Source organism: Hoplias malabaricus, chromosome 1, assembly GCF_029633855.1.
Source record: "Hoplias malabaricus isolate fHopMal1 chromosome 1, fHopMal1.hap1, whole genome shotgun sequence".
Lineage (NCBI taxonomy): Eukaryota > Metazoa > Chordata > Actinopteri > Characiformes > Erythrinidae > Hoplias > Hoplias malabaricus.
The window spans coordinates 2355326-2426607 of record NC_089800.1 but is presented as its reverse complement, the minus strand read 5'-3'; the positions used below and the strand labels follow the sequence as shown (position 1 = coordinate 2426607).

General features: G+C 42.7%; 3 protein-coding genes and 1 long non-coding RNA gene across 13 annotated transcripts in view; 1 reads left to right on the top strand and 3 right to left on the bottom strand.

Annotated features, from left to right (window-relative positions):
* Nucleotides 1-32604: 32604 nt before the first annotated feature.
* On the bottom strand, nucleotides 32605-46966 carry LOC136709497 (uncharacterized). Of its 5 annotated transcripts, none has more exons than XR_010804499.1 (5): nucleotides 45295-45497; nucleotides 44870-45038; nucleotides 44672-44778; nucleotides 37409-37585; nucleotides 32605-34309 (listed from the first exon to the last, which is right to left on the bottom strand). It is a non-coding gene; the product is annotated as an uncharacterized lncRNA (long non-coding RNA). The 5 variants fall into 5 exon arrangements; XR_010804498.1 differs by lacking the exons at nucleotides 32605-34309; nucleotides 37409-37585 and adding exons at nucleotides 38071-38180; nucleotides 46740-46814 and having other exon boundaries at nucleotides 45295-45382; XR_010804504.1 differs by lacking the exon at nucleotides 37409-37585.
* A 637-nt stretch (nucleotides 46967-47603) lies between these two features.
* On the bottom strand, nucleotides 47604-49408 carry LOC136710497 (carcinoembryonic antigen-related cell adhesion molecule 1-like). Of its 2 annotated transcripts, XM_066686059.1 has the most exons (4): nucleotides 49178-49408; nucleotides 48362-48616; nucleotides 48025-48145; nucleotides 47604-47689 (listed from the first exon to the last, which is right to left on the bottom strand). In XM_066686059.1, the coding sequence occupies exons 2-4, from the start codon at nucleotides 48600-48602 to the stop codon at nucleotides 47617-47619; spliced, it is 435 nt and encodes a 144-aa protein (XP_066542156.1). In that variant the 5' UTR covers nucleotides 48603-48616; nucleotides 49178-49408; the 3' UTR covers nucleotides 47604-47616. The 2 variants fall into 2 exon arrangements, with proteins under 2 accessions (XP_066542156.1, XP_066542148.1); XM_066686051.1 differs by lacking the exon at nucleotides 49178-49408 and having other exon boundaries at nucleotides 48362-48709.
* Nucleotides 49409-58793: 9385 nt separating this feature from the next.
* On the bottom strand, nucleotides 58794-63665 carry LOC136710483 (carcinoembryonic antigen-related cell adhesion molecule 1-like). 3 transcript variants are annotated; one of them, XM_066686020.1, is made up of 7 exons: nucleotides 63569-63665; nucleotides 61404-61763; nucleotides 60828-61082; nucleotides 60592-60706; nucleotides 59847-59901; nucleotides 59275-59405; nucleotides 58794-59086 (listed from the first exon to the last, which is right to left on the bottom strand). In XM_066686020.1, the coding sequence occupies exons 1-7, from the start codon at nucleotides 63612-63614 to the stop codon at nucleotides 59011-59013; spliced, it is 1038 nt and encodes a 345-aa protein (XP_066542117.1). In that variant the 5' UTR covers nucleotides 63615-63665; the 3' UTR covers nucleotides 58794-59010. The 3 variants fall into 3 exon arrangements, with proteins under 3 accessions (XP_066542117.1, XP_066542123.1, XP_066542134.1); XM_066686026.1 differs by having other exon boundaries at nucleotides 60592-60682; XM_066686037.1 differs by having other exon boundaries at nucleotides 60592-60679.
* Nucleotides 63666-68955: 5290 nt separating this feature from the next.
* kifc1 (kinesin family member C1) overlaps nucleotides 68956-71282 on the top strand; it is a 5421-nt gene continuing 3094 nt past the window's right edge. Inside the window, exons 1-8 of one of the 3 annotated variants that reach the window (XM_066681397.1) lie at nucleotides 68956-69028; nucleotides 69333-69395; nucleotides 69883-69960; nucleotides 70053-70149; nucleotides 70262-70315; nucleotides 70462-70657; nucleotides 70749-70914; nucleotides 71103-71270. In XM_066681397.1, the coding sequence (XP_066537494.1) occupies nucleotides 69889-69960; nucleotides 70053-70149; nucleotides 70262-70315; nucleotides 70462-70657; nucleotides 70749-70914; nucleotides 71103-71270 (753 nt within the window). In that variant the 5' untranslated portion in view covers nucleotides 68956-69028; nucleotides 69333-69395; nucleotides 69883-69888. The other 2 variants (XM_066681406.1, XM_066681416.1) reach the window with 2 other exon arrangements.

Here is a 71282-nt window from a genome sequence, read left to right as displayed (position 1 = left end):
TCCTGGACCGGGATGAGCTGGAGTGACCTGCTTCTTGCTCCAGGATACGCCCATATAAGGAATTCAGGATCTAACCATATTATTCATATTCATTTATAAATTGTGTATTCTTTTGCTTCTGTTGTTTTTTTTTGTCTTTTTTTTGTCTTTACGCATGTATATCTGCCTCTGAATTTTGAATTTCTCTTTTACTGAAGCTCATTATGGGCGGCACGGTGATGCAGCAGGTAGTGTTGCAGTTACACAGCTCCAGGGACCTGGAGGTTGTGGGTTCGATTCCCGCTCCGGGTGACTGTCTGTAAGGAGTTGGTGTGTTCTCCCCGTGTCCGCGTGGGTTTCCTCCGGGTGCTCCGGTTTTCTCCCACAGTCCAAAAACACACGTTGGTAGGTGGATTGGCGACTCAAAAGTGTCCATAGGTGTGAGTGAATGTGTGTGTGTCTGTGTTGCCCTGTGAAGGCCTTGCGCCCAATGATTCCAGGTAGGCTCTGGACCCACCACGACCCTGAATTGGATAAGCGGTTACAGATAATGAATGAATGAAGCTCATTATCTTGAACCTACCTGCCTCTACACCTTAGAGGACACAATGGCAGGGTCCGTGTCTGAAACGAATGAAACGAATGCTGTCTACTGAGGCAGTATTCGGAGGGAAGGAGGGAGCAAGGCGAATCTGAATCGAATCGGCTCGGCTCTTTTGCTTTTCCACTGGCCAAAACTAGCACCTGCTGCCTGGAACCAAGTACATTTTTTTAGTCCCTGCTCGCTTAGGGTTCCAACCGTGCCGAGTAGGTACTAAATGGTGGTATGTAAACCCTGCAGAGCGCTGATTGGCCACAGAGACACGTCAATCACCAGGAAATGCGGAGCTCATTCAAATCCAGCACAAACCGCCGCTTGTAAAATCTCTGAAGTTACAGTAGCTTTCATATTTATTTTTATCGGAATCACAGTGGCAGATCGGCTGCTTGGGCCGATGGCTGATGAACATTTCCAGCGAAAGCCGAACATGCGACAAGGAAAACTGACCTTTCAGAACTGGGGCGCGGAGCCGTGTTCAACAACAACAACAACAACAAGCCAATACATGAATAAACAGTGACTGTGCTAGGGAAAGGCGCCACGTTTTAAGCGAGCCGAGCCGTGCAGAGCCAGACTCATGTGATGGAAAAGCACCATAAAGGGCACTGACTAAGGAGACAGCACCGGCAGCAAGGCATCAGGTTCCTGCCTTCTGATTCAGACACAGCTAGTCACATACAGAACATTCATTCATTATCTGTAAGCGCTTATCCAGTTTAGGGTCGCGGTGGTTCCAGAGCCTACCTGGAATCATTGGGCGCAAGGCAGGAATAGACTCAGGAGGGGGCGCCAGTCCTTCACAGGGCAACACAGACACACACACACATTCACTCACACACTCACACCTATGGACACTTTTGAGTCGCCAATCCACCTACCAATGTGTGTTTTTGGGCTGTGGGAGGAAACTGGAGCACCCGGAGGAAACCCACGCAGACACAGGGAGAACATACCAACTCCTCACAGACAGTCACCCGGAGCGGGAATCGAACCCACAACCTCCAGGCCCCTGGAGCTGTGTGACTGCGACACCTACCTGCTGCACCACCGTGCCGCATCCTGCATACAGAACACTAGTATAGGAAACGGACTTAGAACCACACCTCTTTATATGTCTGATCACTGACAAACACATTTCTCTGTCCTCTATCTCTTTTGCTAATATAGTCCCTCCTCCGTTGCTGGGCTAATAGCTCATTTAGCTAATTATCTAATTGTTTTTAAGCATGAAAGGCAAGCCATTCCTAGCGCCGGTGGGGCGGAGTCTGTTGGAGTACAGGAGGGAAGAGGATAACGCTGGCTGAGATTCAGAAAAGCACAAAGGTGTGAAGCAGTTGGCGTGGGATCAGTCACAGAGCACGAGCAAACTGTGCAACGTCTCTCTCTCCTCCATCTGTTCCCTCCATCAGCGCCACGTCTGAAAACTGCTGCTTCACACACACCGCGAGATAAAAAGAGAGAACAGAGAGAAGGAATCTGTGAATGGAGAGAGTACAGCTCCCCTCAGGAACGGCGGAGAGGAAAAGGAATAGACGGCATGCTGAAGCCCTTGTTTAGGAGCTCCTGGAAACAGGCGAGGTGACTCTGTAGCTGCGGGCTCAGCACTGCAGAAACTGCACTATGTAACTGCCCGGAGTAGTAATATCAGAGGCTCTACGCTCCCTGTTACAGCTCAGTGGAGCATCACACTGAGCTGATGCTGTTAGATGCTGTAATTTTAAGGTAAAAATACTACCTAGTGTTGCTTAAAAGAGGGGGTAGAATGAACCCTAATTAATATGAACCAGAACACAATGCACAAAGGATAAACAAGTTCCATTGTCACTGCGGCTTGGATTTAAATGGATGCTCTGAATGAGAGTGCGGAGAGTCTTTGTGAGCACCGTCTTCTCGCTTTGTTCAGATTCTCTCAACGGAAACGGGAGAGCTGTTCTCTGAGAGGAAAACATTTACAAAAGGCACAAATTATATGGACAAATAAAAGCAGCTCCAGCAGTGAAGGAATGAGAGAGAGAGAGAGAGAGAGAGAGAGAGAGAGGATTAACAGTCATTGTGTTGTTGAGTTCAGTGTCCTTTTTTTGTGTTTGGCTGATTACATGTTGCAGGGGTGTAATAGTCTGTGGCTGACAAATCTCATACAGGGTGTTCAGTTAAGCACAGTGTGTGTGTGTGCGTGTACGTGTGTGTGTGTGCGTGTGCGTGTGTGTGAGAGTGTGTGTGTGTGTGTGTGTGGGTGTGTCTGTGTTGGCCTCTGTTCTGTAGATAAAACAGTGCTCCTGTCCAGTACACTAACCACAGCGGACAATAAATCGAAGGCTGTGATGCCCGAGGTCCTGCAGAACACTCCCGAGGCTCAGAGCTGACCAGCAGTGACCAGCGACAGAGAGGGAAATCAATGGTGGGCACAAAGGTTTCACCTGATGGAGCTGACCCCTACAACTCTCCCAGCACAGCACTGTCCCCTGAAACTACAGCCTTAATATTCGCTCATTCATCTCCAGAGGCAAAATTCAGACACGGTCAGGGATTTATTTATTATTATATATTTATAATATTATAAAAAATAAATATTTATTTATTATACTTTACTGGATTATTCAGTGTCAACTGTGTACTTAGCATCAGAGGATGTGAGGATTAAATAAGATGATGATTTGATGATTTAATAAGATGAGAGTGTGAGGATGTGAGGATTTAATATGGTGAGGGTGTGAGGATGTGAGGATTTAATAAGATGAGAGTGTGAGGATGTGAGGATTTAATAAGATGAGGGTGTGAGGATGTGAGGATTTAATAAGATGAGGGTGTGAAGATGTGAGGATTTAATAAAGTGAGGGTGTGAGGATTTAATAAGGTGAGGGTGTGAGGATTTAATAAGGTGAGGATGTGAGGATTTAATAAGGTGAGGGTATGAGGATTTAATAAGGTGAGGATGTGAGGATTTAATAAGGTGAGGATGTGAGGATTTAATAAGGTGAGGATGTGAGGATTTAATAAGATGAGAGTGTAAGGATGTGAGGATTTAATAAGATGAGAGTGTGAGGATGTGAGGATTTAATAAGATGAGGGTGTGAGGATGTGAGGATTTAATAAGATGAGGGTGTGAGGATTTAATAAGGTGAGGGTGTGAGGATTTAATAAGGTGAGGATGTGAGGATTTAATAAGGTGAGGATGTGAGGATTTAATAAGGTGAGGATGTGAGGATTTAATAAGGTGAGGATGTGAGGATTTAATAAGGTGAGGATGTGAGGATTTAATAAGGTGAGGGTGTGAGGATTTAATAAGGTGAGGATGTGAGGATTTAATAAGGTGAGGGTGTGAGGATTTAATAAGATGAGGGTGTGAGGATTTAATAAGGTGAGGATTTAATAAGGTGAGGATGTGAGGATTTAATAAGGTGAGGGTGTGAGGATGTGAGGATTTAATAAGGTGAGGGTGTGAGGATTTAATAAGGTGAGGATGTGAGGATTTAATAAGGTGAGGATGTGAGGATTTAATAAGGTGAGGATGTGAGGATTTAATAAGGTGAGGGTGTGAGGATTTAATAAGGTGAGGATGTGAGGATTTAATAAGGTGAGGATGTGAGGATTTAATAAGGTGAGGGTATGAGGATTTAATTAGATGAGGGTGTGAAAATGTGAGGATTTAATAAGGTGAGGATGTGAGGATTTAATAAGGTGAGGGTATGAGGATTTAATAAGGTGAGGATGTGAGGATTTAATAAGGTGAGGGTATGAGGATTTAATAAGGTGAGGATGTGAGGATTTAATAAGGTGAGGATGTGAGGATTTAATAAGATGAGAGTGTGAGGATGTGAGGATTTAATAAGATGAGAGTGTGAGGATGTGAGGATTTAATAAGATGAGGGTGTGAGGATGTGAGGATTTAATAAGATGAGGGTGTGAGGATTTAATAAGGTGAGGGTGTGAGGATTTAATAAGGTAAGAATGTGAGGATTTAATAAGGTGAGGATGTGAGGATTTAATAAGGTGAGGATGTGAGGATTTAATAAGGTGAGGGTATGAGGATTTAATTAGATGAGGGTGTGAAAATGTGAGGATTTAATAAGGTGAGGATGTGAGGATTTAATAAGGTGAGGGTATGAGGATTTAATAAGGTGAGGATGTGAGGATTTAATAAGGTGAGGGTATGAGGATTTAATAAGGTGAGGATGTGAGGATTTAATAAGGTGAGGATGTGAGGATTTAATAAGATGAGAGTGTGAGGATGTGAGGATTTAATAAGATGAGAGTGTGAGGATGTGAGGATTTAATAAGATGAGGGTGTGAGGATGTGAGGATTTAATAAGATGAGGGTGTGAGGATTTAATAAGGTGAGGGTGTGAGGATTTAATAAGGTGAGGATGTGAGGATTTAATAAGGTGAGGGTATGAGGATTTAATAAGGTGAGGATGTGAGGATTTAATAAGGTGAGGGTGTGAGGATTTAATAAGATGAGGGTGTGAGGATTTAATAAGGTGAGGATGTGAGGATTTAATAAGGTGAGGATGTGAGGATTTAATAAGGTGAGGATGTGAGGATTTAATAAGGTGAGGGTGTGAGGATTTAATAAGGTGAGGGTGTGAGGATTTAATAAGGTGAGGATGTGAGGATTTAATAAGGTGAGGGTGTGAGGATTTAATAAGGTGAGGATGTGAGGATTTAATAAGGTGAGGATGTGAGGATTTAATAAGGTGAGGATGTGAGGATTTAATAAGGTGAGGGTGTGAGGATTTAATAAGGTGAGGATGTGAGGATTTAATAAGGTGAGGATGTGAGGATTTAATAAGGTGAGGATGTGAGGATTTAATAAGGTGAGGGTGTGAGGATGTGAGGATTTAATAAGGTGAGGGTGTGAGGATTTAATAAGGTGAGGATGTGAGGATTTAATAAGGTGAGGGTGTGAAGATGTGAGGATTTAATAAGGTGAGGGTGTGAGGATTTAATAAGATGAGGGTGTGAGGATTTAATAAGGTGAGGATGTGAGGATCTAATAAGGTGAGGGTGTGAGGATTTAATAAGGTGAGGATGTGAGGATTTAATAAGGTGAGGGTGTGAGGATTTAATAAGGTGAGGGTGTGAGGATTTAATAAGGTGAGGATGTGAGGATTTAATAAGGTGAGGATGTGAGGATTTAATAAGGTGAGGGTGTGAGGATTTAATAAGGTGAGGGTGTGAGGATTTAATAAGGTGAGGGTGTGAGGATTTAATAAGGTGAGGATGTGAGGATTTAATAAGGTGAGGATGTGAGGATTCAATAAGGTGAGGATGTGAGGATTTAATAAGGTGAGGGTGTGAAGATGTGAGGATTTAATAAGGTGAGGGTGTGAGGATTTAATAAGGTGAGGATGTGAGGATTTAATAAGGTGAGGGTATGAGGATTTAATTAGATGAGGGTGTGAAAATGTGAGGATTTAATAAGGTGAGGATGTGAGGATTTAATAAGGTGAGGGTATGAGGATTTAATAAGGTGAGGATGTGAGGATTTAATAAGGTGAGGGTATGAGGATTTAATAAGGTGAGGATGTGAGGATTTAATAAGGTGAGGATGTGAGGATTTAATAAGGTGAGGATGTGAGGATTTAATAAGATGAGAGTGTGAGGATGTGAGGATTTAATAAGATGAGAGTGTGAGGATGTGAGGATTTAATAAGATGAGGGTGTGAGGATGTGAGGATTTAATAAGATGAGGGTGTGAGGATTTAATAAGGTGAGGGTGTGAGGATTTAATAAGGTGAGGATGTGAGGATTTAATAAGGTGAGGGTATGAGGATTTAATAAGGTGAGGATGTGAGGATTTAATAAGGTGAGGGTGTGAGGATTTAATAAGATGAGGGTGTGAGGATTTAATAAGGTGAGGATGTGAGGATTTAATAAGGTGAGGATGTGAGGATTTAATAAGGTGAGGATGTGAGGATTTAATAAGGTGAGGGTGTGAGGATGTGAGGATTTAATAAGGTGAGGGTGTGAGGATTTAATAAGGTGAGGATGTGAGGATTTAATAAGGTGAGGGTGTGAGGATTTAATAAGGTGAGGATGTGAGGATTTAATAAGGTGAGGATGTGAGGATTTAATAAGGTGAGGATGTGAGGATTTAATAAGGTGAGGGTGTGAGGATTTAATAAGGTGAGGATGTGAGGATTTAATAAGGTGAGGATGTGAGGATTTAATAAGGTGAGGGTGTGAGGATTTAATAAGGTGAGGATGTGAGGATTTAATAAGGTGAGGATGTGAGGATTTAATAAGGTGAGGATGTGAGGATTTAATAAGGTGAGGGTGTGAGGATTTAATAAGGTGAGGATGTGTGGATTTAATAAGGTGAGGGTATGAGGATTTAATAAGGTGAGGATGTGAGGATTTAATAAGGTGAGGATGTGAGGATTTAATAAGGTGAGGATGTGAGGATTTAATAAGGTGAGGATGTGAGGATTTAATAAGGTGAGGATGTGAGGATTTAATAAGGTGAGGATGTGAGGATTTAATAAGGTGAGGATGTGAGGATTTAATAAGGTGAGGGTGTGAGGATTTAATAAGATGAGGGTGTGAGGATTTAATAAGGTGAGGATGTGAGGATTTAATAAGGTGAGGATGTGAGGATTTAATAAGGTGAGGATGTGAGGATTTAATAAGGTGAGGATGTGAGGATTTAATAAGGTGAGGGTGTGAGGATTTAATAAGGTGAGAATGTGAGGATTTAATAAGGTGAGGGTGTGAGGATGTGAGGATTTAATAAGGTGAGGGTGTGAGGATTTAATAAGGTGAGGATGTGAGGATTTAATAAGGTGAGGGTGTGAGGATTTAATAAGATGAGGGTGTGAGGATTTAATAAGGTGAGGATGTGAGGATTTAATAAGGTGAGGATGTGAGGATTTAATAAGGTGAGGGTGTGAGGATGTGAGGATTTAATAAGGTGAGGGTGTGAGGATTTAATAAGGTGAGGATGTGAGGATTTAATAAGGTGAGGGTGTGAGGATTTAATAAGGTGAGGATGTGAGGATTTAATAAGGTGAGGATGTGAGGATTTAATAAGGTGAGGATGTGAGGATTTAATAAGGTGAGGGTGTGAGGATGTGAGGATTTAATAAGGTGAGGGTGTGAGGATTTAATAAGGTGAGGATGTGAGGATTTAATAAGGTGAGGGTGTGAAGATGTGAGGATTTAATAAGGTGAGGGTGTGAGGATTTAATAAGATGAGGGTGTGAGGATTTAATAAGGTGAGGATGTGAGGATTTAATAAGGTGAGGGTGTGAGGATTTAATAAGGTGAGGATGTGAGGATTTAATAAGGTGAGGATGTGAGGATTTAATAAGGTGAGGATGTGAGGATTTAATAAGGTGAGGGTGTGAGGATTTAATAAGGTGAGGGTGTGAAGATGTGAGGATTTAATAAGGTGAGGGTGTGAGGATTTAATAAGGTGAGGATGTGAGGATTTAATAAGGTGAGGGTATGAGGATTTAATTAGATGAGGGTGTGAAAATGTGAGGATTTAATAAGGTGAGGATGTGAGGATTTAATAAGGTGAGGGTATGAGGATTTAATAAGGTGAGGATGTGAGGATTTAATAAGGTGAGGGTATGAGGATTTAATAAGGTGAGGATGTGAGGATTTAATAAGGTGAGGATGTGAGGATTTAATAAGGTGAGGATGTGAGGATTTAATAAGATGAGAGTGTGAGGATGTGAGGATTTAATAAGATGAGAGTGTGAGGATGTGAGGATTTAATAAGATGAGGGTGTGAGGATGTGAGGATTTAATAAGATGAGGGTGTGAGGATTTAATAAGGTGAGGGTGTGAGGATTTAATAAGGTGAGGATGTGAGGATTTAATAAGGTGAGGGTATGAGGATTTAATAAGGTGAGGATGTGAGGATTTAATAAGGTGAGGGTGTGAGGATTTAATAAGATGAGGGTGTGAGGATTTAATAAGGTGAGGATGTGAGGATTTAATAAGGTGAGGATGTGAGGATTTAATAAGGTGAGGATGTGAGGATTTAATAAGGTGAGGGTGTGAGGATGTGAGGATTTAATAAGGTGAGGGTGTGAGGATTTAATAAGGTGAGGATGTGAGGATTTAATAAGGTGAGGGTGTGAGGATTTAATAAGGTGAGGATGTGAGGATTTAATAAGGTGAGGATGTGAGGATTTAATAAGGTGAGGATGTGAGGATTTAATAAGGTGAGGGTGTGAGGATTTAATAAGGTGAGGATGTGAGGATTTAATAAGGTGAGGATGTGAGGATTTAATAAGGTGAGGATGTGAGGATTTAATAAGGTGAGGGTGTGAGGATGTGAGGATTTAATAAGGTGAGGGTGTGAGGATTTAATAAGGTGAGGATGTGAGGATTTAATAAGGTGAGGGTGTGAAGATGTGAGGATTTAATAAGGTGAGGGTGTGAGGATTTAATAAGATGAGGGTGTGAGGATTTAATAAGGTGAGGATGTGAGGATCTAATAAGGTGAGGGTGTGAGGATTTAATAAGGTGAGGATGTGAGGATTTAATAAGGTGAGGGTGTGAGGATTTAATAAGGTGAGGGTGTGAGGATTTAATAAGGTGAGGATGTGAGGATTTAATAAGGTGAGGATGTGAGGATTTAATAAGGTGAGGGTGTGAGGATTTAATAAGGTGAGGGTGTGAGGATTTAATAAGGTGAGGGTGTGAGGATTTAATAAGGTGAGGATGTGAGGATTTAATAAGGTGAGGATGTGAGGATTCAATAAGGTGAGGATGTGAGGATTTAATAAGGTGAGGGTGTGAAGATGTGAGGATTTAATAAGGTGAGGGTGTGAGGATTTAATAAGGTGAGGATGTGAGGATTTAATAAGGTGAGGGTATGAGGATTTAATTAGATGAGGGTGTGAAAATGTGAGGATTTAATAAGATGGGGGTGTGAAGATGTGAGGATTTAATAAGATGGGGGTGTGAGGATTTAATAAGGTGAGGATGTGAGGATTTAATACGATGGGGGTGTGAGGATTTAATAAGGTGAGGGTGTGAGGATGTGAGGATTTAATAAGATGGGGGTGTGAGGATTTAATAAGGTGAGGATGTGAGGATTTAATAAGGTGAGGGTATGAGGATTTAATTAGATGAGGGTGTGAAAATGTGAGGATTTAATAAGATGGGGGTGTGAAGATGTGAGGATTTAATAAGATGGGGGTGTGAGGATTTAATAAGGTGAGGATGTGAGGATTTAATACGATGGGGGTGTGAGGATTTAATAAGGTGAGGGTGTGAAGATGTGAGGATTTAATAAGATGGGGGTGTGAGGATTTAATAAGGTGAGGATGTGAGGATTTAATAAGGTGAGGGTATGAGGATTTAATAAGGTGAGGATGTGAGGATTTAATACGATGGGGGTGTGAGGATTTAATAAGGTGAGGGTGTGAAAATGTGAGGATTTAATAAGATGGGGGTGTGAGGATTTAATATGGTGAGGGTGTGAAGATGTGAGGATTTAATACGATGAGGGTGTGAAGATGTGAGGATTTAATAAGGTGAGGGTATGAGGATTTAATAAGGTGAGGGTATGAGGATTTAATTAGATGAGGGTGTGAAAATGTGAGGATTTAATAAGATAGGGGTGTGAGGATTTAATAAGGTGAGGATGTGAGGATGTGAGGATTTAATAAGATGGGGGTGTGAGGATTTAATAAGGTGAGGATGTGAGGATTTAATAAGGTGAGGGTATGAGGATTTAATAAGGTGAGGATGTGAGGATTTAATACGATGGGGGTGTGAGGATTTAATAAGGTGAGGGTGTGAAAATGTGAGGATTTAATAAGATGGGGGTGTGAGGATTTAATATGGTGAGGGTGTGAAGATGTGAGGATTTAATACGATGAGGGTGTGAAGATGTGAGGATTTAATAAGGTGAGGGTATGAGGATTTAATAAGGTGAGGGTATGAGGATTTAATTAGATGAGGGTGTGAAAATGTGAGGATTTAATAAGATAGGGGTGTGAGGATTTAATAAGGTGAGGATGTGAGGATGTGAGGATTTAATAAGATGGGGGTGTGAGGATTTAATTAGATGAGGGTGTGAGGATGTGAGGATTTAATAAGGTGAGGGTGTGAGGATTTAATAAGGTGAGGATGTGAGGATTTAATAAGGTGAGGATGTGAGGATTCAATAAGGTGAGGATGTGAGGATTTAATAAGGTGAGGGTGTGAAGATGTGAGGATTTAATAAGGTGAGGGTGTGAGGATTTAATAAGGTGAGGATGTGAGGATTTAATAAGGTGAGGGTATGAGGATTTAATTAGATGAGGGTGTGAAAATGTGAGGATTTAATAAGATGGGGGTGTGAAGATGTGAGGATTTAATAAGATGGGGGTGTGAGGATTTAATAAGGTGAGGATGTGAGGATTTAATACGATGGGGGTGTGAGGATTTAATAAGGTGAGGGTGTGAGGATGTGAGGATTTAATAAGATGGGGGTGTGAGGATTTAATAAGGTGAGGATGTGAGGATTTAATAAGGTGAGGGTATGAGGATTTAATTAGATGAGGGTGTGAAAATGTGAGGATTTAATAAGATGGGGGTGTGAAGATGTGAGGATTTAATAAGATGGGGGTGTGAGGATTTAATAAGGTGAGGATGTGAGGATTTAATACGATGGGGGTGTGAGGATTTAATAAGGTGAGGGTGTGAAGATGTGAGGATTTAATAAGATGGGGGTGTGAGGATTTAATAAGGTGAGGATGTGAGGATTTAATACGATGGGGGTGTGAGGATTTAATAAGGTGAGGGTGTGAAAATGTGAGGATTTAATAAGATGGGGGTGTGAGGATTTAATATGGTGAGGGTGTGAAGATGTGAGGATTTAATACGATGAGGGTGTGAAGATGTGAGGATTTAATAAGGTGAGGGTATGAGGATTTAATAAGGTGAGGGTATGAGGATTTAATTAGATGAGGGTGTGAAAATGTGAGGATTTAATAAGATAGGGGTGTGAGGATTTAATAAGGTGAGGATGTGAGGATGTGAGGATTTAATAAGATGGGGGTGTGAGGATTTAATAAGGTGAGGATGTGAGGATTTAATAAGGTGAGGGTATGAGGATTTAATAAGGTGAGGATGTGAGGATTTAATACGATGGGGGTGTGAGGATTTAATAAGGTGAGGGTGTGAAAATGTGAGGATTTAATAAGATGGGGGTGTGAGGATTTAATATGGTGAGGGTGTGAAGATGTGAGGATTTAATACGATGAGGGTGTGAAGATGTGAGGATTTAATAAGGTGAGGGTATGAGGATTTAATAAGGTGAGGGTATGAGGATTTAATTAGATGAGGGTGTGAAAATGTGAGGATTTAATAAGATAGGGGTGTGAGGATTTAATAAGGTGAGGATGTGAGGATGTGAGGATTTAATAAGATGGGGGTGTGAGGATTTAATTAGATGAGGGTGTGAGGATGTGAGGATTTAATAAGATGGGGGTGTGAGGATTTAATAAGGTGAGGGTGTGAGGATGTGAGGATTTAATAAGATGGGGGTGTGAGGATTTAATTAGATGAGGGTGTGAGGATGTGAGGATTTAATAAGATGAGGGTGTGAGGATTTAATAAGGTGAGGGTGTGAGGGTGTGAGGAGTTAATGGTGATGTAGGAGCTGATGACAGCGCGTCCTGTACCTTTTGAAAAAACAGCATTTCAGAGACTCCTCTGCAGAGATCCTGAATGAGGGATTCTTCTCCAGCATGCTGATGGAGAGAGACAGAGAGAGAGAGAGAGAGAGCTCAGCAGAATATTACCCTATGAAACATAATGAAGCCATCACTCAGCGCTAACGCTCAGTAATAACATTCCTTCTGTTTCTCTAACGGCTCCTGAGAGCGAGTCTAACACACACTCTGTCAAAACATTTCCTGAGTGAATTAGACATAAAAATCAGGTGCATTTCCCTCCCTTTCTACAGTAACAGCTTCAGTCCTTCTGTGAAAACGGTGCTGGTTTGACTGGATCAGACACAGCAGTGCTGTTGGAGTTTTTAAACCCTGTGTGCACTCACTGTCCACTGAGACACTCCTCCCTCAAGACACAGTCCACAGGGAGCCATCCACAGGACTGTACTGGCTCGATGTTTTTGGATTGTCAGTGCAGCAGTGACACTGAGGGGTTTAAAAACTCCAGCAGCACTGCTGTGTCTGATCCACTCTACACCAGCACAACACACACTAACACACCACCACCACGTCAGTGTCACTGCAGCGCTGAGAATGATCCACCACCACATCACACCTGCTCTGTGGGGGTCCTGACTGAACACAGTAATGGAGTGAATCTGTGGAGACGTATGTATCACAGAACATCTGGGATTAGTGTCAGCGATCAGCAGGACGTCGGGCAGAAACACAGACAGAATCAGACAGAGTGTTTCCTCATTAAATCACAACGATCCGGAAAGAAACCTTCAGTCCCTGAGGGAACCGGTTCATGCTCCACAGAGAGGGTCCCCCACATAGGGGCATTTTTAAAGATTAAGTACAGAGAGAGCTGAGGTTGTTCTGAACAGCGAGGAAACAGATGGAGATCAGGGGCAGTGAGAGTTAAAAAAGATCTGCAGTATCCAGAACAGCCCTCAGAACCCAGAGGGGTAAAGCTGGCAGACCCTGTGATGGGGGGTGGGGTGGGGTGGTGGGAGGGGAATAAAGGAGCTCTGGATGCTGGTGAATAATAAACCATTCGTATTTAAAATGAAAGCTCTATTCCGACGCCTAAGAGCACAGAGGAAACGATCTCTGTCAGTCATTTCCCCCTCCGTTCTCCCACTCTTCTGTCTGTACAGTATCTTTGGGACCCTCTTTATTCCAGATGCACTGCAGGTGATGGATACGTTTCATTATGACTGCAGTCATCCCTCTGTATTAAAGGTGCAGTCTGTTTCCTGGAGGGTGTGGAAATGCAGGGAGAGTAACTAAAGTTTTCCAAAGACAGGACCCTGAAAGACATGATAATGAAGAGTGTCTCAGTAAAAGCTCGGTGGGTGGGGGTGCACTGTTCCACTTGCGCTACCACTGACCCGATTTGACACTGCTCTTTCTGGTTGAACGACATTAGTGGGGACTGTCCAATAGGGGGCGCTGGGGCCCCGCCCCCTTAAAATTATTTAGAGATGTTAAAATTTGTAAAATATATACCTGAATTGTATTTAATTGCTTACATTGTGCACACTTCCCGTGAGCAGGGCGCCGGTCGAGTCAGAGTGTGTGTTGGTGCATAAACTATTGGCAAGCAGGTGGTCTGAGGCTGCTGTTTAATTGGCTGGTGAAAACTTTCCACGGGGCGCAGTATACACCCACTCTTATTAGAAGTGTGTCAGCATTGGCTTCATTTTTTAAAGCATGGTGTGATTGGACAGTCCCTGAGTCGACTCATTAACTGAGTGGGTTCGCTGGATACGGTAACCTTGAAAAGAATCTGAGAAACTCCATGACCCGGGACAAGCTGAATGCATTGGCCATGTTATCAATGGAGAAGAGCCTAGTGACTACTGACTTTAACCAGAGAAGGTCAGAAAGAAAGGAGGCCAAAATTCATGTTCAAACAGTGGTAATTCTTTTTTATTTTTCGTGCTCAGCCTCAAATATTGTAGCACCAGCCGCCACTGAACGTCACTGTGTTCACTTAGGACTGGGTAAAGACTTAACCACACAAGCTTAACAATGAATTTAAACAAAACCAGTGCAACACAGTCCTCCCTCTTTATTTCTCTCTGTACTTAATCTCCTCTTTTGCTCTCTCCACTCCGCTCCCGTCCTCTCACATTCTCACTCACTGTCTCTATCTTTCCATCTTTATTTTGCTTCTTTCTTTCCTTCCTCTCCTCTCTCTGGAATTCATTTTCTTCATCTCATTCCTTCTCTCTCTCTCCATCTGTCATTCTGTCCATTCTCTCTCTCTCAGTGTGATGGTCACACTGTGGTTTTCACATGTCACTAGTGTGTCACCTCATTACAGCTCTTCCACGTTGTGTGTGTGTGTGTACACATCGGTGACACGTGAGAGTGTACAATGTTGTTAAATTAGCAGTGGATGCCTGAGGCTATTTGGATATCTCCCACTCTCTCTCTTACACGCTAACACACACACACACACGTATATTCACCATCTTTCACTGTTTCAGTTATTGTACTTTCTCCCAGTCGCATTTTTCATTCACTTTCAGTGCATTACCTCATCATCAATTTTCTCTTCCACCCCCCCCTCTCTCTTTCTCCATCTCCCCGTCTCTGTCTCTCCCTGTCTCCCTCTCTCTCTCTCCCTTCCTCCCTCTCTGTCTCTCCCTGTCTCTCTCTCCTTGTATGTCTCTCTCTCTCTCTCCCTCCCTCTCTGTCTCTCCCTGTCTCCCTCTCTCTCTGTCTCTCCCTGTCTCTCTCTCCTTGTCTGTCTCTCTCTTTCTCTCTCTCTCCCCCCCAAACGCTGGGGAATTCTGGGTGGTAACAGTCAGGAATCATCCCTTCAGGCTCCATAGCTCCAGAGAACACAGTTCCACTGTTTCACACACCAATTCTCTGTCTTTTGTGTGTCATTTGGTCTTTGGCTCATGTGCAGCTGCTCCAGAGCACTGTGTCTTCAGTGGGTTACACATTAACGCATGTATTGTGTGTTGTTGTGACATCACAACAATAAATGAGCCGTGGGTTTTTATTAAAATGAAAAAAAAAGAAGCCAGTTTTCCCTGGAGTGGACCCTTTAATGCACCCCGAGGTCCAGACCCACGCTCGAGTCCCGCCCGACGATGGCAGGTGTGCTCTGCACCTTTGTGGCATGTTTCTGGGCTGAAGATCTGTCTGCCTTCGCTTTCACCTCATCACCATTTCTCTCTGTAAACACCGCAAACCATCCCCGGGGCTTTGAAGTTGGAGGAAAGTTTGGAGGAATTGCCACAGATCACACGCAGACCTTCAAAGATGCTCCGGCAGACGGCTCTCATCTCCGTCAGCCTTAATGACCACCTTTCTTTTGAGTTAAACACACCTGAGGCAATGAAAACAGGGGCTTCAGACGCTGCTCCGCTGATCAAATACTCGACAGGACACAGACACCAGACTCTTATTTTACACAGGAACCAACAGAAACCAACAACACACACTCGCCACATTCGGCAGAGACGACATAAACTTCTGAAGTGTTTTGTTCTGTTTCTGAGTGAATAAAGGGAACGCACTTAAAGCAACACTAAGTAATATATTGTATATTTGCTCTTGGGCTCCCCCTACACTCCCTTTACAGCACTGTCCTGAAATTAGAGGCGGGTGAAGAGCGATGGAGTGGTTTCCTACCCTCCCCCAGAAGTTACACAGTGCAGTTTCTGTACCAATGACAGCTCAGTGGAGCATCACAGTGATTTTGAAGCTGGATTTTTAAGGTACAGATACTACCTAGCGTTGCTTTAAAGGAGCACTAAGCAAGATTCAAGATACACACAGCGTCCAGTTTCATCTTCTTCAGATGAACGCACTCCCTGCTTCTTCTTAAAGCACTTCCAGGATTGGCTCTTGTTTTATCACGTGTCTCGTGGCCTGGTTTTTACTCACGGTGAAGTAGCTTTATGAACTTGTAGGAATCTGCAAGGGGTGGGGTTTTCACAGTTTGGGGGCGGGGTCAGGGCTTTTCTCTTGAATTCTACTGGCTGATGTTTCCAAGATTTGTGACCGCCCACCTACTACAGGAAGCCTTCTCCAAAACAAATCCATGCATGGGTATATCAGCCTTTTATATTTCTTTCTGAAACGGAAAAACGCCAAAAAGGAGGCGAGCTGTTGTTCGATTTTAGGTTTGAAAACAGACAAGATAATCACAAGGAAATAAAAACAAGAAAAATGCTCCCTGTGAGTGTTCTGGGGCTGAAACACAGGTCTCAGTGCGAATGACACACCTCAGGTAGGTGATGTTTCACTCTGCTGCATCAGAATCCTCCAGCTTCCTCAACGCCTTCTGATTTTACGACAAGCGCGGTGATAATAACAGACCCTCCCTTCACCTCAGCTCTATCTCCGGCTCTGAACAGACTTTATACCGACGCAGCGCTCCTTCGTCGCTGAGAAACAGCTGCTGAGACAAAAGCGAGACGTTCTGCGCTGAACTGAAAGTTTTAGACGATGTTTGCCGTTAAAGAGACGCTTCTGCTCCAGAGACGAGCATCAAACAGGCTCAGGATCCACAGGAGAGAGTTTACCCATCCTCACATCACTGCTCTTCACACACACACACATTCAGCGTCTTCAGATCACAGTGAACCATCCGCCTGCAACACAATCAATACACACCGAAGCATTATGGGTAACAGCCCACGTTCTTCTTTAAAGGTAAACTCTGCAGTAAATTCTGTCACAGCATAAAAACTATTGTTGTGAGTTTTTAACCGTCTCCGCCGCTGCAGACACATGAGGATATGAGAAGAGTTTGTTTTTCTTCAGTAACTCCAGCTTTGCACAAGTGTTATCTCCAGAACTGCCCTCTTAGGAGTCCTTTCTGAAACCTGAGACAGTCGATACCCAGATAGAACAGCGCCGTGAGTCCACACCATCATTCAAGGACATTAATGGCCATCTGGTGTTGATTTAAAACACGATAACGAACTAGTTTCAAAGTGTGACTCCTCCATTCCATCGTTTTCATTCAGCTGCCTCAGCTGCTACTAAGAAATAACAGCAGTTAGAACTGAGTAAATGCTCGCCCCAGTCGATGTACGAGTCCTGCCCCTCACCTCTGCTCACGGCTCCTTCAGCTCCGGCTCCTGCTCCACATCTCCATCCTGAGGGAAACGAGCACCATTCCACTGCTTCATTTGTTCAGTGTCAAATTCATCCCTCCGTCATCTACTTTCCATGTTTTAACTTTGTATTTTTTGTCTCTGGATGCTCTTGGTTTTTTCTTCTCAGTTGTGATTTGAACATAGGGGTGCACGGTGGTGCAGCAGGTAGTGTCGCAGTCACACAGCTCCAGGGACCTGGAGGTTGTGGGTTCGATTCCTGCTCCGGGTGACTGTCTGTGAGGAGTGTGGTGTGTTCTCTCTGTGTCTGCGTGGGTTTCCCCCGGGTGACTGTTTGTGAGGAGTGTGGTGTGTTCTCTCTGTGTCTGCGTGGGTTTCCTCCGGGTGACTGTCTGTGAGGAGTGTGGTGTGTTCTCTCTGTGTCTGCGTGGGTTTCCCCCGGGTGACTGTTTGTGAGGAGTGTGGTGTGTTCTCTCTGTGTCTGCGTGGGTTTCCTCCGGGTGACTGTCTGTGAGGAGTGTGGTGTGTTCTCTCTGTGTCTGCGTGGGTTTCCCCCGGGTGACAGTCAGTAAGGAGTGTGGGGTGTTCTCTCTGTGTCTGTGTGGGTTTCCTCCGGGTGACTGTCTGTGAGGAGTTGGTGTGTTCTCCCTGTGTCCGCGTGGGTTTCCTCCGGGTGACTGTCTGTGAGGAGTGTGGTGTGTTCTCCCCGTGTCTGCGTGGGTTTCCTCCGGGTGACTGTCTGTGAGGAGTGTGGTGTGTTCTCTCTGTGTCTGCGTGGGTTTCCTCCGGGTGACTGTCTGTGAGGAGTTGATGTGTTCTCCCTGTGTCCGCGTGGGTTTCCTCCTGGTGCTCCGGTTTCCTCCCACAGTCCAAAAACACACGCTGGTAGGTGGATTGGTGACTCCAAAGTGTCCGTAGGTGTGAGTGAATGTGTGAGTGTGTGTTGCCCTGTGAAGGACTGGCGCCCCCTCCAGGGTGTATTCCTACCTTGCGCCCAATGATTCCAGGTAGACTCTGGACCCACCGCGACCCTGAATTGGATAAGGGTTACAGATAATGAATGAATGAATGTGATTTGAAAAACTTGACTTGGTTTTATTTATTTAAAAAAGTAGTTTGGTGTAAAATGTAAACGCTGTAAAAGTTCTTTACCAGTTCACAGAAGGTGACCAGGCTTAAGATTTAGAACGTAATCACAGCCCTGATCAGGACAAAGCGATTACTGAAAACAGAACGAATGAAAGAATTAATTAACGAATTTGAAAACATCTGCCATCCTTTACACTGCATTAACCAATAGAAACAATGTAAAATAACTTTTCTTTCTGTCGTAAACATAAATATTTTGGAGACGAGTGTTCATTAGTGAAATGCTGGTTTGGGCAGAACACTCAGTGATGGATAATGGACTTGGCGGCTTATTTTGAGTGGATCTGAATGAGATTTGCTGAGTGCACACACACACACAGCACTGCTTTCAGTCTCGAGTCATAACTCCACTCTGTAAGGACGCATTAGCGCCTCCTAATGTGTTTACCTCCTAAAATCATCTCATTGTGATTCAGAACGATTTTATAATCGAAGAGTTCAAAGGTTCAGAGCTTCATTTTACAGACGATGCTTAAATAAACATCTCCAAACTGATCTTTCATCACCACAGGCTCCTTTAAGGCTAATTTCATCACGACGCTAACGAATCTCATTTAGCTGCCGCTGTGTGACCCCAGACACGCTTCCAGTTAGCTGTAATTTATGCGCGTAATCTCCTGTGTTACAGAGTCCAGATGTTTATTTAAATCAGTCTTCCAAGACTTAGTTACACGTTTATCCCACGTCTCTGAAGAAATGTCCCAGTGCGGGAAGACGGGATAAAACAGTTTAAACTGTTAAACGTTGTGCTGTTCCTGTCTGTCAGGAAGCACACGGATCACCGCATTTTTCCCAAGCATCCACACATTCCAAAGCAGTCTGGAGTGGTTTGTGAACCAGCCAATCATCATAGAGATCATTTGCATATCCTTAAAGGTGCAGTCACAGAAACGAGTCGTTTATTTCTGGGGTATTGAGAGAGAGGTCGGGAAAAGGTCAGCGTCCTTAATAACAGCACAGCGTACGTCAGTCGCTGGGGACGCATCGACTGTTACAGTCTGACAGAAGGAGAGAGAGAAGAAAGGGAATGAAAGAGGACAGAAATAGAAAGAGAATGTGTGAGAGAAAGAGGAGGGAGAATGAAAGTGGACAGATAGAGTTGGGGAGAGAGAGAGAGAGAGAGAGAGAGAAGGTAGAAACATGTTTGAATTCAATTCCTGTCATTTCTGTTCTCGCTCTTTTCATCTTTCTCTCGCTCTCCCTCTGTTGTCTTTATTTCTCTCACTTTCTACTATCTCTTTTCCTGTCACTTTTTGCTTGCTCTTTCTTCCTCCTCTCTGTGATCTCTCTCTCTCTCTATAAAGGGGGATTCCCAGCAGCAGCAGCACAAAGCACACACAATGCATGATATAATAAACACTTACTGTAACACACACACACACACACACTAATCCACAGCAGGCAGGGGATATTTAACAGGGCTTGTGTGTGGTTATATCATCCCTCTATTCCTTCTTCTTCTCCGGAGACAGACAGAGGCTCACACTGTCCTGAACTCCACAGCGAAGCAGAAGCCCCCCCACCAATCTAAACAGCCCTGTTCTAAAACTGTTCCCATTTACAGCAGGGGTGCTCTCACTTTTGTGGCTTGAGATCTACTTTTTCCAGAAGAACAGGTCGTCATGATCTATCCTGGGGGGTGTGTGGAGTGACTGGGTGGTAGATCTATTTCAAAACACTGTCCTGGAGGTGGGCAGAGTTAAAAAGCGACAGGGCTGGGCAATTAATCAAAAATGAATTGAAATCGAAATTCAGAACTCCTTCTAATCGATGTAATCTTGTCTGTATCCATTATTTTAATTCTGTTATGTCCCCACTGTGTGTTCATGTACTGTCCCTTTAAAACCACACTACCAAGCTGTAGTCACGTGACTCGGCCTCTATCTGCCACACGGAGGAGAACCTAAACGCAGAGGCCAATCGAGCGACTCGAGCAGTTCGCACCAAAGAAAAACACTGCGTCTGTGGTTTGGACGTGCCGTGTTTTGACTTTAATTAAGACGACGCTGAACAATAAGAAGTCAAAATGTAAACACTAAAGCACAATCACACACCAAATATAAACAGTGCTCAGAAAACAAGAGAGGAACAAGCTCCCAGTGACAATAGAGAAATATCCCAGCTTTAACACTGGAGCATATTTACAGCACACACCTCGTCACTGAACTGAGAGGGTCATAAACACAAACACAAAATGACCGTTCATTAATTGTAATCGTGGTAAAACGTACAATTAATCGTGATATTGATTTGCGCTCACATCGCCCAGCACTAGAACTCCGGTCACACTGGGTTTTTGTGTTTTGAATTGCCTGTGGAACAGGGGGTGTCGTCCATTTTGGTTCAGCACTTTCACATCTGAAGAGCTGGAGCTGCAGCAGCAGGGGGAAAATGAGGAGATCCCAGAGAGGAGTTTTGTTAGCTCTGTTTTTACTGTGACTCTCTCGTGTTGTGGTTTGTATCTCCAGCTTTGAACCTCCTCTGCGTGGCTCAGAGCGGGCAGTGACAGTACGGAGAGCGACAGAAGTCACAGTCAGAGCATCGTTGTTATTAAGGCAATTTCACACACAAAAATGAGTAAACAAAAACCCAGCGTGACCGCAGCCTTTTCCGTTCCATTCGTCTCGTATTTACTAGATCAGTCAAGCGGCTTCTAAGTGATCATCAGTGAGCATGGACCTATATTTGGACTTAATTGTTTTCATGCGGGAAAAGGCTGATTCTTGTTATTTAAATGAGTTGTGATCGACTGGTTGATTGCGATTGACACATTGTGCTCCGCTGATTTACAGCGAGCCTGATTTAACCCTGTGGATCTGCGCTGCTCATCGGCTGCCTGCTCTCAGCACTGCTGTCTGTGCTGTTCTGCACTTTCTATATTGTACACAGTTCTACAAGGATTCTTTGTTAAACAAAATGGTATTTGCACAATTAAAGGGTTCTTTGTATCATGAAAGTGTTCTTTAGATTGATGGAGAATGTGTTATATTCGTTCATTCATTGTCTGTAACCCTTATCAAGTTCAGAGTGGTGGTTGGTCTGGAGCCTACCTGGAATCACTGGGCGGAAGGCGGGAATACACCCTGGAGGGGGCGCCAGTCCATCACAGGGTGACGCACACTCTCACATTCACTCACACACTCACACTTACGGACACTTTTGAGTCTCCAATCCACCTACCAACGTGTTGGAGCACCCGGAGGAAGCCCACACAGACACAGGGAGAACACACCACACTCCTCACAGACAGTCACCCGGAGGAAGCCCACACAGACACAGGGAGAACACACCACACTCCTCACAGACAGCCACCCGGAGGAAGCCCACACAGACACAGGGAGAACACACCACACTCCTCACAGACAGCCACCCGGAGGAAACCCACGCAGACACAGAGAGAACACACCACACACCTCACAGACAGTCACCCGGAGAAAACCCACGCAGACACAGGGAGAACACACCACACTCCTCACATACAGTCACCCAGAGGAAACCCACACAGACACAGGGAGAACACGCCACACTCCTCACAGACAGTCACCCGGAGGAAACCCACGCAGACACAGAGAGAACACACCACACTCCTCACATACAGTCACCCAGAGGAAACCCACACAGGCACAGGGAGAACACACCACACTCCTCACAGACAGTCACCCGGAGGAAGCCCACGCAGACACAGGGAGAACACACCACACTCCTCACAGACAGTCACCCGGAGGAAACCCACGCAGACACAGAGAGAACACACCACACTCCTCACAGACAGTCACCCGGAGAAAACCCACGCAGACACAGGGAGAACACACCACACTCCTCACATACAGTCACCCAGAGGAAACCCACGCAGACACAGGGAGAACACACCACACTCCTCACAGACAGTCACCCGGAGGAAACCCACGCAGACACAGAGAGAACACACCACACTCCTCACAGACAGTCACCCAGAGGAAACCCACGCAGACACAGGGAGAACACACCACACTCCTCACAGACAGTCACCCGGAGGAAACCCACGCACACACAGGGAGAACACACCACACTCCTCACAGACAGTCACCCGGAGGAAACCCACGCAGACACAGGGAGAACACACCACACTCCTCACAGACAGTCACCCAGAGGAAACCCACGCAGACACAGGGAGAACACACCACACTCCTCACAGACAGTCACCCGGAGGAAACCCACCCAGACACAGGGAGAACACACCACACTCCTCACAGGAGCGGGACAACCAGGTCAAGGACCTACAAAAGTTTCTTTGAGCGATGCCATAGAAGAACCACATTTGGTTCCATAAAGAACCATTTCTGCTGATACGTTTAAATGGGTAAAGAACCTTAAGATCGAGTGATGGATTTTTAAACCTTAATACATTTCTCCACACTCACTCACACCCTAAACAAACACGCTTCTTTATGGAACCAAAAGTGGTTCTGCTATTGCGATGGCATTTAAGAACCCTTTTTAACCCTTTCTTTATTTTTAAGAATGTATGTAACCATTTGGAACCCCCTCCAGGGTGTGTTCCTGCCTGGTGCCCAGTGATTCTGAGTAGACTCCGGACCCACCGCGACCCTGAACTGGATAAGGGTTACAGACAATGAGTGAATGAATGAATGAATGAATGTAATCATTTCCTTTAATAAAGAACCCTTGTAAAACAATCTTTATCAAGTGTGTTCTTCATTTTGGATATTTATAAAATTCTTAAATATGCTAGTTCTTGTTTGTTATCCTTTAATGATTCATTGTGACTTTACTTAATTGTTGAGTAATGCATTAATACGATGTTAAGTACCGTTAACTAATGTATCCTTATTGTAAAGTGTTACCAGGTGTTTAAATTACTACTGTTTTTAAAAGTTGGTTGAGCGCAAAAAATGCAGTTTATTAAATATATTAAGAAATTAGGGCAGAATAACTCATATAAAAGTATTTCTGAGTGTAGTTATCTTCCCTGTTGTGTCATTAATGTCGGTATCTGGAGGGGCGACTGAGGCCTCTGCTCATAAAACTGCTAGTAGCACTGTATAAATAGGATCTCCATTTTAATGCTGTACTCTCAGTGCGCTCCATGACTGCGGCTAATGTCTCTTAACACAATCTCTCATAAAACTTAATATAACAATTTTCCACTGTGTGCATTTGCCCTGTTATTACTCACACACAGGTCTTCTCCCTGACCCCGGGTCCAGCTCCACTAATTCCTACATCTCCTCTCCGCAGTTCACAGAGCTTTGGGAAATCACAGGTTGACAATAAGGTCCATGTAGCAATCACTGTGTATATATTTATCCATTCATCTCACTAGTTTTTAATTTCCTGTTATCAGTAACAGGGGAATGAGAAACAAAGTGCATCTCCAAATTTGTGCACTTTGGCTGGCCGTGATAATGCAATGGTTCCCCTCTTGTTGCCATGGAGACCTCTCTTTAGATGAAAAATCATTGACCCTTTGATGTTATGGGTCAGAAAGGACACGGGACTTCAATGAAACACCGACTGCGGTTAGAAACCGGGCCAAAAGCACAAAAAGGGATCAAACACAGTGAGCTGGAAAACTCAAAACCCGCTCCACACACAGCTTTCCAGAAAAACGAGAGTGGTGTGACCCGGATTAGACAAGTCCGAGTCCGAGAAGAGATCAGACTGACACTGAGATACATAAGTGATGAGACGAAGGTCATCCTCCATCATAATTCCATCTTGTGGATGGGGACGAGAGTGAGGAGGAAAATACATCCCAAAAATATCAGACAGGACCAGACCCTCCAAGAACAATATCAGAACGTAATCAGATCCGTGCAGTCCAGGGGAGTTTAGGTCGGACTGACACAGCAAGGCAGAGTAAATCAGTCCAGTCTAAACCAGACCTTACTAATGCAGATCAGATCAGATCAGACAGGAAATGCAATCCACTCTAGCATACATGATAGCACTTTAAGTGAAGTAGCTGTCAATCAGACGATCCAAAACAGGTCAGTGTAGTCCGATTCAAACTAGACAGGGGACAGATCTAATCTACATCAAAACAAGAACTGAAACCAGGTCATATCAGTGCGGTCCAGACTAGTTCAGACCAGAACAATCATTTAGAACAAGACCACTCCAATCCACGTTAAAGTAACACTAAATAAGGTCTACCCTTCTCCAAAAGCTACATAGTGCAGTTTCTGCAGTGCTGAGCCCAGAGTAGCAACAACAGAGGCCCTATTCTCTCTATTACAGCTCAGTGGCCCATCCCAATGCTTTTAAAGCTGCAATATTAAGGTAAATATTTACCTAGTGTTCCTTTAATAACATGTAACCAAGATAAAATGTCAAACACAAACTTTTAAAACGGTATTAAAGCAGTTTCTCTGATGTTGGTCGTGTGGGTGTTTCTCAGTGGCTTTATCTCAGTACCAAGAACACAATGGAATGGAGGTGTTCTCCAGCAGAACGTTCTTGAGAAGTCTCCTCTCATGAGCCGATTCACGACGCTGCAGTGAATGATGGGATTTTCAGGAGTCACGGAGGGATGGGGGCTCGTTATTTTGTGCAGCGCGAGGACAACATCGGGGTACTTTAACCGTCCTTGGTGTTTGTGTTCTTGGGTATTGGAACGTGACTTCAGCAGTGGAAGGTGGCATCAAGCGAGAACACGAGAACGTAAAAACACAAAGGAACCCCTGAGGCACAATCCACCCACAGCAAAGACGTACAAGAGGGCGACAAGATGCAAATTAGATCTCTAAAAAAGAGATCTGATGTCTTGTAGAAGTTCTGCTCCAACAGATCTGAGACCAGGTGTGGAACCATGTTCCTCAGCGACTGACGAATCTCACTTCACAAACACACACCAGCAAAAACATCACCTGTAAGTTACAAACCCCTTTAATCATTCGTGCAGAAAAAACAGTGACCAGTTCGGTTCATTTTCTTGCTCTGTTTATAGAAGGTTATTTTTAAAACACAACACATCTGGAATTAACTCATCTGTGAAGGAGGGAGACGAGACGTCAGACAAAGCGTTTAACACAGAAACCAATTATGCGCGAGACTCTTTGCACTCTGAGCACTTTAACGCGTCCTGAAACTCTCAGCGCTGCTCCACTCCTAATTCTCCAACATCTTCCTCCGACTAATGAGCCTTAAACACAGCTCCATTTCAGAGGAGCTTTAAAATTAAAACCTGAATGTCAGGCCGTAAAGGTCAGACTGAGAGCTTCAACAGTGTGTGTTTATTTGAGATATATGCGCGAATATGTGTGTTTGTGTGTGTATGTTTCCGTGAGACATTAACGTGTATGTGTAAGAGCGAGGGTATATGTAACTATCTACACGTATGTGTGTGTGTGTGTGACTGCACCTACATGAGCTTCTATAAGTGTATATAAGTGTGTGTGTGTGTGTGTGTATAAGATGTGCATATAATTGTGTGACTGTCTGTGAGGAGTGTGGTGTGTTCTCCCTGTGTCTGCGTGGATTTCCTCCGGGTGACTGTCTGTGAGGAGTGTGGTGTGTTCTCCCTGTGTCTGCGTGGGTTTCCTCCGGGTGACTGTCTGTGAGGAGTGTGGTGTGTTCTCTCTGTGTCTGTGTGGGTTTCCTCCGGGTGACTGTCTGTGAGCAGTGTGGTGTGTTCTCCCTGTGTCTGTGTGGGTTTCCTCCGGGTGACTGTCTGTGAGGAGTGTGGCGTGTTCTCCCCGTGTCTGCGTGGGTTTCCTCCAGGTGCTCCGGTTTCCTCCCACAGTCCAAAAACACATGTTGGTCGGTGGATTGGCAAATCAAAAAAAAGTGTCCGTAGGTGTGAGTGTGTGAATGAATGTGTGTGTGTGTGTGTCTGTGTTGCCCTGTGAAGGACTGGTGCCCCCTCCAGGGTGTATTCCTGCCTTGCGCCCAATGAATAAGCGGTTACAGATAATGAATGAATGAATGAATGAAAATATAATTGTGTATGAGTGTGTATTTGGGATGCGAGTGTGTATGTGTTACTGTATCTATGGGAATGTGGATGTGTGTGCATGTGGAGAAAGGTCAGCGTGGGGTCAGAGTGTGTGACAGGGAACAGGGAGTGTTTGTGTTTGGTGAGTGTGACCTCTGACCCCGCGTGTCTCTGTACAGGGTTTAAATGTTGAGCTTCTGAATAATTTAAACTCAATTATTAAACACTACAGAGGCCTGGAAACCCTCAGGAGACAATACATCATGGCCATTTAGTGAGACATTACGACAAATAAATGTCCCTTTCTTACTCAGTATATCACTCTATACCTTCAGTGTATATATAAATCTCATAACTGTGACTTGTTTTCTCATAATTACAGCACATTATCTCATAATCACGACTGTGCCCTATAGAATGAGGCACTACGTCATAAGATCTGAGAAAAATGACCAGCGACAATGTGGGAAATCAAATAAACCTCCTAACAACCACCTGGGATACAAAAGAAATGTCTAAGCAATGGTTAATCTTAAAGATCACTGGAAACAATACAGCACCCTACCACTGTGCCCTACCCCTCCGTTTCCCCTAGGGGTGGGGGTCTCAGTTCTTGTTCCGTTAGAGGGCAGGGGTATGACACATTGTGAATAATCGGCTTGACGCTGCCCAGTAAATATTTAGCCGTTATTCAACGTTGAAATAACGTAATGACTGCCGTCTAATCAACGTTCTCTCAAGGTTGAAAATGAAAGTTGAAAAGACGTCCAAACACAGACATTGAAAAGACGACTATTAGACATGTTTTTGACGTCCATTGACGTTATTAAATGGTCCCGAAATAAATTACTCGTATAAAACGCATTTTGGACGTCCACTGATGTTATCGATTGGTCACCACTTAACTAACTTATTAAGATGGATTTTGAACGTCCATTGACGTTTAAAATATGTCCTTGACGGACAGACTACTTTTAGACCTATTTTGAACGTCCAGGGACGTTCCTTGTTTACTGGGTGTGCAGTGATCAAAAAAACCCACAGATGTCAGTATTTTGCCCCTTTAAACACTGTGATCATCAGTGTGTTGTCTCAGTTTAATGTAGTTTCAGTGGATTATGGCCCTTTACCTCAGAACAAGCAGAAAACAGAACGAGTCGCAGCGTATGTCTCGGAAGTTAGCTATAATTTTCCAGTTCTACCTTAAATGGTGAAGCAATAACTTTCTGCTACTGCAACATTTAAGGTGGAACTGTAAAGTTCTAATAATATTGTGCAGAATAAGAATTTGCATTGAGCTCCATGTCACAGAAGAGTGAGGAGAGGGGGGTAATCTCTGATTGTGGAACTCTTCTGAAGGAGAATGAGGCCCTAAATGTAACAGCAGTTCCTCTGATATCACTGCAGACTGGTGCAGAGCTGCGCTAGTCGCCTGGGAATGAAGTGCAGCTCTTTTTTATTTGTGTTCTGATGAAGTATCAGGGTCTTGAATAGCATCCAAGAGGACACTCCAAAATAAGGGGGACTGGAGGCTGATGGAGCAATGGTTTGAGCTCTGTATTTTTTCAGGAACTGCACATTTCTACTCTTTTATATATTCAGAGCCAGCTGACTGTAATAACTCTGGTTTAATCTGTTACAGCCCCGTCTCTCCCCTCTACTCCAGGACAGATCGGCTCTATCACCCTGAGCTGTAGTTTCCGAGGCCTTCGTTAGCGCGCTAACTCAGAGGAGTCGTTGAAGAGTCATTAGGCTGTAATTAGGCGAGCGCATTAAGTCTGTTTGAGTTTAAAGCAGTAAAAAAAAAGCGCATTCATCAGCAGAGGATTGGCTTTATGCATGTGATGCTCAGGATTCAGGAAGGAACAGCAAAATCACACACTATTTTTCTCTGGTTCCTCCAGGGCGCTATTTCCAGCAGAACTGGACGTCAGCATTTAAAATTAGAGCACGAATGAAGGATTAAATTATCATACAATTATTAAACGATGAATATCATTACATGAGCTCAATGAAGGAACAGATTGCACCTCAAAATGGAGCTGTCTTTATGGAGTATATTATTTTTATTATTCTTCCTAAATTATTCTCATTCCTTGCAGAACAGATTCATCCACAGATCACACTTTAATCTAAAATCCTTAAAGAGAATCCTGACTTTTAAAAAGTGTAAATCTTATAAACAGAGTCCAGTCTGATTTGAACATATTTTGTTTAAAATAAACACGTTATATTTATAACTCTTGGAACTCCTCAAACCCGGAAACTGCAACCGAAAGGAACAGGGAGGCCTTGCCCTTAAGCGAGGGAATGCCTTGAAGACAAATGCATAGCACCGAGCGGCTCATTATCATTTAAAGGAACAGGCACTGAAAGCGGGGCTGTTTGGATGCCGGAGAACGCTGCTGTGGGGCTCGTGGGGTTTTGAGGGGGGATACATCACCATTAAGTATGAGATGCTCATTTGGAATTGTTCGCTGGTCCCATAGCAGTGGTGAAAACACAGCGTTATCCCAGATGCAGCTATAAATCTTTATCTTATTTTGTATTCTGCATTCGTTTCAGTAATGTTCTGCAGAAAAATGTGGCAGGCAGCTAATGTGAGCTCGTTTAATAACACTTCAGACGCTAAAGAGGCAAAACAGTTTGAAACGGGTTTTCATATGTTTTCGTGTGTTATTACAGGAGATGAGCAGAGGTGCACCCCCCACCCCAGAGTCCCTGAGCTCATTATAATAAATCAACAGCAGTTTCGCCAATTACCCATTGATTCACCACAGAAACGAGCATCCACCCTCCACCCACAGCTCCATCTTCCACCACCCACCGCCAAAAACGATCTGTGTGAGGATAGCTGCTTTTAAAAGGAACCCTGGCTTTCTGCGGACAGGAGGAGCTTGTGTTAAGGCACTTAGATGGTGGGGGACAGTGAACAGTGGAGGTGAATGGAACCAGATGTCCTCCTCTAAATGCCTCTCACAGAAAGTGAGGACAGTAGACGGTGGGGGACAGTGGACAGTGGAGGTGAACGGAAGCAGACATCCTCCTCTAAAAGCCCCTCACAGAAAGTGAGGACAGTAGACAGTGGGGGACAGTGGGCAGTGGAGGTGAATGGAAGCAGACGTCCTTCTCTAAAAGCCCCTCACAGAAAGTGAGGACAGTAGACGGTGGGGGACAGTGGACAGTGGAGGTGAATGGAACCAGACGTCCTCCTCTAAAAGCCCCTCACAGAAAGTGAGGACAGTAGACGGTGGGGGACAGTGGAGGTGAATGGAAGCAGACGTCCTTCTCTAAAAGCTCATCACAGAAAGTGAGGACAGTAGACGGTGGGAGACAGTGGACAGTGGAGGTGAACGGAAGCAGACGTCCTCCTCTAAAAGCCCCTCACAGAAAGTGAGGACAGTAGACGGTGGGGAACAGTGGAGGTGAACGGAAGCAGACGTCCTCCTCTAAAAGCCCCTCACAGAAAGTGAGGACAGTAGACGGTGGGAGACAGTGGAGGTGAATGGAACCAGACGTCCTCCTCTAAAAGCTCCTCACAGAAAGTGAGGACAATAGACGGTGGGGGACAGTGGAGGTGAATGGAACCAGACGTCCTCCTCTAAAAGCCCCTCACAGAAAGTGAGGACAGTAGACGGTGGGGGACAGTGGAGGTGAATGGAACCAGACGTCCTCCTCTAAAAGCTCCTCACAGAAAGTGAGGACAATAGACGGTGGGAGACAGCGGACAGTGGAGGTGAACGGAACCAGATGTCCTCCTCTAAAAGCCCCTCATAGAAAGTAAGGACAGTAGACGGTGGAGGACAGTGGAGGTGAATGAAAACAGACGTCATCCTCTAAAAGCCCCTCACAGAAAGTGAGGACAGTAGACGGTGGAGGACACATGGCTGGTGTCTGACCGTAGTTTGGAGAAGGTGTTGCAGTTTAAACCCAGTCCTGGTGGAGAGGGACATGTAGGACACTGTGAGGAACACACACCGAGTTGAGATGTCCACTGTTCTCCAGCATCATCATCATCATCACTCCATATAAAGCTCTTTCGAGAGTGGAGGCACTTTTGGAGGTGGTGAAGAGGAGATAAAATGCTGGATGTCTGTTGGGGACTTGGAGACCCCTGATTCCATTCACCATCACTGGAAAGACATCTGAGTCTCTACAATCAATCATTCCACACCACACAGAACAGGGCACAGGGAAACAGAAACACAGATCAGAGGAACGCCGAGCCCCGAGGTGGGAGTCTGGGATGGTGCCACACTGAAGTCTTTGACAGATCTGTCATGTTTTATGAAGTGGCGTTTAGTGGCGCCCCCTGGGGGCCCTAAAGCAATAAGAGATTTATTATAAACTCACTATTATCTTCACACTCACACCACCCACAGGAGGAGGACATTATTTAATGTTATATTGCAATAATATTACATTTTCTTAGTATATCATCCATATTCAAAGCCCCTCCAGTCACCAATTAACCCCTTACACATCCCTCTCCGTTCAGAGTAAAAGATGTAGAAGGGATTTCCAAAATACAAGTCCCCTAACGCCTAATGTGACTGAGCTGTAACTGTACACCTTCACACATCTTCATTCAATATGCACAGACCTTTGAATATAAAATCATTCTCCGCCTCTATCTCCGCCCACCCCCCCAACACTCACATGCAGTTGTAGAGCTCCGCCCTGAGTGTAACACAACATACTGATTCAACGATGATAACATATACTAAGTTATTCATAGTAAATACTAAATAGTAAATTAGAAATAGACAATGAGCTAAATGGCTAATAATGATTTGTGAGCAAATTATAATCAACGCTAAATAATGGTATCAAAATATATATCAAATAATTAATAATATACATTGAATCATGCATAATTTATAGAACATCAAGTATTAGAATTAGATATGGATTAATAACAAATATATTGAGTTATTAATAGTAGACACTAAATAATTAATAAGATTCCAAATAATTTATGGAAAATACATATTAATTAATCTGTCAGGAATCACGGGGCGGACTGACGGAGGCGGACGCACTCGCTAAAACACAGTGACTTTAATATAACAAAACAAAGAAACAAACACGACATGAATAGGAAACCAAAACGAAACGACTAGGAAACAAAACGACTTGACACGGAGAAGGAAGGAAACAACACGACATGACAAGAAAAAAGGAAGAAACAACACGACATGACAAGGAAAAAGGAAGAAACAACACGACTGGGAAACTAAACGAAATGACTTGACTAGGAAGGTAACAACACAAAACGAAACGACATGACTTGACTTGGAAAGAGCAAAACAAAAGTAAAATGTCCGACCAACAGGAGAGACACAAGGGAACTTAAATACAAGACACAGACAAGATACATCTGGAACAGATAATGAGAGGGCAGGGTAACAAATGAGACACAGACGAGGAGGCGGAACAAAGGCGGGACTAGGGCAACAACAAACAGAGCCATGTGCTGAGAGAGCACATGGCCGGGAAAACAGACATGACAAGACGAGGGCGTGACATAATCACAAATACTAAATAATTAATACACACTTAATAATTTATAGGCAATACTGAATAATTAATGATGGATACTAAATAGTTTATTTTACATCACAACTAATAAATAGCTCTGAATAATTTACAATATATACTCATAATTATAATACGTGTGAATTAACTAATAACAGATTCTGAAAAAAGTATAGCACATACAGAATTTAATTACTAATTCTAAATAATTTATTAAACATACTGAATATATAATCAAATTCTGAATAATGTATAGCAGATTTGAATAATCTCAGATTCTGAATAATTTAGGTTAGATAATGGATAATAACTCAATCTGAATAATTTACCTTAGATTTGAAATGATAATATATACAGAAAAAAATGATAACAGATTCTAAATAATTAATAAAAGATACTGAATATTTAATCACAGATTCTGAATAATTTATAAAAGATACTCAATATTTAATCACAGATTCTAAATAATTATAAAAGATACTGAATATTTAATCACAGATTCTAAATAATTAAAAGATACTGAATATTTAATCAGATTCTAAATAATTAATAAAAGATACTGAATATTTAATCACAGATTCTGAATAATTTATAAAAGATACTGAATATTTAATCACAGATTCTAAATAATTATAAAAAACGAATATTTAATCACAGATTCTAAATAATTAATAAAAGATACTGAATATTTAATCACAGATTCTGAATAATTTATAAAAGATACTGAATATTTAATCAACAGATTCTAAATAATTAATAAAGGATACTGAATATTTAATCACAGATTCTAAATAATTGTTGGTAGATACTGAATAATCAGTCTTAAGCTTATTAAGTGAACACCGAGCCTGTCGTTTACAGAGTTAATGTGTCTGGAACCGCTGATCTGTTTTCTCCGGCTCTTGCCTATTTATGCTTTAATATGAGCTTTCCTTTCCCAGAATGCCAAGCAGCCCAGAACCCATCTTCAATCCCCAACCAATTTAATCGAGCCCATCTTCTCAAATTTGTGTCAAGGACAGAAACGTGGGGTGGAAACTCTCAGGAGAATGAGAGGCGAGGTGGAGCGGGCTGCCCTCTGTCCTGGCTTCACCTCCACTCTCCTGGGGTGAGAACATATTAAAGCATTAATTCTGCAACATTTGCAGGGTCTGAGGTTTGTGGTTTTACTTTAAAACTGGAGCTAAAGAGTCTGATGTTGTGAGAAAATCACAGAAGAGCATCATCCTCAGTCAGCACATAAACATAGAATCAGTGAAAAACAGATCATTTCAGCCTGTACTGGACTCCACTTGGCTCTACTTGCTTGGTCTCTTGTTTTTTTCATTATAACCCCCCTACAGTCCCCACAAAAAGTATCCAGTATCATCTCAAAACCCTGTCTCTAACGGAAACATTGGGCTTTGGAAACCACAACAACGGCGGTGGTAACGTTAAGCGGTGTTTACTCATGGTGTATTGCCGTGTTGTTGTTGTTTGGGACTGAACACAGCTCCGTCATCAGTTCAGACACATCAGTAGAGTTTGTTCCTTCCTTGTTGCAGCGTCCAGCTCTTGCTGGATTCTTTCGTCGGCCACCGATCCAAGGAGCGTTTGAACCTCTTCAAAAGACCACGGCGTCATTTTACGAGCTGCCATCGTGAGTCGGATAAAAACAAACGTGATCTCTGCTGCAGCTGGAGATTTTACAGATGGAGAGTTGGTGCTGGTCGTCTGCGTTGCGTGGCGTAGAGTGACGACTCTCTCTGGACGATCAGCGCTCTGCAAGGTTTACACGCCACGGTTTAGTCCCTACTCGACTCGCTCTGAACCACGAGAGAACAGAGCTAAACAAGAACCCGCTTCCAGAACCAGGACCATATTCACCTGATGTAAAATAAAAGCAGAGTACAGTCGACTAGGGACCCTGCAGTGGAAAAGCACCATTCGTTCAATTGCTGCAAACACAGAAATCACAAGGCCAGTCTTCAGGTGCTCTTCCTGACTGGACTTTTAAAGGAAAGAGAAGGAGAAAAAAACTCCCCTCTGAAGCTCAGAGTCGCGCTGGTGTCTTCTTTCTAAAAGATAAAAGCCAAGCTGAAAACCCGCGGCATCAGACGTCAAACTGCAACAGGAGCTTCCCTGAGTCAGACCTGTTCTCCAGATCAGACCGGACCCTGAGGCAGTACAAAGCAGCACCAGCTCATCAGGAAGTTCATGTAAAGACACACTTCAGACAAAAACTCTGTCTGAGTGACTGGGTGAGTGCGTGAAACAGTGAAGTAGCGATGGTGTTACAGTGTGTATGAGGTAAGGAGGCTGACTGGAGGAATCTCTGCTCTGGGTTTTGCTTGTTTGCTCTTCTCTGAGCTATTTTGGGACGGAGACCAAATTGCCCTCAGCCTCCTGAGACCTGCCGAGAAATAGGACATGAACACATGTTCAATTATTCACCAGAGGGAATCTCAGCCATCTGAGCTGATTTTTATTGTATATATATTCACACACACACACACACACACACACACTCCCGGTTTGGGTACAGCTGGACACAGATCTAGTTCACTGTCTTGTCAACGTCCTCCATCCATAGTTTATAAATTCATGTTTTCATTAATAGTAAATACAGTGAATGAATGTTTCACAGCAGCAGTGACAGCTTGTACAGAGTGTAAGAGAGCAGGATGCAGCAGGGAGTGTGTGTGTGTGTGTGTGTCGTGGGAAGTGTGGGCGTGTTATGGCACATGTCATATGTGTGTTGTGTTGCATAACTTGTCATGAAGCAACACTCTGGGGACGAACATGAGCCTCATTTCATGTTTGATGCCTGTGACTGTTGTGTTGAAAAATCTCATTTATCCAGTGTACAGCCCCCACCTCAAACTCAGCTGATTAACCGTGACACACTGTTCTGTCCCATTTAAAGAAATCCCCTCTTCTAAAGCCCCCCCCCCCCTCCCCCCGGCTCACAGAGGTGTGTTTTTCAGTGTCTTACTGTGATCAGACCGATGTTTGTGTGAAACATTACCCTGCTTTTTTCTGGACGTTAGAAAAAAAAGGATGACTGGGATGACTTCATTAATATTCCTAAAGCTGAATGCAATCAAATCCTCACAGAAATTTCCCAACATCTATTGTAGAATCTTCTCAGAAGAGCAGAGACTCTCAGGGGAACGGTTCCAGTTCGGGAACTAAATTTGAAACCGTTTGGTGCATTTCCACCGACATAAACTGGTTCACGAACCAGAATAGTTAGTTCCCGCCTGGAACCAAAGAAGAGTAGATTCTTCAGCGTGAATCAAGACGTGGTCCGTGGGTGTGTCGCAGTTCAGTAACTCAAGACACAACGTTATCTCCCAGTGGAGCTGGACGGGGTCATTTACAATGTTTCATATAAATTAATAAAAGGAAATAAAACAGGAACATGCTCTGTTTGTGTGTGTTTCTGGGGCTGTGTTTGGCTCTGCGTTAGTTACGTTACTCATGTAGCTCATCAGGACGGCTCTGAACTCGATAACATTTACACAGTGTTATATCTCACTCTGGTCTGACTTCACGGTAAACAAAGTATAAACAATGACCCTGTCATGGCTCTGACAGTTTGTATGTGGCTCTGGCGCTGTATTCAGCTACAGCAAGTGTGTAAACATCTAGGGAGATTGTGAGAACAGGTGCTCGTTATCCAACATAACAGAAGTGGGTATTAGTGTTCTCCTCCAAGTGTGTTGAGCTCGGTTGTGTCCAAACTACCCTCGGAGGTAGATATTACTGGGGTTCTTTTTAACGAATTAAAGAAATGTTTCAAGTAAAAATATAAACAACTGGTGTCTGGAATTTGTTTTGTTTGTTTTAGCATTGGAACCACGAGGCTACTGTACAAGCTACGAGGCTAACACTGCACAAAATGTGCTCTTTATCTTCACTTTGCTTTAACCATTAAATCACTTGGATCTTTTTTATTCAGAGTGGACTTTTCATAAGACAACCGATGTGTGTTTCCATTCCATCTTCACCCAGTTTGTCGATCTCCTCCTCTTTTGTGATATCTCTGCTTAGCTGCATTAGCCTCGTATCTCCAGTGCAGAACTAAAGAAGCTCCAGACACCCCACATGTCTGTGCTGATGGACTACATTTGGGATAAAGGGGGAAACTGTGTACATTTTTAGCTGAACTAATTCCGAGCCTCAGCTCGGTCTGACCCAGCATGTCCTGAGTTTTATTTCCAGCCGGAATAACCCAGAAAGATACAGTAGGAGGAAGGAACCTTTTTGTAAGTCACTGCCTCAAGTAACAACGTGGAAAAGGAAGAAGGGAGTCCTCCTGATGAAGGAAGCAGGGCGCAGAGAGAATAAACCAGTTTACAGACTCACTGCTTCAGGAACCAGCCATTAGCACCCAGCCCTAGATCTGTCAGAGAGAGAGAGAGAAGCGAGGGAGAGAGAGAGAGAGAGAGAGAGAGAGAGAGAGAGAGAGAGAGAGAGAGAGAGAGAAGCGAGGGAGAGAGAGAGAGAAGCAAGGGGGAGAGAGAGAGAGAAGCAAGGGGGAGAGAGAGAGAGAGAGAGAGAGAGAAAGAAGCGAGGGAGAGAGAGAGAGAAGCAAGGGGGAGAGAGAGAGAGAAGCAAGGGGGAGAGAGAGAGAGAGAGAGAGAGAGAAAGAAGCGAGGGAGAGAGAGAGAGAGAGAGAAAGAAGCGAGGGAGAGAGAGAGAGAGAAACAAGGGGGAGAGAGAGAGAGAGAAGCGAGGGAGAGAGAGAGAGAGAGAGAAGCAAGGGGGAGAGAGAGAGAGAGGGAAAAAGAAGCGAGGGGGAGAGAGAGAGAAGCGAGGGAGAGAGAGAGAGAAGCGAGGGAGAGAGAAAGAGAAGCGAGGGTGAGAGAGAGAAGCGAGGGTGAGAGAGAGAAGTGAGGGTGAGAGAGAGAAGTGAGGGAGAGAGAGAAAGAGAAGCGAGGGAGAGAGAAAGAGAAGCGAGAGGGTGAAGGATATTAAGAGGAAAATAAGAAGAGAGAGATAGAGAGGGATGAAAAGTGAAAAAGAGATGTGGAATGAGCAGGAGAGAAAGAAGAGAAACAAAGGAAAGATTTGGAGAGAGGAACAGCAGAGAAGAAGAGAAAGAATGGGAGAAATGAGTAGCAAGGTGGAGAGGGAGCATGAAACTGAGAGTGTGGAAATGAACCTGAAATAGGCCTGAGCAGGCGACACTGAAAAGCGTATCCATCCGCCTCGTTACCGTCCTCCTATCCCTCCCCGAGGCAGAGGAAAGGGGGACGTGTTGTCTCCTCGTGAAGAGCGTGGACACACTGCGTGCTTTATGTAGTTGTACACATTAAAGCAGAATTATTTCCATTTTGTTCCACGTTTCAGCGTAATTCAGCGGCGCGGCGGTAAACAGACGCCGAGGGGCTGGGGGTGAAGCTGCTGATGTTAACGAGGAGAAATCTGAACAGAAGGAGTTGTCTTTGGGGATTACTCCGCTGTAGGACACGTGTCCCCCCCGCAGCCATTTCTCACCCCTCACCGTTCGGGTCGTTGGTCTCTCGTCGTCTGAGCGTGATCCTGAACTCCAGTTGTTTCCTCCTCGCTTCCCATTGGTGATCGCCACATCGCTTCACTCCTAATTTGTGCTGGAACTTTGCAGATGTTTGCAGCGTCACTGACTCCACACACTTCTCCTCACCAGAATTCGCTCTGCCCCCTGGTGGATGGAAATCGGCAGCTCACGTGAAAATTAATAAAGAAGGACACAGTGTCAATGACACCAAGCAAAACAGCACCCCCTAGTGAAGCTGTCCCTAAATGTGAGAGTGTGTGAGAAATAGCACTACTACGTGTGTGAGTGAGAGAATGAGACTGAGTGATTGACTAAGGACGTGAGTGTGTGATTATGTAAGGGACAATGTAAGGAGTTTTTAGAGGAGGACGTCTGGTTCCATTCACCTCCATTGTCCACTGTCCCCCACCGTCTACTGTCCTCACTTTCTGTGGGGGGCTTTTAGAGGAGGACGTCTGGTTCCATTCACCTCCATTGTCCACTGTCCCCCACCGTCTACTGTCCTCACTTTCTGTGAGGGGCTTTTTGAGAAGGACGTCTGGTTCCATTCACCTCCACTGTCCCCCACCGTCTACTGTCCTCACTTTCTGTGAGGGGCTTTTAGAGGAGGACGTCTGGTTCCATTCACCTCCACTGTCCCCCACCGTCTACTGTCCTCACTTTCTGTGAGGGGCTTTTTGAGAAGGACGTCTGGTTCCATTCACTTCCACTGTCCACTGCTCTGATTCTGGAAAATTCTCTAAAACCAGAACACACTCCATCACTGTGTTTACACACGACTCTCAGGAATACGCAGGAGAAACAGGGTTTTGAATTAAATAATGACCATGCAAAGACATTAGCGGAAGTAGAGGAACGCAGACTGTGTGTGAGTGTGTGTATGAGTGCGCGTGCGTGTGTGTGTAAGCTCCGTCTCTGCATGAGATAAATCCAGACCTCTGTGAGAACATAAAGGCCCCGTGTCTGATCTGGTCTAAATCTGGTTAAGGCCATTTCACAGTGTGTGAAAGAGGGTCTCTAGCCTTTGGCTCACGGTGCTGCTACAGTCTGCTACAGTCCACCTTAAACTTCAAAAGGCTCTTTGATAAAACTAAAGCACTGTTTTTACATTCCTGTCCAGCTCACCAGAGACTTCTCCGCTCCGAAACGCATTGTGTTTGTGACTATTTTTACTCTGATGCGTGCTCCAGCACAGCTGGGACTCCAGACAAATCTCAGCAGAATGGCGTTCCACTCTTTCTTTAATACACAGCAGCTTTCAGAGTTCTCTCACGGTTTATAAAGCTCTACAGTTACAGGACCCTTCTACTGACACTCACTGTCCACTTTATCAGAAACACCCCCCCCCCTACTGACACTCACTGGCCACTTTATCAGAAACACCCCCTTTCTACTGACACTCACTGGCCACTTTATCAGAAACACCCCCTTTCTACTGACACTCACTGGCCACTTTATCAGAAACACCCCCCTTCTACTGACACTCACTGGCCACTTTATCAGAAACACCCCCTTTCTACTGACACTCACTGGCCACTTTATCAGAAACACCCCCCCCCTACTGACACTCACTGGCCACTTTATCAGAAACACCCCCCTTCTACTGACACTCACTGGCCACTTTATCAGAAACACCCCCTTTCTACTGACACTCACTGGCCACTTTATCAGAACCCCCCCCCTACTGACACTCACTGGCCACTTTATCAGAAACACCCCCCTTCTACTGACACTCACTGGCCACTTTATCAGAAACACGTCTGCACAATGATAACTAAAAACACAAGCAGCTTCACACCTTTCGCAAACTGTAGCTGGGTTTCCATCAAACATTTTGCACAATAAAGAAATGCTGACTGAAAAAACAAGTTGTGTTTCCACCCACTTCACTTCTGCAAATAATCTCCAGATGGCGTCAGCTCCGTGATCAGGGGCCAGAGATCACGAGTCAGAGAGGGAGAGATCTGAGTGCGTTATACTTTGATCAGAATAGTTTTTACAGCTGTTTAAACCAAACACGTTCATTTAATATTTATGTGAAGAGGGTTCTGTGTGGTTTCTGTCGTATAGAGCGTGTTCCTAAAGTTTTAAGAGGAAAGTAAAATGCCGTGTGGTCTCTGACTTTACACAGTGCTGTATAATTGTACACATGCTCTAATAGAAGCTCAGGTGGTGGGGGGATGAAAACAGAATGGTCCTGAAGCGTGGAGGGGGGGAGGTCAGTAAAAGCCTCCAGGTCAGGCTCAGTCTAGGGGTCCGGCGCTGTGCCGCATGTAGGTACAAACCTCATTGTTCATTCAGGAAAACCTGTCCATCGCTCTTTTTGTCTGAGGTTAACAATAACTGTGATATTCAGGTGCTTTTGCACATTTTGGGCCTTTTTTATTCAATACGCAAAAACTCTGTGGCTGGAAAACCCACTACTCGCTGTTTGTTGATGTTTTTCAGGCAGCAGCTTTATTTCCACTCTTTCTAACGCCGTCGTTAAATGCCACAAACAATCAGCCGAGGATTTTCTGCAGAAAGACGTTTCACCGAAAGAAAGTAGGACGAGCAATTTATCTTAATGTGCCATAAATAGGTGTCACTGAGGAATCTCTCTCTCTCTCAGCAAAGGTTTCCTCTGTGTGTGTGTTTCCTCATTCTCCTCCTATAATTTTGTAAACGAAGAGCATTCAGGGCCTCATTTTCTCTCCTGGCAGCTGTCTTTGTCCTAATCGCTGAGGTACAGGTGTGTGTCCCGGATGACGGGGTATTGTCAGCTCCTCAAACAATCCTCCGGAGGACAGCAGGGTTTCCTCCTTCGCTCATTTGTATACATCAGGTTATAATACAGTGTTGAGTGTGTCACAGAGAGCCATGGCTTTGTCTGTGAGCCCTGGACCCAGAGGAACTCAAACTCCTGACAAACCTGGCAGGGAAACTCAAACCTGGAGGAACAGGGCTGTCTTGTCCTTACATCGCAAAGAACCCAAACCAACCAGGAGGAACAGTGTGGCTTTGTCTTTAAGCAAGGGACAACCTCACACTGAGGAATGTGAAAAACAACCAAGAAGAATAGAGCAGCCTTGCCTTAAAATGAGGGAAAATATTGCACTCTGAGGAACCCGAGAACAACCTGAAGGAACAGGACGTCCTTTCCCTATAAAGGTTCCCTACGGTTCCCTCTGTCCCGGACAGGCTTTTCATTAGACGCTCATTATGCCGACGAGGTCCGACTGGATGCTTTCATCCTAAGCCCACTGTCGGCTCAGACAGCGAACTCCTGCCCCGGCGCCTGCAGGAGAAGCTCATCATGTCGCCGCTAAAGCAGGAGAAGTTCATGAAAAGACTAATAATAACTGAGCCGAAGATTAAATGACACCAATCTCCGGCGCTGTGTCCGTGCTCATGATGGAGTGGTCCATTAGGTAAAGGTCACCCTCCCCAAAAATGGCAGACCATCTGGGGAGATGTCCTCCGTGCCTCAGCCTGAGTGTGACCAGGCCTCATATCAGCTCTGGGACACACACACACACACACAAAAGCCAACGGGGGGGGGGGCACACACTGATGCATGTGTGTGTGCTCGTTTCTGTGAGGAGGCCCCTGTCACCTGGCCTTTACAATGCGTGAATGATTCATGACGAACAGAAATGATCCAAAGTACTCAACGTTAACTTCTGCAACAAAAGGAAATGAGCGCTTGTTCCTGTTATTCATCCTATCATTTATTCATTCATCTTTTTAAGTGGACCGCAGTGTGTGGAGCTTACCCAGATGAGAGAGAGAGAGAGAGAGAGAGAGAGAGAGAAGGTAGAGAAAAGACAGTGAGAAAAGTCAAAGAGAAAAGAGGGGAGAGGGGAAAAAGGAGAGAAAGAATCGAGGAGACAGTGACAGAGATGGAAGGAGATGGAGAGAAAGGTGGAGAGAAATTGACACAGAAACAGGCAGAGAGAAAAAGGAGCAAGAAAGTGACAGGAATAAAAAGGTTAAAATGAAGGAAAAGAACAGAGGGAGGGAGAGAGAGAGAGAAAGTAAGTGACAAGAGAAGAGTGGGATGAAGGGAACAAAATGAGGGAGAGAAAGAAGCAGCAGGAAGTAAAAAATGCAATTTAGCAGGAGGTGAGTGACGGAGATAAAGTGTGTGAGTGTCACAGAGAGAGAGAGAGAGAGAAAGAGAGAGAGAGAGAGAGAGAGAGAGAGAGGAGGTTGACAGAAATCCACAGGTGCTGGTGTCCATCCTTCCACTGAGAAAAGGAAACGAAAAACAAAAGAAGAGCAGCTGCAGAAGCGTAATAGACTCGAGTGTGTTGTTTCTGATACGACACGCTGTGATGGGACTGAGGTCCGCCCCTGGGTCAGTGTGTTACAGCTGGTCAGCGGCAGCATACGGTCACAGTCTGGTGACCAGCAGAAAGAGAGAGGGAATAAAAGAGAGAGAACGTACACCTCCCCTTCAGGCACTTCGCTATCCGACAGAGAGAGAGAGAGAAGGATGGAATAATGACCTCGCTCTTCTCCCCACAAACCAGTACAGTGGGGTGCTCTTCGTAATTGGCTCTTCTTCTCTTATCTTCTGTCCTCCTTTCTTCAGAGCTGTTACCAACCACAGTAACAAGAGAGAGGGCAGGAGGCTTCAGGATAAAAGCACAGTATAGAGTCAAACTGCTTTAAGATGGACCCAGCTTGTTTAATCTCTATAGAAAGTGAGAGTGGGATTCTCTGGAGCTCTTAGAGCTGCCCTGACTCTACGCTGGAGCATTGTGTGGAATCAGCAGTGAATTGGTGTCCTCTGGTTCCAGAACCAGAACCTGACCTTACTGGTGTTTGTGGTGGAATGCCATCAAATCCACACAGCTATGTTCCACTACTTCTAATGTAAAGCCTTCCCATAGCAGTGGAGGCCTTGGTCTTATCGTTAGGAGGTCGCTGGTTCGGTCACTGGATATGCCTTGAATACCTCACCCTCTGTCAGTGAGTGGGATAGCTTCCTGCAGCTCCTCAAGGCATGGTGCTGGGGGGGCTTTTGGCTGATGTGATGGACCTGGGCAGTCTCCTCTCTCCTCCAGTGTGTTGAGCTGCCCTCATCCTCCCTTATCCCTTTATTCACAAAAACCAGTTACCTTCTGGATTCTTGGAACCTTGGTGTTCTCCAGGGAACCGCCCGCCCCCCCGTGTTTCCACTAGTTTACATGGGAACCAAGGATATGTCATTTGTGGGGGGCACATGGGGGGGCTGGTCGTTTCTAGCATCGCTGTGGGTGAATTCAGAGTTCTGAGTCGTCCTGAGGAGCTTGTAAACAGTGAAGAAATGCAGCAGACTCTGCTCCAGAAACACACAGATGCAACATTTCCATGTTTTTATTTCCCTAGATTTCCCGATTTTCTTTCCAAATCAGAAATCAGGTAATGGGTCATTTCCAATTTTCAGAAGAAAGAACTCCACAGACCCGTCTGGTTCTCTGGTCTTTACCCAGAACACCACCGAGGACGGCACTCTGTAAATGACCCAGACAGCTCCACGGCACCATAACTTTATTTGAGGCTCTGAGCTCTTTCTGGAGCTTCTTTATCCTGACTCGCCCATGGAAGCCATCATGTTTCCTGCTGAAGAGCCCACTGTTGTTTGATTCCAAGAACCCATTTGTGTCATTGGAAACGGGCCAAACGGTTCCAGATTAGGTTTTTGAATGGGAAGCGAATCGGCTCCATGTTAGTGGAAAAAGACTACTAGTGTTGTGTATGATGAGGGGGTTCAGTTAACTGCTAACAGCTAACAGCTAACTAGGGGAGCTGCACATGACTAAGAATTGATTGGAAATTTGTGAGACAACTATATACCCATGATATTTATGAATCAATTAATCTACAACCACAGTAAATGACTTAATCAGAGAAAGGCGTGTGAAGTTTCCAACTCGACCTGTTTAACTTCACTGCATGATTTATATTTATCACTTTGCCCCTCCAACATACTGTAGGTGTGTGTTTGTTCACTCGTGCTCGCTCAGACGATGAACAAAGATGTTTTTGATCTTCTGAAGTGGAAGCATTATGCATTTCTGCACACGGTGTACTCACACACTTAATCCCACCAGAGTAACACACACCCCACTGTTCAGAGGTGCCGAGAGTACACACTCGTCTATTAATATTCCTCCTCAGCCCTGACTCTAAATGATAAAGCTGTTCAGTCTGAGACTAAAATTAATGAGTCTCTCCACTACTCGGTTCTAGTCTAGATCTCAGATTGTGACTATATTCACTTAACGAGCACTGACGAAGGCTTAAAAACTTACGTACACATATTTCGTAGTTTCTCAGAATAAATATATAAAGATTCCTGTGGAAGAGTGCAGTTCATTCACAATACAAAACATTCTCAAACATTTACAGTTCCAGAAAACAACAGAAAATTCCTCCACATTTCAGCCGCTAAATAAAAAATAAATAAATAAACAATTTGATCTGATCCTCCAAAGAGCAACACTGCCCCCCAGTGGCCAGGAGTGAAAGCGCTCATTCTTTGCTCTCTACTTACTGGCAGTCAGGAAATACTGGAGTTATATTATTACCTATTATGTTATAATACTTTAAAATGTAATATTCTCATTTACTCAGGACTTTACAAGAGAGAGAAAATATTTTAATGCAAATTTAAATACACAGTTCTCTTCTTATTCAATGAAATGTAAGGCCATGGCCAAAAATACCAACCCAAAAACAACCCAAAATCCTTATGATGAGAAATCTAACTTGTAAATAATATCTGTTTTATCTGGAATTAAAAATAATATTTGTATATGATATATACAGAGAGAGAGGGGTATGATATGCTATGATGTAAATATTCCAGTGCTATGCGGCTTTTGCATTATGTAAATGCTCTTTAAACCTTTACCTTTCCCAGACATGATTCTCTAAGGATCTATAGTGGACCGTTCCTTGCAGAGCTTAAAGAACCATGTGCAGTACATTTTTCTAAAGAGTCTGGCCCTTTGCACTGTTGTATATGTTGCACCTTAGCCCCGAAGACCCACCAGGTCCATTTACTGTGCCCTGCGTACGTCTGAAAGAACGAGTAAAGCGGTCCAAGTCTCCTGCTGACTGATTGTGTACATGTTCTGCTTAGTGGAGTGATGTGAAATCAGGACTGACTCACATTTCTTCTCCCAGTGACACTTTGGTGTCTTTAATGAGCAAAAGGGTCCTGAAACTGCCCGCCCCAGACTCCACTCAATCACATACCTGCACACAATTAGGATTCCTCTTCCAGAAAGCCAAGGACTGGGAGAATGACCAGAAGACTGGGCTTCACACTTCCGGAATGTAGCATGTCCACTCTTTAGGAGAACCTGAAATATGCGAAGGTCAGCTTTAGACAGAGTTTGGATGTTCTGACCCAGTTTGAGCTGTTCTTTCTGAATATTTAAATACACAACAAACCTCACAGGCATTTGTAGGACTGTAGTGCAAGTCCGAAAGAGGCTTTGTAGTCACTAGGTTCTTCTGCTGTGGTAACAGTCTCTACAGCCACTGGGCATAGTGTTCTGTGGACCTTATACGAGCTCTGCTCTGTGTCAGCAGCACGCTGTAGAAAAGCGCTCCAGATTCTCTGGGACATAGACAGTGTTTTGCGAAGTCAAATGATAAATCTAAAAGGATTTAAGAGGACAAAAACATTTTAAGCCTCTGGTAAATTAGAAAGTGAATGCATTTGTGTTCCGTTATTGAGTCTGTTATTAGTGCATTTATCAGCCTTTTCCATCTCTAAAGCTGTAGGCCACCTGCGTCCAGGCTGGTGTTCCCCTGTTCTAATTATGGAAATGTAATTACAGCCTCTAATACACAGCTATATGACTCTAACACACCTGATTCAGCTCCAGGAGGATCCCTTCATTAGCTAATAATGAGACTCAGGTGCAGGAGGAAGTGGAACACTTCAGCTCTTTATTCCAGCTTGAAAACATATCAGGAATAATGATCTCCTTAATGGGAACACATTATGAAGAAATCCCTTGTTCAGTGAATTGTCACATTACACTGGAGCTCACCTGTGAAACACACTGTGAAACAAAACACCCCCCACCCACCAGTCAGTTTTCAGTTCGCTGCCTCAGTCAGAAAACATGGGATAAAAAGAGCCGTTCTGATTCTGCTCCGCTTCTGACGTCAAGTGCAGAGACTTGGGAATGGCCCCGCCCTTTCGACTGAGGCTGTCCAATCACAGCACTGGACCATTGTTTATGTGAGAGCGCAAAGACGAGGTTAAAGGCAGCAAAACAGACACAACGAGAAAGAAGAGAACCGAGTAAAAACGGAAAAAACGAGAACGGAGAAGAAAGAGAACCAAGCGAAAACGGCTATTTTGGTTTCCAAAAAGAGGACACTTGGGGCAGACAAACCTTTATGGACTGATAATATTCCTTTCCATTTAACTTAAACAATAATAATAAATAATAACAAACTATAAAACTAGTTTATCTTGTCAGTTGCTGACAGTGAGTCTGTGATCAGGGAAAGCCTGTTATTTTCTGTTCAAACAAAGCTACAAAACTGAAGCACCGTGTTGAGACGACGTTAAAGTAAGTCGTTTGCCAGAAACCAACAAGATGACCAGATCTGAGATGGTGAAAAAGAGGACACGTCTCGGGGGAGGCTACACAAAACATGGGAATATTTTTTTAATTCATCCGAGAACTTACATTTACGTTTCGGCATAGCTGCTAGGTACATGAGCTTTGCCTGAGGTAAACAAGGACTACTGACGTGCAGACTGACCAATTAAATGTTTACAGAGAAGGTTATCCACCAATAACGGTAGCGCTAGTCAGACCGTCCAATCAGAAGATTTTAGGCTACTTCACCACGTCCCCTTCTCACTCAAGCGAACCAATTGGAGTAGGGGAGGGCGGGACTAGTTTGTGAACGAAACTTCTAGAAGTTCTATGTAAGCTCTAGAAAAACAAAATGCCGGACGTTTGTGAAATTCCGCCCGGACATTTTTTTACGTTTAAAAAACAGGGTCCGGGTAGAAGAGGACGCCTGGTCACCCTAGTTTAACAGTAAAGTAATCTACACTTGATAAAGAAGCAGAGCGTCGTTGGGGGACTAGTTATTTATTACTCACTTACATTTCTATAAGGGTCTGACTGAAAATAACGTCAGAAAGTCAGTAACGGTGAGGTGTGTCCGTGTCGTTATAGAGACACACAACATGGCTTTCTGTTTGTTAAATATATAGATAGTAGAAAGCAAAAGGCTGTGTCACAGAAACATTCTCCAAACACAAAGAAGAGACAATGATAAATATTACCTCAACGACGTTCACCACATTTCTGTTGGAGATTCCAGTAAAACACTGAGCTGCTCCCCGCGGTGGACGGTGGACACACAGTCGCGAGTGTGTCCCCAATTCAGGTCTCAACTGTCTGACCCCTTAAACACTTCAACCCTCGCGCTCCCTGCTCCACTTTCTACAACGTCACCAAAGTGAACACTTCAATAAAGGATTTAGGGATTATGGCAAGAAATGGGACGGGGGAAAGCCTGCAGACAGAAAAATCGGACGTAATTTTGTTCTCTGGGGAAAAGAGGACGTCTGGTCACCCTTGTATATCTGCATAAATACCTCACTAAATACATATATCTTAAAACATGTCTCCATCAACCCAAACCAACATTTACATTTAACCATAAAACAATATCATCAGGACTTTGACAGTGAATGCAATGCTAGCAAAGTTGAAGTATTTATGAAGCTATGTGTGTCTTTGTTTCATTGCTATGTACGAAGCTATGCTAGTTTTGCTAGCTCTGTCTGAGGGCGAATGAAATACAGTTAAGAATGGAAGGTCTTTTAGTTTGGTGTGTGACACAGCAGAAAAGAACTGGATTTCTATATATATATATAAAAAACAGTAATGTGTGTTGGATGTTTATTTATGATACATTTAGCCACATTCTTATAGTTATTTAAAAGATATAACACCTTCAGAAACTGTTCATGGGGAGGGAGATACTTTAATGTTTACAAAATACATACATACCTTTACTACATAAAAATAAAGCTGCACAGGTTTGAGAAAGCACAATGTAACATAAAGAACACATAGGCCTTGTTTCTAAACTGAAATTACAGGCAGGAATTTAGCACATGATAGATTCTGAACATAATGGAGTTTATTCAGTTTCTATTTGATGTGTGGGGTGTCCACGGCACTGTACATCACTGTTACCATTGCTTGATCGTCACTGTGGGAAAGGCTGCAACACAGAAGTATAATGGTTAGTAAAAATGATGTGCACGTTATATATGTGTGTGTGTTGTTGTTAATATATACAAAGGAATACACCTTGAGAATTAACAAAGAAAATATAGTACCACAAATTCAAAGTAAGTGTCGATCCAGTTTTAATAATATTATATGAAATAAGTTCCATCTAGTGCTAACACAAATATCCATTAAAATATTTACTTATGAATTAAACCATCTGTTCAGCCAAACACAGAGGTTTCTGAAGTGATGAGTGTTTCAGGACAAGGCTCTTTATAGTGAATCTGTACATATTGTAATTTATGCAAATATATTTATCCCCACCTCCAGCAGCTCACAGCTAAGATGATCAGGGTCAGTAAGAACAGCATCAGTCCAACGATGACCAGAGCAGTGAACATCAACAACGAAGAGGAACCTGATGGAGAAGAAACACCAGATCGACCTGAAATAAAAAAATCATCCAGTTAGAACAGGAGCTGGAGTAAATTTGTGGCTAAAGAAGAGTTGGAGCTTCCCGTGTCTCAGAGGAAACCTGTTTCTGAGGCTGTTTGATGAAGGGAGTGACACAGATCTACTGCTTGGTCGAGGTGTTCTAGTGATAAATCAGTGGGAAAGTCTGAGAACCCTGATTTACTTTATTCTGAGCTGTTTGACCCACCTCCGATGTTCAGCTGGACTGGTTCTGATCGTACGGACTCGTCTGTCTTCAGAGCACAGGAATATCTCCCAGAATCCCCCACAGTCAGAGTAAGGAGGTGAAGAATGGAGCCTGACTCAGGTAAACGCTCTCCGTTCTTAAACCAGACGAACTGTGGAGAGCTGGGAGTGCAGTTCACAGCACAGGTCAGATTCACAGAGTCTCCCTCCTTTAGAGTCCGGTCTCCAGAAGAACTGGACATCCACAGCTCCAGAGCTTTCAGAGAGTGGACAGGAGTCACATGAGGAAACGAAGGGTAAGAGTTCATTACCACATTACAGTATTCTGTCTTTCACACACACACTGCCTGGCCACTTTATCAGAAACCCCTCTCTTGTATTTACAGATACGTTTATAGTACAGCAATAACACAGAAAAAGTCAGAAAGTGACCAGTGGTGAATGGATGTCTGTTAAACAGGTGGTCATCAGTCAAAGTTTGTGTTTTTGATAAAATGGGCACTGAGTGGAAGCACAAGGCAGGGATAAAAAAAAATGATGAATTTGGAGCTTTATTTTGATTTTAATAATTACCTGATACTTCAAGAGTCGCTCCAGGGGCACCTGTCGATTTACCTTTACTGTCATCAGTTATAAATTTGAAACTATACTCTCCAGAGTGAGAGAACTGTACATTTCTGATTAATAAAGTACAGTTGTATGTTTTGTCTCCAACAAACTCAAAGCCTCCTGAAGCAGTGGAAGAGTCACTGTCATAAACGTACGGTGGGTATTTACAGTTGTTTTGATGATATAAGCACCAGAGAGTTCTCTGTACCTCACGTACTGAACCAGGATAGGAATAAGTACAGGAGATACTGACACTGGAGCCTCTCACAGCACAGATCGGCTCAGAGTAATTCACCCTCCATTCACTGGAGTCTGAGAAAACACCTGGAGAAGAATCAGAGAGGAGAGGAGGGTGAAGATTAACAGAAGTTTAAATGTAATCAGGGATTTAGTTCTTGTGCTGATAGATGGTGAGGAAAGCCATACTGCTGTTGTTCTACTAAGAAAATAAACTATTTAAAAATCTAGAACAAAAGAAAGCAGAGGTAACTACAATTTTTAAAAATTTAAATAGTAACAAAATGAAATATATTTTTCAATTATTTACACCTTTTTAATCCCACTCCAGGGAATGAATGCGGTGTAAACACCTTCATCAAATATGAATATTTGGCATGGGAAACAATAAAAGCTTAGTATTACATCGAGTTTGATGTGTTTAAGGCCTCAATTTTGAACATCATCTGAATCACAATTTACAAGGCATTATTTTAAAAAGAAATCTGACTTTAGTTTATAGTTTTAGATCTAGTTCAAATCACATTTTATTCAGATTAAATTTTAGATCATAAACTGTTGACTAGAAACAAGTTTCTTTCTGGATGCTCTGCAGATGGCAGTTATGCAATAAATGGATCAGAACCTGCTCACCTCTGATAAGAGAACTCCAAACCCTGCTTTCGGAACAATCAGTGCTGCTTTACTGAATGTTGCCAAGATGAAGAATAAAAGACAGGTGAAGCTGCTTTGTTTCCACACACCACAACATGTGGAACTATTTACCAACCCGCATTTGTCAGGCACCTGCTGTTATTATCGCTTTAAAAGCAGTTAAAATGATTTTCATTTAATTAAAAAAAACGTATATTACTACTGACTAATTTAATTCATCTCGTTTTTTTTCAGAGAGGTACAAAGACACAGCAGGTAGTGTCTCTGTCACATAACTCAATGAACCTCAGGTTGTGGGTTCGAGTCCCGCTCCGGGTGACTGTCTGTGAGGAATGTGGTGTATTCTCCCTGTGTCTGCGTGGGTTTCCTCCGGGTGACTGTCTGTGAGGAGTGTGGTGTTTTCTCCCTGTGTCTGCGTGGGTTTCCTCCGGGTGACTGTCTGTGAGGAGTGTGGTGTTTTCTCCCTGTGTCTGCGTGGGTTTCCTCCGGGTGACTGTCTGTGAGGAGTGTGGTGTGTTCTCCCTGTGTTTGCGTGGGTTTCCTCCGGGTGCTCCGGGTTCCTCCCACGGTCCAAACACATGTTGGTAGGTGGATTGGAGACTCAAAAGTGTCCATAGGTGTGAGTGTGTGTCGCCCTGTAAAGGACTGGCGCCTCCTCCAGGGTGTGTTCCCGCCTTGCGCCCAGTGATTCCGGGTAGGCTCCGGACCCACCGCAAATGTTTATCTCTTTATAGCAGAGTGAAATGAAACTAACAGCGTGAGGCTCATTACTCAACACTTACACCAAAAGCAGTGAAATCTACCGCATTATTTTTAGGCTACACTCATGTGAAACAGAGGCCTGGCGCTGTTTAAATGGTTAAAAGATTTCTTTACACAAGAGTCTCTAAATAAACATATTTTTCTTGCAGCCACAGTGTTTTTGTTTTAACAGACACTTCTTCACTTTTACTCGAAGTGTTTTTCTGAAAGGAGACTTTTACACAAGTCTTTATTGATGTTTATATTAAATATTTAAAAATATTAAATTAGAAATGTTTTAAAATGAATAATTATATAGATTTTGTGTATTATCTTTGAATCACAGCAGCAATAATTCACACCGCTCAGTGTGGACTTTACACTTTTACTCCAGTGGTCTTTTGGTGAAGTGTATGGAAGCAAATCTGTCTCATCAGACTCAGATGAGAGTTAAATTTCTTCATCTTCAGGACATCAATAGTCTGTTATATTGTGTCTTCAATGAACCTTTCAGATTTTTGAGACACAGGTCGTAATATTTCAAAGTCTGATGAGAAACTGCGTTATCAACTGATAAACTGTATCAAAGCCGTCATTATTTGATTCTTCTCCTAAATGCATTGATTTTAATTGATGATATTTAGGACACTACCCGTTCCTGAAAGGTATAAACTAATAGAGCAGTAATAATTCATACCGGTCAGTGTGAGCAGGGTCAGTGCTGAAAGGTGCAGAGTTTTCATCTCTCTCTCCTCTGAAGAACCACACTAATGCAGCGTCTCTCTCTTTCTCTCTCTCTCTCTGTGTGTGTGTGTGTGTGTGTGTGTGTGTGTGTGTGTGTGTGTATGGGTGGTACATCAGTTCTTTCTGTAAGTACACTGAAGCTAAAAGAGCTGTTCGTGATAAAAGCCTGAAACTGGTGATAAAAGAAGAAGTTAGTGACCACAAATAGCAGAACTAACCTTCCCCATCTGACCACCACAGAAATGCTCTCATGAGATCTTTAGCTCACAGCAGAGGGATTATTATTTTATTATTTATATATAATATTTTATATTATTTTATAACATTTTATATTATTTATTTATAATATTATATATATATTCCCTCTATAATCAAACTACAATGGAACTATTTCAACCCCTATCCTTTTATATATCCACTGTTAGAGGAGCTAAACATCTCCCTGTTGATTTTACAAAATAAAATGTATTTAAAGGAACATTATGTAGTATTTTCACCTTAAAGCTACAGCTTCAAAATCATTGTGATGCTCCACTGAGCTGTAATAGGAGAACAGAGCCCCTGTCATTGCTACTCTGTGTTCACCACTGCAGAAAATGCACTATGTAACTTTTGGAATATGGTAGAAAAACAGCCCCACCCCTCCTTCCACATCCCTATTGATTTAATTCATTCCATCCATCCATCCATTATCTGTAAGCGCTTATCCAATTTAGGGTCGCGGGGGGTCCAGAGCCTACCTGGAATCACTGGGCGCAAGGCAGGAATACACCTGGAGGGGGCGCCAGTCCTTAACAGGGCAACACCTATTGATTTCAGAACAGTGCTATAAAAATGCATAACATAGGGGAATGACTACTAAATGGGTCATAAACTGAGTAAATGTTTTTGTCCATCGTCTGTATCTAGCTTTTACACTCTACACATTGCAATTTATACAAATACGTTTAGTCCCACCTTTTATAAATGACAACAACGATGGCCATGTTTAGGAAGACCAACATCACTCCAACAACAACCAGAGCAGTGAACCAGCTCCATGAACCTGCTGAAGAAGAAACACCAGAGCGACCTGCAGGTCATTTGTTTACAACAGGAGCTCATGAATTAAAGTAAACCTGCATTAGCCGTATTCCAGTGATACATAATTAGAAATTAACGTGATTTACTTTATTCTGAGCTGTTTGACCCACCTCCGATGTTCAGCTGGACTGGTTCTGATCGTACGGACTCGTCTGTCTTCAGAGCACAGGAATATCTCCCAGAATCCCCCACAGTCAGGTTACGGAGGTGAAGAATGGAGCCTGACTCAGGTAAACGCTCTCCGTTCTTAAACCAGACGAACTGTGGAGAGCTGGGAGTGCAGTTCACAGCACAGGTCAGATTCACAGAGTCTCCCTCCTTTAGAGTCCGGTCTCCAGAAGAACTGGACATCCACAGCTCCAGAGCTTTCAGAGAGTGGACAGGAGTCACATGAGGAAACAAAGGGTAAGAGTTCATTACCACATTACTGTAACATTTGGGTGTAATATCACAGAATAATTACTTAGTTGGCTTGGATACTGCCTAAATATTATATGGACACTGTGATTGGATGCTAGCAAATAATAGATTGTGATTGGTTTGGAACATAATTAATAAGGACCCCAGGGGGTAGAAAAAAAGATTAGCCATGTAGCACATTATATGCGGGGATTCGGGATCTGTAAAGAAATTGAGATTTAATAAAGAAGTTCGTAAGCCACACAAATGTATCCAGAAGTAGTTATTTACAACAACCAATGAAGAATGAAACATGGTGTTAGAAGTAAACGGAATACTGTCGCGCTGAACAGCAAAACAGACACAATGGATATCGCTGGAGTTCCCTCGCCGCGCATGGACTGGGAATGTAGCAATATGCTGGAAGCTTGGCGCAAGTTCAAGCAGCACGTGGAACTTATGTTCACGGGCCCACTCAAGGTGAAGAGTGAAGATGAAAGGTGCAGGTATCTCCTCTTGTGGATAGGCAAAAAGAAGGGATATCTACAACACATGGACGCTCGCTGACGAGGAAGCAAAGGTACTCGAAACCTATTACGTCCGTTTTGAAGCTCATGTCTCACCCAAAACGAACGCAATTTTTGCTCGCTACAAGTTTCACCAGAAGGCACAGGAAGCTAACGAGCCATTTGAGCAATTCCTGACCAAGTTGCGTTTAATTGTGAAACACTGTAACTATACAGACAGTGAAGAGATGGTGAGAGACTGAATATTGTTTGGAATACATTCGCCGAAAGTGAGAGAAAAGTTACTTAGTGTTGGCTCTGAACTTACTTTGGATAAAGCAATAGACATTGCAAGGTCTCACAAAATAGCACAGGCTCAGCTTAAAACTATAGCTGGAAGCTCAGGCACTTTCAGAGAGCAGCCCATGCACGCAGTCAGCCGGCAGGTATCAAGGCACACACCTCAATGTGGGCGCAGCTTAAAGGAAAAGCGACCGTCGGGTGCATATGGCATAAATAAAGAGCAAAAAAACCCTGCCAATGTGGTTTTTGTGGAAACAAATCACATAGAAGACAAGAACAGTGCCCCGCAAAAGGGAAACAGTGCTCAAAGTGTGGGAAATACAATCATTTTGCAAGGGTCTGCTGCACCCGCCACAAAAAGGCAGTGCATTTAGTGGGAGAACAAAAACAAGATGAGACAGTAATTGAAGAGCTGTTTATTGGCGTAGTCTCTCAGAAAAGTCACACTTCTCAAGGGGAGCAGGCGTTTGTATATGTGGGCATTGGCACACAAAGAAAGGAGGTAAAGTTCAAGCTTGATACCGGTGCTCAAGTCAATGTAATTCCCCTACAAGAATACTACAGCTTGGAACAAAAAACAAGTTTGATGCCAACATCTCTCAGATTGTCTGGCTATGGTGGAGAAACACTGGATGTTAAAGGTGTGTGTTGTCTACCGTGTAAGTATAAAGACAAAGAAATGTTTTTGGACTTTTATGTAGTAGAGACACATGCCCCTCCAGTTTTAGGCTTGAAAGCATGCTTAGACATGGACCTTATCAAGCTAGTCCTATCTGTGTCCAAACAAGTCAGTAAACAATCCTTCATGGACGAATATAAAGACGTTTTCACAGGAATAGGTCTTTTTCCTGGTGAATGCACAATTCATTTAAAGCCAGATGCGACTCTGGTAATATACCCACCAAGACGTATACCATTCTCCTTACGAAGCCGTTTGAGAGAAGAGCTACATTCAATGGAGAAACAAGGTATCATTGCCAGGGTAACAGAACCATCAGATTGGGTAAATGCTCTGGTGGTAGTTGAAAAACCCCGTACAGGGAAGCTTCGCATATGCCTTGACCCAAGAGATCTAAGTAAAGCCATCAAGCGACCTCATTATCCCTTACCTACACTTGATGATATCACATCTAGGCTATCTGGTGCTCATTTCTTCAGCGTTTTGGATGCTCGATCAGGGTACTGGGCAATCAAGCTGACTGAAGAATCGTCCAAATTGACCACGTTCAATACAGTATTTGGGCGCTACAGGTTTCCTCGCTTGCCTTCCGGCATAATTTCAGCACAGGGTGAGTTTCAGCGGAAGATCGATGAAACATTTGAAGGACTTGATGGGGTCACCGCAATTGTAGATGACATTTTAGTTTATGGCAAGACAAAGGATGAGCATGACGAGAACCTCAAGGCAGTACTACAACGTTCTCGTGAGCGAGGAATCAGGCTGAATCCAGAAAAATGCATAATTGGAACCAATGAAGTGAGTTACTTCGGACATCTCCTAACTGGTGTTGGTATAAAACCGGATCCTGCAAAAGTTGCTGCGGTCAAAGACATGAAGCCCCCGAACGACAAGACAGAGCTTCAGGCAGTTCTGGAGAAGGTAAACTACCTGGCAAAATTTGCTCCCAATTTATCATCCATTAATGCCCCTCTGCGACAGCTGTTGAAGGAGTCCAATGAGTTTACCTGGGAAACGCAGCATGATGAGGCATTCCAGCAGATGAAAGATCTTGTAACGACGGAACCAGGTCCGGTTTTGGCCTATTTTGATCCACAAAAAGAACTTAGGCTCCAGGTGGATGCGTCACAAAGTGGCCTTGGTGCTGTTCTACTGCAAGAGGGCAGGCCTATAGCATATGCATCCAAATCTTTCACAGTGAGTGAAAGCAACTACGCACAGATTGAAAAAGAGCTGTACGCCATCTTATTCGGCTGCAAACGTTACCATGCATATGTATATGGTCAGCATACTGTAGCAGAAAGTGATCATAAGCCCCTCGAGTCAATCATGAAAAAACCCCTTGCTGCAGCACCCCGAAGGTTACAAAGGATGATTCTCCAGCTTAAGAGATACAGCCTCACAATCATACACAGACCGGGTAAGGAAATACCTGTTGCAGGCACACTGTCCAGAAAGGCAATACCGTGTCATGATAAGAGTCTTTGTGAAGGCATGGATGTACAAGTGCACATGTTGTATGACAACTTACCTGTCTGTAGCACACAGCTTGGCAGAATCAAGGCAGAAACAGAGAATGATGCACAGCTCTCTGTTTTGAAAACAACCATAAAGGATGGGTGGCCAGCAGAGAGAAAGAGATGCCCGCAGAATGTGACTGCGTTCTGGAACCACCAGGATAAAATGTCTGAGGTAAAAGCAATCATTTTCAAAGGTGAGAAGATCGTCATTCCTCATTCTCTCAGAACTGAGATGTTATTCAGAATTCATGCAGGACACATGGGAATAGGAAAATGCAAACAAAGAGCTTGTGATATCATGTTCTGACCTCGAATGTGCAGGGAGATAGAAAACCTGGTTGGGAAATGCCCAATCTGTCTTGAACATCGTCCCTCAAATGCTAAGGAGCCCATGATTAGCCACAAGGTACCTGATAGACCTTGGCAAGTAGTGGCCACAGATTTGTTCATGTGGAACAATGAAGACTACCTAATCGCTGTTGACTATTACAGCAGGTATTTTGAGCTAGAAAAGCTCAGCTCCACTACATCTCCAGCAATTGTCCTTGAGCTCAAACTATATTTGCAAGGCATGGCATTCCGGATACAGTCATATCCGACAATGGACCCCAGTACAGTTCCAAAGAGTTACTAGGTTTTGCTAGGGCTTGGGAGTTCACTCACATAACAACTAGCCCACACTACCCACAAAGCAATGGCCTAGCAGAGAAGTTTGTGCAAATTGCAAAATCACTGTTGGAGAAAGCAAAAGTGGATCAAAGAGACCCATATCTAAGTCTTTTAGAATACCGCAATGCTCCTGTGGACAATTTCAAATCCCCAGCGCAGTTGCTGATGAGTCGACGTCTGCACTCTATTCTTCCAAATACGGACAAGTAGCTTCAGCCAAAAGTTGTTACCCGCTGCAATGTACTGGAAAAGGGAGCAGAGAGATGTTACCACCAAAAGAGATACTACAACAGATCAGCAAAGCCATTGTAACCATTACAGTCAGGTGAAATCATAAGAATCCAAGAGCATGGCAGATGGAAACCAGCTGTTTCTAAGCCCAGCAGATACTTTTCGTTCCTACCACGTCCATACAGCTGAAGGTTCAGTATATCGTCGGAATCGTCGTCACCTACTCAGCACAAAAGAATCACACTTGAATGAAAGCCCCACTTGTGATGTTGCTGAATCAGCTAATGATACCCAGGGTACTGACCTTACACTAAGTCACCCAGAGCAAGTATGTGAAACGGACACACCACTCTTATCGTACTAGATCAGGACGTCAAGTCAAGCCCAGGGTTATTCTGGATCTATAATTTGTAGAAGGGTGTAGGCGGATCGCTGCCCTTAGGTTTGAAAACCACTGTAATGTTCTTGTTCTACGTTATCAGTGAATAATTGTCCAGTGCACATATGTATTAAGTCCCAAGGGTTTTTTTTTTTTTAAAACGGAAGTTGTAACATTTGGGTGTATTATCACAGAATAATTACTTAGTTGGCTTGGATACTGCCTAAATATTATATGGACACTGTGATTGGATGCTAGCAAATAATAGATTGTGATTGGTTTAGAACATAATTAATAAGAACCCCAGGGGGTAGAAAAAAAGATTAGCCATGTAGCACATTATATGCGGGGATTCGGGATCTGTAAAGAAATTGAGATTTAATAAAGAAGTTCGTAAGCCACACAAAGGTATCCACAAGTTGTTATTTACAACAACCAATGAAGAACGAAACAATTACAATATTCTGTCTTTCACACACACAAGCTCCAGCAGCACTGCTGTCTGATCCACTCCAAACACCAGAACACACACTAACACACCACCTGATGGCAGTGCTGCACTGAGAATGATCCACCACCCAACTCTTACCTGCTCTGTGGGGGTCACAGATGAACTACAGTCTGTAACTGCATAGCTAGAGTGACCGGTGTGGTCAGTGTAACATGGACCAGTTTACAGCTGTTTACATTTCTCTGGCTCTGGAGCTCCAGCTTATTATTTCAGATCAGAATGATCCACAGTAAAGAACAGGGTTCAGTTTCTGCTCTGAGAAGTTTCACTGCAGTTCGCTCCAATATAAAATATAGATAATATGTGGTTGAAAGATATGAATGTTCCTAATGGTTCTTGTTGAATGCTGCACTGACATTAATAAAAAGCCTTTACATTATGTGGAGACCCTTTAAAATGGTATTAATGCTTTAGTAGACTTACACATTTGGTTCTTGCGGTTTTACATTGAATTTCGAGCATTTTGTTGCTTTAGGCTTGGTTTGTATCTCCTTAAAAATGATCCCACTGAAATAACATCATTTTAACGGGACTGTAGTGTTATTAGAGAAGATAAATTCGCAGTTTTATACTATTTTACTCCTCTGTGCTTGAGTTTTTGTGAATACAGCAGCTGCGTTGTCGTCTGGCTGTTGCCATGTTAACCTCTGCTTGGCTAGAGTAAAAAAAAAATACGTTTAACTTCATTTAAGCTGATTTTTGGACGTTACGTAAAACATGTTGCTTTTACATTAGCACAGAAAACTTCTCCACTTATATAACACATTTGGAAATGTTTTTGGAGTTTACATAAGGGTCAAAGGTCAAAGTCTACACGTATCTTGTGGTACCCTGACAGAAAAAAACCCCCAAAATATAATAATTTATCATATTTAAAAATTCCTATTTTTTTAAATTACTAACCTTCTTTGTAGATTGTAAGTAAAGTACAGAAATTACACAATGAATGTAGCTAATGTTAGCAAAGTTTATGTCGGTGTTTTAGTTACGCTAGGCTAATCTTGCTAATCCTTATCAGGTCAACTGATAACATTGTTCTGCATTTTTATTTTCCATTTTGTTGCTATGGCATAGCAGAAAAAAGAGATTTCTGTAAAAACAAACAAACAAATCAAAACTGTTTAGCCATGTGTAGACTGTTTATTGATATAATGTAGCTACATGTTCATCAAAAATGCACAAACATCTGACATAAATAGTTTAATTGTGAAAAAAAAAATCATATACCTCATAGCAAAGGAAGATATATGTTCCTACAAAAATGTAATGTTGAGGTTTAGATTTAGTTGGTATCCTTAAGCATAATGGTTGTAATATATTATATATTATATTAATATCTCATTGCCCTTGTTTCTACAGAAGTTCTAAAGTGAGACATTCCGTTTCTATTGAATGGGTTTGGTGGCAATGTCACTATAGATAACTGAATCTTCCACTCCTTGCTGGACTGTGTGGGACGTACTGTAATCACAAAAAAGTTATAGTAAGCAAAAACCGCATGAACATGTTATTTGTGTGCATTGTTTTATATAGAAATTGACCTAGATTATGTACAGAGAAAATGTAAACAGAGAGAATGTAAACAACATTTGATCAATCAAATTTGTTCTGTGTTCAGAATGTTTTGTCTATATTATATATGTGCTTACCGTTTTTTACGTTTTTGTGTAATGTTAACAGTGGCATAAGTCACGTCTGTCTCCTGCGGCAGGGTTTCAGTCGCTGGAGAAGCTTGGTTAGGCAGGTGTTGAGTTTGTTCACCACGTGTACTTTCTTCAGTCTGCAAAATCATCAAACAAGTCTGATCACAAGTGTGAATTCATCACAGATAGACCATAGATATAATGCCTATGGTCATTTTAATTCAGTTATTTGCAAATGAAACAATGGGGGCAGGGGTGGATTATGGCACATTTTATTTCTTATTTCAAACAGAAATACCCAGAGCACTGGTTTTAATGCTCACTCAATCACTCACATAAGTGATTTACCAAAAGTGCCATACAATAATTTTGTGCCCATAACACAGCATGATTGTTTCCCAAAAAATATTAAACTCAGCAAATAACTAAATATCATCCATTAAAATGTATATGAACTGAGTTGTTTCTCTAAAGTTTCTCAACAGGCTGAATGTGTTTTAATTTCACTTCACCTCAGCAGCTACAAAAGAACACAAGAACACAGAGTCTGAATTTAAAACTGCTTATTTAAGTCAAACCTGGTTTATCTTGCTACTTCCTCTATTGAGTTCTTCTTGAGCATTTGACGTCTTTCTGTTAGAGGCAAAATAGTTTATGATCAAATAGTCAGCAATAAAAAAGCAGTTCCTAAAAATCTATTTTTATCACAGGAATCTCTGTTTAAAAAAGCAAAGCTCTGTCATTCACTGAAATAAGAGCAATTTCAACCCCTACCCTTTTATATATCCACTGTTAGAGGAGCTAAACATCTCCCTGTTGATTTTACAAAATAAAATATATTTAAAGGAACATTATGTAGTATTTTCACCTTAAAGCTACAGCTTCAAAATCATTGTGATGCTCCACTGAGCTGTAATAAGAGAACAGAGTCCCTGTCTTTGTTACTCCGTGTTCAACACTGCAGAAAATACACTATGTAAATTTTGGAATATGGTAGAAAACCAGCCCCACCCTCCCTTCCACATCCCTATTGATTTCATTCATTCATTCATTCATTATCTGTAAGCGCTTATCCAATTCAGGGTCAGGGTGGGTCCGGAGTCTACACGGAATCATTGGGCGCAAGGCAGGAATACACCTGGAGGGGGCGCCAGTCCTTCACAGGGCGACACCTATTGATTTCAGTACAGTGCTATAAAAATGCATTACATAGGGGAATGACTACTAAATGGGTCATAAACTGAGTAAATGTTTTTGTCCACCGTCCGTATCTAGCTTTTACACTCTACACATTGCAATTTATACGAATACGTTTAGTCCCACCTTTTATAAATGACAACAACGATGGCCATGTTTAGAAAGACCAACATCACTCCAACAACGACCAGAACAGTGAACCAGCTCCATGAACCTGCTGAAGAAGAAACACCAGAGCGACCTGCAGGTCATTTGGTTAAAACAGAAGCTCATGAATTAAAGTAAACCTGCATTAGCCGTATTCCAGTGATACATAATTAGAAATTAACATGATTTACTTTATTCTGAGCTGTTTGACCCACCTCCGATGTTCAGCTGGACTGGTTCTGATCGTACGGACTCGTCTGGCTTCAGAGCACAAGAATAATTCCCAGAATCCCCCACAGTCAGAGTAAGGAGGTGAAGAATGGAGCCTGACTCATGTAAACACTCTCCGTTCTTAAACCAGACGAACTGTGGAGAGCTGGGAGTGCAGTTCACAGCACAGGTCAGATTCACAGAGTCTCCCTCCTTTAGAGTCCGGTCTCCAGAAGAACTGGACATCCACAGCTCCAGAGCTTTCAGAGAGTGGACAGGAGTCACATGAGGAAACGAAGGGTAAGAGTTCATTACCACATTACAGTATTCTGTCTTTCACACACACACTGCCTGGCCACTTTATCAGAAACCCCTCTCTTGTATTTACAGATACGTTTATAGTACAGTAATAACACTGAAGAAGTCAGAAAGTGACCAGTGGTGAATGGGTGTCTGTTAAACAGGTGGTCATCAGTCAAAGTGTGTGTTTTTGATAAAGTGGGCACTGAGTGGAAGCACAAGGCAGGGATTAAAAAAAAGTCATGAACAATTTGGAGCTTTATTTTGATTTTAATAATTACCTGATACTTCAAGAGTCGCTCCAGGGGCACCTGTCCATTTACCTTTACTGATATCAGTTATAAATCTGAAGCTATACTCTCCAGAATTATTGACCTGTACATTTCTGATTAATAAAGTACAGTTGGATTTTTTGTCTCCAACAAACTCAAAGCCTCCTGAAGCGGTAGAAGAGTCACTGTCATAAACGTACGGTGGGTATTTACAGTTGTTTTGAGGATATAAGCACCAGAGAACTCTCTGTACCTCATGTACTGGACCAGGATAGGAATAAGTACAGGAGATACTGACACTGGAGCCTCTCACAGCACAGATCGGCTCAGAGTAATTCACCCTCCATTCACTGGAGTCTGAGAAAACACCTGGAGAAGAATCAGAGAGGAGAGGAGGGTGAAGATTAACAGAAGTTTAAATGTAATCAGAGATTTAGTTCTTGTGCTGATAGATGGTGAGGAAAGCCATACTGCTGTTGTTCTACTAAGAAAATAAACTATTTAAAAATCTAAAACAAGAAGCAGAGGTAACTACAATTTTTTAAAATAATAAATTAAAATAGTATTAGTGTCACTAATAAATAGTGTCACTGTCACATAACTCAATGAGCCTGAGGCTGTGGGTTCGAGTCCTCCGGGTGACTGTCTGGGAGGAGTGTGGTGTGTTCTCCCTGTGTCTGCATGGGTTTCCTCCGGGTGACTGTCTGTGAGGAGTGTGGTGTGTTCTCCCTGTGTCTGCATGGGTTTCCTCCGGGTGACTGTCTGTGAGGAGTGTGGTGTGTTCTCCCTGTGTCTGCGTGGGTTTCCTCCGGGTGACTGTCTGTGAGGAGTGTGGTGTGTTCTCCCTGTGTCTGCGTGGGTTTCCTCCGGGTGACTGTCTGTGAGGAGTGTGGTGTGTTCTCCCTGTGTCTGCATGGGTTTCCTCCGGGTGACTGTCTGTGAGGAGTGTGGTGTGTTCTCCCTGTGTCTGCATGGGTTTCCTCCCATGCTCCAAAAACACACGTTGGTAGGTGGATTGGCGACTCAAATGTGTCCATAGGTGTGAATGTGTGAGTATGTGTCGCCCTGTGAAGGACTGGCGCCCCCTCCAGGGTGTGTTAGCACTTGTGATTCCAGGTAGGCTCTGGACTCACCGCAAATATGTTTATCTGTTTATAGCAGAGTGACAAATATGTTTTTCTGAATCATTAAGCTCTAAAATCAAAAGCTGAATCTAACATTAATGAAATTACACATTAATTCAACACTATCACATCAAACAAAGCTGTAAAACAACATCACACCACACACAGCAACAAGGATTATAATAGGAAGCATATATTTTACAGAATAAAGAACTGAAAATGAATGGAGGTGATGAGGCTGAAGAGAAACTAGAATCCTTCTCTCCCTGATGTTCTGCAGCAGAAGGAAATGTAAAACCATCTGAAAATACTCAGGAAATAAGAGGTCCATCAGTGTTTCACTGAAGGAAATGAAACTAACAGCGTGAGGCTCATTACTCAACACTTACACCAAAACCAGTGAAATCTACCGCATTATTTTTAGGCTACACTCATGTGAAACGGAGGCCTGGCGCTGTTTAAATGGTTAAAAGATTTCTTTACACAAGAGTCTCTAAATAAACAGCCACAGTGTTTTTGTTTTAACAGACACTTCTCCATTTTACTCGAGGTGTTTTTCTGAAAGGAGACTTTTACACAAGTCTTTATTGATGTTTATATTAAATATTTAAAAATATTAAATTAGAAATGTTTTAAAATGAATAATTATATAGATTTTGTGTATTATCTTTGAATCACAGCAGCAATAATTCACACCGCTCAGTGTGGACTTTACACTTTTACTCCAGTGGTCTTTTGGTGAAGTGTATGGAAGCAAATCTGTCTCATCAGACTCAGATGAGAGTTAAATTTCTTCATCTTCAGGACATCAATAGTCTGTTATATTGTGTCTTCAATGAACCTTTCAGATTTTTGAGACATAGGTCGTAATATTTCAAAGTCTGATGAGACAGATTTGCTTCCATAAAACTGCGTTATCAACTGATAAACTGTATCAAAGCCGTCATTATTTGATTCTTCCACTAAATACATTGATTTTAATTGATGATCTTTAGGACACTCTACCCGTTCCTGAAAGGTATAAACTAATAGAGCAGTAATAATTCATACCGGTCAGTGTGAGCAGGGTCAGTGCTGAAAGGTGCAGAGTTTTCATCTCTCTCTCCTCTGAAGAACCAGACTAATGCAGCGTCTCTCTCTCTCTTTCTCTCTCTCTCTCTGTGTGTGTGTATGTGTGTGTGTGTGTGTGTGTATGGGTGGTACATCAGTTCTTTCTGTAAGTACACTGAAGCTAAAAGAGCTGCTCATGATAAAAACCTGAAACTGGTGCTAAAAGAAGAAGCTATTGACCACAAATAGCAGAACTAACCTTCCCCATCTGACCACCACAGAAATGCTCTCATGAGATTTTGAATATTCGCTATGACCTCAAATAATGTTTTCTTCTTTAGCTCACAGCAGAGGGATTATAATTTTATTGTTTTTATTTATATATAATATTTTATATTATTTTATAATATTGTATATTGTTTATTTATAATATTAAATATTAATAATTATATATATAACATATATATATATAAACCGGATTCCAATAAAGTTGGGACACTAAACAAATTGTGAATAAAAACTGAATGCAATGATGTGGAGACGGCAAATGTCAATATTTTATTCAGAATAGAACATAGATGACAGATCAAAAGTTTAATCTGAGTAAATGTAACATTTTAAAGGAAAAATATGTTGATTCTCTGAAGCCAAGATGGTAAGAGGATCACCAATTCCACCATTGTTGAGCAGAAAGATAGTGCAGCGATACCAGAATGGTGTTACCCAGCGTACAATAGCAAAGACTTTTAAGTTATCATCATCAACTCTGCACAACATCATCAAAAGATTCAGAGAATCTGGAACAATTGCTGTGCGTAAGGGTCAAGGCCGTAAAACTCTACTGGATGCTCGTGATCTCCGGGCCCTTAAACGTCACAGCACCTCAAACAGGAATGCCACTGTCAAGGAAATAACAGAATGGGCTCAGGAACACTTCCAGAAAGCATTGTCAGTGAACACAATCCACCGTGCCATCCGCCGTTGCCAGCTGAAACTCTACAGTGCAAAGAGGAAGCCATTTCTAAGCAAGCTCCACAAGCTCGAGAAGCCTCTCTGCAGCCTGTAGGAAGGTGGAGTTGGACATCCAACCCTGCCCTCTCACCACGTCAGAAGCCACGCCTGTGCCCAGTGACTTTTCTGTGTCCCAAATGGTGCTCTAGTCACTATATAGTACATTATTTTAAGGTAGTGTCCGAAATTGTTCCCTACCCTCGTGAATTCGAACACAGCTCACGCTCGCGCCCAAAACACTCTCAAACGGAATTTTAAAACGGAAAAAGTACCAGCGCACGTTATGTCGGTGAGTAAAAAACATTTAGTTTGTAAGTGTAATCACAAAGCTCATTGTTGTCAGTGTTTTTGCTAGATACACGAACACGTTATAATTACGTTATTTCAGTATGTACTAGTAGGGTCGTAGATAAATACACGAATATTCAGCTGCGGCACGCGTGTTGTATGTGGTTGATTCTGCCAAATAAGTAGTTAAGTAACAGAGTTACTTAATAACACACAGAAAAAACTCGCTGATAATATTGCCTCCGTGTAAGTAACAAGTTGATAAATGTTTTATGATCAGAAGATTTTGTTGGAATTTTGCAGTCAAAAGTAGTGTTGCTGGCTTTAGTAATAATAATAATAATAATAATAATAATAAATTTTAATTATACAGTTTTAAGGACTCAAAGCATTGTGCATGCGTTACGATAGAGTACAAGGAACATCAAAGACAGACAAGATAAGGAAGTAAAATAAGAACATATTAAGTGTGCTTCTGTTTATTATTTGTTGTCCACAGGCTGCTTTGGGCGAGGACATGCATCCTGGGTTCTGCAGCCCATTCTGCCAGTGTGTGTGTGTGTGTGTGGAAAATAAAAAAATAAAACTCCTGTGCCAGTTGTTCCTTGTCTTTAATACAGACTGCACACCCGTGACTTCACCACATTTTAGAGTTCTACAGGCCACTGCTAATAAGGATATTGTATTTGACTCTATTTCAAGCGACCGCGACTGTAGGGAGTTGTGAATGGAGTGCTGAGTTGCGTAATGTGTTTCTCTTCCTTCTTATTGAAACCAATCCTGCACAACTGGACATCTGAACACGTGTTATATATTTTACTGCAGCATTTTCTTCACTCGGACATTTGGAATATTGTCATTAGCATCGTTATCTCTTTAGTCTTTACTTTTATTTCACAGCCTGGATAATTACCCTTAGACATCTCTAACCACTCACAGGCAGTGATTATTAGTCATTATGAAGTAAGTGGTCCCTCTAATATTTGTGAATACTTTTGTCTGAACCTCAAAACACAGATGTTTAAAAACATATGAAAACTGTATAAGCTTCTAATAAATTGTATTCAGACAAACAGCATCACCTGTGAAAATCTGTGTGTAACTGAATGGAGAACAATATATTTTAATGAATCCTGAACGATATCCTCCGTTCACCCTACCATAGTCTGCCAAGCATTGAGAACAATGACAAAAGTTAAATCAGCGGAAAAACAAAAAAGCACCTGAACAGTATAATAATGACTAAAAGACGTTATATGTGTATTTAATGTGCTACTCAGTGTCTCTAAACAAGTCTGCGTTCAAGTGCCACACAGTGCTTAGAAGGCGAGGGTGGAAATCCTACAGGATGCAGCGAGACATACTTGACAAGCTCAGACGTTTTCACTGGACCAGGGGTCTTTTAAAATGGAGTGTGACAAAATGGAAGACTGTTCTGTGGTCAGATGAGTCACGCTTTGAAGTTCTTTATGGAACACTGGGACGCCATGTCATCCGGACCAGAGAGGACAAGGATAACCCAAGTTGTTATCAACGCTCCGTTCAGAAGCCTGCATCACTGATGGTAAGGGGTTGCATGAGTGCTTGTGGCATGGGCAGCTTGCATGTCTGGGAAGGCACCATTAATGCAGAGAACTATGTTCAGGTTCTAGAACAACATATGCTCCCATCTAGACATTATCTCTTTCAGGGAAGACCCTGCATTTTTCAACAAGATAATGCCAGACCACATTCTGCAGCAATCACAACCTCATGGCTACGTAGGAGAAGGATCCGGGGACTGAAATGGCAGCCTGCAGTCCAGATCTTTCACCTATAGAGAACATTTGGTGCATCATAAAGAGGAAGGTGTGACAAAGAAGGCCCAAGACGATTGAACAGTTAGAGGCCTGTATTAGACATGAATGGGAGAGCATTCCTATTTCTAAACTTGAGAAACTGGTCTCCTCTGTCCCCAGACGTCTGTTGAGTGTTGTAAGAAGAAGGGGGGATTCCACACAGTGGTAAAAAATGGCCTTGTCCCAACTTTATGGGGATTTGTTGACGCCATGAAATTTTGAAACAACATATTTTTCCCTTAAAATGTTACATTCTCTCAGTTTAAACTGTTGACCTGTGATCTGTGTTTTATTCTGAATAAAATATTAGATGTTGGCTCCTCCACATCATTGCATTCAGTTTTTATTCACAATTTGTTTAGTGTCCCCACTTTTTTGGAATTGTGTGTGAATAAATTCTGAATTATTCTGAGAATAATCTCGGAATAATTTGCTGCACGTATAATAACAACCACCGTGTAATTGAGGAATGCAGTGTGTTGCTGAAGTCGATGTTATAGATTTTAAGAATAAATACTCAGTCCTCTGCCACATCAGGACCAGACTGTGATTAATATTTAATCCTTGAATCGGTGCAAGAACCCGTTTATTCAGACGAGGGCATGTAGTTTCACAGGATACAGTAACGATCACGAAAATGATGGATAACCGACTGCTTCTTTCACAACTCACTCTATGGAGTGTGAGTCTGTCTCTCTACATATTATAATAAATAATAACTCAAACAGTGTTTCTCTAAATATTCAGACCTCTTTTTTTTTTCAAAATTATTCCAAGATTCTTCTCAGAATTATTCAGAGATTATTCTCAGAATTCTGACTTTATTCTCGGAATCTTGGCCCTAAAACTCTGTTGTATCAAACAGCTTTGTCAGCCCTGAACAAACCTGTATATTCTCCACAGAGAGGGTGGTCCGCATGGGCGTGGACATGTTAGAAAATAGTTATGCACAGAATCGCTGGTACATCCAGTCCAGCAGGTGTCAGCATGATCCACTTCAATTCAGTTCCATTATTGTCCACAAGGGGCATATGGATTTGCGGGTACACTAAACATAACACATAATAAAATCACCAAACAACATCCTCAGACAACACCACACCACATAAACCACTTAAAACATACCTTAACTGACGTTGGCTTTTTGAATTGAGAATGAGAAAAGCAAGCTGCTATCTTCTTGTGTTCAGAAGTGTTTAATAACTATAATAACTCTAATGCAGAGTTCAGAACAGCTTCCTACACTTCTCCAAAAATTCCATAGTGCAATTTCTGTAGTGCTGAGCCGGATGGAACCAGCAACCCCAGATCCCTGGAGCTGTGACAGCGACACAAACTTTCGGAGGGCGGCACGGTGACGCAGGTAATGTTTGCACATATTGTCACATGCTATGTTCACAGAGAAATTCCCCAAAAAAATCCACAGTAAATACTTTTTCATATTCAGGATATTAAAAGTCTGTTATATTGTACCTTCAACGTGCCTTTCAGATTTCTGAGACACAGAGATAATATCCACGGAATCAAGCCGTGCATGTTGTTTCTCCACGGTATGGAAGTTGTGTTCTTGTGCTGCCGTCTAGTGGCGACAGAATGCAACTGCACCATTTAAGGTAGAACAGAAAATCAGAATAAGTTCAGCGTCGTGAAAGAATGCGACACCAACCCTCACCCCGACATCTGTGCTCTAGGACAATTACATTAGAACCAGCTTCTCAATTCTGGACTTGACTGAATAAGCCTGAAGGTGAAAAACACACCCCCTTCATTAGCATATATTGAGGAGGAAATGTATAAATAAATAATTGAATAAATGAGGATAAAAAAGGAGAATACATAAATGAACAAAAATAATTTAAAAATGTAAATAGGAATTAATAAAAAATGGCAAATAATACAAAAATAAATATATTGGGGAATAAATATATAAATACACAAAATTAATTTATTTGTTTTTGGTTTTATGTCCCACATTAACTTATTTATTTATTTATATATTTATTTATTTATTTATTTTAGTTTTTATATACCTCATTCCTTTTTTTTTTTTAATTCCACCGACCGGAGGCGAACTTTTAAAAATTCAAAAAGACGCTCCGACTGCCTACGTGATTGACAGCTCTCTTGGCCACTACAAAACGCCAAAAATCATATTTACCACGCCTACTCTTAAATAATTTCCTTCGACCCGCCCACAGTGACGGTTGCTGTTTAAGTCGACCAATGAGCTTTCAGCCACAACAGCGGTAAAAAATTTGAAATCTAACGTCTGCAGAGACGGTGGGACTGTGTTGGTGTAGAGCTATTACACAGCGGTTCGACGGTGAGTTCAGTAAACTACCCGAATTATACGACGGAGTTTGTATCATTTTAGCGCGAAGAAGTCAGGGTTTGTGTTGTACCTTTTAAGCTCTTTACGGAAGTTGTTCGTAAAACGTTAAATTAACAGTAATAGGCCACCCGCAGGCTGTCGTCTATTCGGCTCGAGACCGTGTATTAGTGTGTATCTACCTTGGCTGGTTCAGAGGCCGAATCTTAAACCTCATTAGTGATGTATATTAGATAATTACTTACAAAACAGATGTTGGTTTCTCTTCTTAACGTTATTTAATTTGCGTCTTATGCAGCAGTGTGTCTGAGCCGGAAATTGAAAGTGTTTTCTACGTAGGAGCTAATACGTAAACAAAGTGGTGAGTTACTCTTTTAACAGCTTCTGGGGGCTCTTCTCACTTTTAGTTATTTTACTAGCTTCAAGACACATTACTGGATCTCTCCTGCCTGCTTCGTAGAGCTTATTATACCACACCTTGCTGTTTATTTGGGACTGTTCATTTATATCCTTTGTTATACAGTAGCTGGACAAACATTTAGTTCATATTTTACACTCTCAAGTTGGTGGTTTACTTTTTTTTTAAATATTGTGTCAAAAAAATAGAAGATTCAAGGCACAGTAGGCATTTTTAATATCTTTTTTAAATGTTTGGAAAACTGTAGCCTGTGTTGTAACAGCTTTCTTGTGGTGGTTCGCCTCCTTTACCCGAGGTTGATGGGTTTAGGGATGTGTGATCTGTGGTTACCAGGTTGTTGAACTACAATCCATTTCTAGTGAGAGAGTGGTTCCCTGACTGACAACTAAGTGTTAATATCATAGTTAAAATGTCAACGCTTGTTTTTCAGAATACAATGTCACGTTTACCAGTTGCTTCCATTAAAAGGCCTCTCTCCAGCAAGTCAGAGCTTCCACAGCCTGCAACGGTATGGTTCTCTGCTCTTTTAAATACACGCCATAGCTTTTGTTGTTGTCATTACGTTATTCATGTTTTTGCAACTCTAATTTATCTATCTAGAAGAAGATGTGTAAGGCTGGTGTAGCCATTTCTCAAAACCTCAGACCTGCTGCCAGTGTGGTGCCCCCCAGATGTTCTGTGCCTGCCAAATCAACCGGTAAGTGATGTCAGCCAGCCTTGATGGTTTCTTTAGGTAATTAGCTTAAACGTACGGACCTATGGGTAGCATTGTCTAATGACATTGTATAATTATTTTGTTTGTTTCTCAGCTAAACCTTTAGGTGCAATGAGAGCAGCATCTGTGGCAGCAGCTCCTTCAAGAGGTATAATTCTTGCTTTTGTTATTGCTGGTATAACATCTGTACTGCATTAATATGATGTTCCTTAATTCATATGGATAATATGAGCTATACTGATGATATACTGATATACATACTGATGATCTATATTATATTCCAATCCTCTGCAGTTGTGGGAGCATCAAAAAGACCAGCGTGGGATCTAAAAGGCAGAGTCAGCGACTTGGAGAATAAGTTGCAGAACTGTCAAAGTCAGAAAAAGTCATTTGGCGAGGAGTTTAAGATCCTAAAAGAGCAGTTTGCTCAGGTCAGGAAAAGCGAGGCTGAGTGTCAAGAGGAGAACCAAAGACTAAAACAACAACTTGGGTATTGCCTCTCATTTGAAATGAAAGTAATGTTTAGATTTTTAAATGTACACTTTATTTGTGTAAATTTACCTTGAACATGCACTTTGCAGGGACTTGCAGGAGGAGCTGTCTGTGCTGGCCAATGTGAAAAGTGACCTTCAGAATGTTTCTGAAGAGAGAGATAGTCTACAAAATCAACTCAAGAAACTGTCAAACGAACATGAGGTTTTGCAGAGGCTTCGAGATGATCTAGAGACAGAGCTCCACAATGTACAGGTGTGTTTTTGTCTTGATACAATGAGTCAAAACACTAGAAATGTACGTCCTTAACTTTTGTTTTCATGTGTAGTTCTCCTGGCTTTTAACATATTTATATTATAATAAATAATATATATATTTTTTGTTTATTTATAGATTTATATGTTATAATTGCTCAAGGTTTGCTTACTATGCGTCTATTTCAGAGTAAGCTCTCCATTCAGACGTCGGCGCTGGGCCGCTGTCAGGAAAGTCTTCGGGAAAGTCAGGAGACTGTGAATTCCTTGTCGCAGACAGTGGCCCGGAAGCAGGATGAGCTCCACTGTGCAGAAATGGAGCGCAGGAAACTGCACAACACCATCCAGGAGCTGAAGGTAAACTGTAGA

Coding starts and splice junctions, on each gene's coding strand:
- LOC136710497 (XM_066686051.1), bottom strand. CDS start 48,668: ATGAACTCTTACCCTTCGTTTCCTCATGTGACTCCTGTCCACTCTCTG. Junction 48,146..48,361: donor AGTCCAGCTGAACATCGGAG/GTGGGTCAAACA, acceptor TTTTTATTTCAG/GTCGATCTGGTGTTTCTTCT. Junction 47,690..48,024: donor TTAGCTGTGAGCTGCTGGAG/GTGGGGATAAAT, acceptor TCTGTGTTGCAG/CCTTTCCCACAGTGACGATC.
- LOC136710483 (XM_066686020.1), bottom strand. CDS start 63,614: ATGAAAACTCTGCACCTTTCAGCACTGACCCTGCTCACACTGACCG. Junction 61,764..63,568: donor GACCCTGCTCACACTGACCG/GTATGAATTATT, acceptor ATTCTTCTCCAG/GTGTTTTCTCAGACTCCAGT. Junction 61,083..61,403: donor AGCGACTCTTGAAGTATCAG/GTAATTATTAAA, acceptor ACTCTCTGAAAG/CTCTGGAGCTGTGGATGTCC.